The following is a 59581-nucleotide window of genomic DNA, read 5'->3' on the forward strand; positions in this document are numbered from 1 at the left end:
TTCTATTTTACTTTCTTTTGTATCAATAAAAATCTTTTTTTAATATAAAATCTTTCTATTATTACATTGCCTAAAAATGCCACATTGAGGTATATATTTGTTTTTTTGAAGTCTCTAGGAATGATGGCAATGACACACCCAACCCTCTGAGTCACATATTTGTGTATAGAACATCTGATCCCCTTGGTATATTATACCACAAAGTTTGATTGACTCACTAGGTGCACACCTATTTGAGTTCAATCCCTCTGGCAAGCAGCTTCTGGTGTCTTTGGTGGTGGATCTACTATCAACTGTTATTATATCATACATATTTGAAGTTAAAGACTCACTATATTATATCCACATGTGGTTGAGGATTATCATCACACATGATTGAAGCTTGTCACTGACTTTTTTCTTTTTTGGGCATCACACGTCCAAGTTCCTCTGTTTATAGACATAACATATCATAATAGAGGACTGCTTGGAATATTTTTGAGCACATCAGTTATTATTCACGTTTTTTGTACTCATATTATTGTTATGGTTTATATGATCACATAAGCGCTGTGCATTTCACCAAATTTGTCATTTTTGCAACTTTATCCACTGCTGTGCTGGCTGTTTTAGTTTTTTATTGTTTTTTATTTCTTTTATAGACAGCACGGTATATATTTGTTTATAACTCCCAGTATGGATCCAGCCGGACAAGGCAACATGTCCTTCACCAAGGTGGGCCAAAAAGGGCTGTTGGCGACCCTGGCTGTTGCCAGTATCTTCCTCCGGTACGCATTCCAGGAGTGGGATACTGTCAGACGGATACCTCAGTTGGCTAGGGTTGGGCCACAGGGTATGCCTTTCTCTGGGCTGTGTTTCATCAGATTTGTCCTTGTTCCTTTTAGGTGGCTCCATTTCCGACCTCCATTTATGGAGGGATGAGCAGAAATAGGCCTTGAGTACCATAGAGGGTCAGATGTCGGCCTGGGGGGTCTTCTTCAGTGTCTCCTGGTCTCGCACTCCCTTGTGCATGCCTTTTTGTTCAAGGAGTTAGACGTCTGTTTCCACCGGTGCCTTTTTTTCTACTGCCGTGAGTTCTGGACTTGGTGTTTTTGGTTCTCCAAAGGGCCCTCTATCTCTTTTTCAAAATATTGGGGAGGTTCCACTGCTTATACTGTCTCGGAAGGTGGCTTCTTGGTGGCTATCACCTCTACTAGCAGGGTGTCGTAAACGGTGGCGTTCTCTTGTCATTCACCTTACCCAGGTTAAGGTGGTGCTTCGCCCTTTTTTACATAGTTCCGTCCTTGGATTTCCATTTGAATAAGGACATTGGGTTAGCTTCTTGTGTCCCTGGTTAGCACATCCCAAGGAATTGACTTTATCTTGCCTGGATGTGTTTTGGGGGATTCAGATGTACTTGCCAGCCACTGAGTCTGTTGGTGGTCAGGCTTACTGTATTCTCGGACAGGCCATGAAGGGGGCTGTCTGTTTTTTTCTGCGGTCTGGTTTCTGGATGATCGGACAGATGATGTCTCTGGGCTACCCTGTCAGGGATCGGTTTCCTCCTTTCCCTTTTATGGTGCATTCTTCTCGGGCGCATAGTGCTTCTTGGGCCTTCTGTCATCAGGCGGCCTTTGCGCAAGTTGGCAAGGCGGCCACTGGTCATCGGTGTACATTCTCACAAGTTCTACGAAGTGGATAGTTGGCATTTGCGGATGCCTCTTTTGGCCGCAAATTTTTTTGCAGGCCACTGTTTAGAGGGTCTATTCCCTCTTGAAGGGGTATCGTTCAGGTTGGGTTCCAGCTTGTCCTGGGTGAAGCTCCTGTTACCTGGTTGGCTCTTGTATTAGCCTTGGGATTTTTCGTTGTCCCACCCCTCATGTTGGCACTGCTTTGGGACGTCTCTATCATTATGAATAAAGGAGGCTGTGTCTGTCGATGAACGAATGAGAAAATAGGATTTTTTTACTTACCGTAAAATCCGTTTCTATGAGTTCATTGACAGTCCTGCCTAGTCCTACTCCTGCGGAGGTGAAATAAACCCTATCGTTATGAATAAAGAAGGCTGTGTCTGTCAATGAACTCAGAGAAATGGATTTTACGGTAAGTGAAAAATCCTATTTTTCTCCCTCCCCAAATCCCCCCCTAACATCTATAAAACATCACAGTCAGAGTGCAGCTACAGAAGATCAACTAAACTTACATGACACCCGTCCATGCAGGCTGCTTCACAAGGAGCTTTTGCCTGTGTACATTCCCTACCCCCTCTCTCTCTGCCCCCCCTCTCTCACCTCCCTCCTCTCCCCCCACTTCTCTCTTTTCCTGCCCCCTCTCTCCCCTCCCTCCCTCCTCGCCCCTCACTCCTCACCCCTCCCTCCTCGCCCGTCACTCCTCGCCCCTCCCTCCTTTCCCCTCCCTCCTTTCCCCTCCCTCCTTGCCCCTCCCTCCTCGCTCTCACTCCTCTGCTCTCATATAGAGATGTGTAGAGCAGAGAGGGATCAGAGTGGCCACTGACAGACAGAGGAGCGCTATCACTTGGAATTACAGAAGCAGCGCTTCTCTGTATCTACAACTGAGAGTAGTGACTAGTGAGCAGCTAACAAGTGGCAGAACTCCGGCAGGCAGCAGCATGGGCTCAATTGGCAGCTGCTTTGGGCCCCCCAACAGTGATTGGGCCCTGGGCAGCTGCCCTATTTGCCCTGTGCAAAAGACAGCCCTGGTTAGGGGCATTTGCTACTGGTCTGATTGAGCCTTTATTAGACCATCCAAACAGTGCCAGCTGGTCCTGGGTGTTGTATTTCCATGAGCAAGTGTTGTGCTGGAGAAGAAATAGTAGATCTGCAAGTAGGTTTGTGCAGGAGGCAGAGGAATGTATATACTGTGTGTAAATAGCTGTCCCTGAAGACTTTACTACACTGATCAAGGGGGCATCTCATATCCCCATCCAAGTTTAAATCCCCTAATAAAACAAAAAAAACAAAGCTGCTCGGACTGTTTCCTGACTCTGTGTGCTGTGGAAGATGCGGTGTGCCTGGCTGTGCAGGGTGGGGGATCCCATTCACCAGCAGCTCCTGTGGGGGTAGCGCTACATTGCTAGGAGTTATGATAAGGTATATACTGATGTTCCTTTTGACTCTGACCATTTAAGAAAGGGCTTCTGCAAGGCCCAGAAATAAACATGTTAGACAAACATTGCTGTTGATGTTTTGCTTCCTTATATAAATTCTCCATACATTAAGATTCTTATGAGCACCAACTGGACCCACCGGTTGAGTCATGTATATAGACACAAACTGACTCATAACATGACATCTTGTGGATTGGATTAAGATGACTGACTTAACCATGTGGGCATAAATCCTGAGGAATGTTCCTGACACTCATTAGATCTAGATAAGTGGAAAAACATAAACATTAAAGGACAAGTCCATCTAAAGTGCCTAACTACTAGCTGGACCATGACCTGCATAAATAGGAACCTTCACAGGTGTATTCCCTAAACGTTTGCTTGATAGTGCTAGTCCCATGCTGGCTAATGCTGTGCTAATATTTTTGTAGAATTGCTGGTTTTGTGTTGTTGGATGTCATGGGAAAGACTCTGTCCATTAGACTTATGTAGATTAATTTGGTAAGATGTGCTAATTGTTATTTTGCTGCATGTCTTTGCCCCTGAGATATTCCTTAGAGTTCATGCTGGGTCTAAACAATATGATGTAACATTTTGGAAAAAACATGCAGATTACCAGGGCCCAGCTAGATGACAAGATAGCAAAGACCTCCATGGCCACTACATATTGACCACGAGCACTAAGAGTAGCTGGGATGTAGGACACCCAGACACTCAAGAAGGCCAGCATACTGAAAGTGATGAACTTGGCCTCGTTGAAGCTATCTGGAAGTGTGCGAGCGAGAAAGGCTACAATAAAACTGACTGATGACAGCAAGCCAAGATAACCCAACATGGACCAAAAGGCACTTGGTGAACCCTCACTGCACTCAGCTATAATGATTTCTGGTTGGGTTTGTGTATTGTATGCAAAATATGGAGGATTCCGAGTCAACCACAAAACACATAACAATAATTGCGTAACAGAGCACATAAAAATCATAACGTAGGACACCTTTGGACTTGTCCATCTCCTGAGTCTGCTATTAGGCTTGGTGGCCATGAAGGCAAAGACAACCATGATGGTTTTTGCCAAGACTGTAGAAATGCAGACTGCGAAAACCATACCAAATATTACCTGCCTCATCAGACATGTAAGAGTTTGGGGGTATCCAATAAAATTTAAGGAGCAGAGAAAGCAGAGTGATATAGACATAAGAAGAATGCAACTTAAAGAGTAGTTGTTGGCTTTAACGATGGGTGTATGTCTGTGGCGAAAGAACAGACATAAGATAAAAACTGTCATCAAGGATGAAGAGACTCCAGCAGCAGTCAAGGAGCCACCTAATGTTCCTTCATAGGAAAGATACTCAATTGTCTTTGGGAGGCATTTGGTCCTTTCAGCATTAGGCCACAGATTCCACGGACATTTGTAACAGTCGTCCGAGTCTGAATGAGAAACACAAACAAGACCAATAATCGTTTTTATGTTACCAATGGTTCAGAAAAGCTTGCTAAAGTCCATATAAACCAATTGTTTTACATTTTGAATAGAGTAGGGGAAGGTTGGAAAAAGTACCAAAGCAAAAAAAAAAACACTTCCGTACCGGGCCTATTCTGGCACTCCTCTCCTACACCTAAAAATAATTTGCTACAATTTTTCAAATGCGTTTTTTTGGGATAAAAAAAGTTTCATGAATTAAAAAATAACATTAGAGTTTTCCCAATTTTTTTTGTATAATGTGAAATATGATGTTACGCCGAGTAAATAGATACCCAACATGTCATGCTTTAAAATTGCGCACACTCATGGAATGGCGCCAAACTTTGGTACCTAAAAATCTCCATAGGCGATGCTTTACATTTTTTTACAGGTTACCAGTTTAGAGTTACAGAGGAGGTCTAGTGCTAGAATTGTTGCTCGCGCTCGAATGCACATGGCGATACCTCACATGTGTGGTTTGAACGGCGTTTACATATGTGGGCGGGACTTACGTGTGCGTTCGCTTCTGAGCGCGAGCTACCGGGGACGGGCATTTTAAGGTTTTTTTTGTTTTTTTACATTTTTACACTTTCTTTTACATTTTTCTTTTCTTTTACATCTCTCCTCCAGGCTGGAAAGCATGAGATCGAAAAAAAAAATCCACAATCTCATACTTACCAGCTGCGATCGTGGGTTTGTTTACAACTGTGGCCCGAACGTGACGTCGCGCCCGGTCTTCCGACGGTCATAGAGATGACTGGTGACGATCTGGTCACGGAAATCTCTATGCTCGTCATCCGGCGGCGGCCGATTCTTTTTCCGGGTCCCGGATGGCACGGGAGAGCCCGGAGAAGCACCAGATGGTGGCGGGGGGTGGGGGGACGTCCCCTCCCGTCGCCTCCCGTCGCCTGTAATGCCCCGTACACACGGTCGGACTTTGTTCGGACATTCCGACAACAAAATCCTAGGATTTTTTCCGACGGATGTTGGCTCAAACTTGTCTTGCATACACACGGTCACACAAAATCGTTCTAAACGCGGTGACGTAAAACACGTACGTCGGGACTATAAACGGGGCAGTGGCCAATAGCTTTCATCTCTTTATTTATTCTGAGCATGCGTGGCACTTTGTCCGTCGGATTTGTGTACACACGATCGGAATTTCCGACAACGGATTTTGTTGTCGGAAAATTTTATATCCTGCTCTCAAACTTTGTGTGTCGGAAAATCCGATGGAAAATGTGTGATGGAGCCTACACACGGTCGGAATTTCCGACAACAAGGTCCTATCACACATTTTCTGTCGGAAAATCCGACCGTGTGTACGGGGCATAAGAATGATCAAGAAGTGGAACTGCTGCTATGATCGTTCTTATGGTGCACAGAATCACCGGCTGAAAACGAGGATATCTGAATGATGCCTGTTGCCTCCCCCCTTCATTCAGATATTCCCACTGAAAGTCAAAGACGTCATATGGGCTGGAAGCGCTTAAAGGATAAGTTCACCTTTGTGAACATGTTACATGTTCCAACCGATTTTAGAGTGGAACATGTAACATGTTCCCAGTGCTGCAGCCGTCGCCTGCTGCCCCCCCCCCCCCCCCCCCCCCGTGACAGCAGTACGGGGAGAAGTTACCTGTACTAGCTGCCACTGTTTGAAAAACAGCATGGCCGTGTGCAGGGCTCCGCCACACCCCTCTGTGTGTCTGAATGAACTACATACTCCAACATCCTTAGTGGCTGTCAGCTTGTAGTTATTGAACTACCACAGTGCTGTGGAGAGCCGTAGTAGTTTGAGTGTTCCTGTAAGGGAGTATCGGCTTGCCTGTGTAGGATGTACGGGTAACCTGATACACAGACAGGTCTGCAGGAGCCCTTTATGGCATCAGCGATCTGCTGATCGCTGGTGCAATGCTTTCTAAGCCCCTACTACAAAAAATAATAAATGCCCATTTTTTCACCTGCAAAAAAAATTTTTCACCTGCTTTTTTTTTTTTAACTTATCTTTTAAATGAAACATTAAAAATGCGAACTTCCATTAACTGCTTGCTGACCAGCACACGCCGATGTACTTTGGCAAAATGGCACTGGTGGGCAAAAGGGCGTACAGGTACGTTTCCTTTAAGAAGCGGTCTTGCGGGCCGTGACACGGGTCCCACAGACGATCCCCTATTTTGTAGACGCTATAAATTTTGCGCAAACCAATCAATATACGCTTATTGCGATTTTTTTTACCAAAAATATGTAGAAGAATACATATCGGCCTAAACTGAGGAAAAAAATCATTTTTTTTTATACATTTTTGGGGGATATTTATTATAGCAAAAAGTAAAAAATATTGCTTTTTTTTTCAAAATTGTTGTTTTTTTTGTTTAAAGCGCAAAAAATAAAAACAGCAGAGGTGATCAAATACCACCAAAAGAAAGCTCTATTTGTGGGAAAAAAGGACGTCAATTTCCTTTGGGTGCAATGCCGCACGACCGCGCAAATGTCAGTTAAAGAGACGCAGTGCCGAATCGCAAAAAATGGCCTGGTCATTCAGCAGTCAAATCCTCTGGGGCTGAAGTGGTTATACAGTATGTGTGTGTGTGTGTGTGTGGGGGGGGGACTTGTACTGACTGTGAAGTGGGTATGATGTATAAAGCCTTCTACAGCAACACTGAAAAGAAAAAGAAATGCCTTTAAGATTGGCGGCTCCAATTTGCTCAGTTCTGTTTAAACAGAGCAGCAGGGAATTCCCCTCATTTATACTAGCCCCTTAACCTGGATAGGAGTCTGATATAGATGTTAGTGGACCCCATAAATGAACAAAAACAGCATCGGATTCCACCTAAAAAAAATACACTATATTACCAAAAGTATTGGGACACCTGCCTTTTCACACACATGAACTTCAGTAACATCCCAGTCTTAGTCCGTAGGGTTTAATATAGAGTTGGCCCACCCTTTGCAGCTATAACAGCTTCAACTCTTCTAGGAAGGCTGTCCACAAGATTTAGGAGTGTGTCTATGGGAATGTTTCACCATTCTTCCAGAAGAGCATTTGTGAGGTCAGGCACTGTTGTTGGCGAGAGGGCCTGGCTCACAGTCTGCGCTCTAATTCATCCCAAAGGTGTTCTATCAGGTTGAGGTCAGGACTCTGTTCAGGCCAGTACCCCAAACTAATATAAATATTGGAGGGAAAAATCTATACCAGACCTGAAGCACCTGGAATGAATTATAAATCCCTGACCCTTTGTTTACTTTTGGCTGTAAGCCAGGATTCTCCAGCTGACAGTTGAATGGACCAAGAAGGAATGAATAATGGTTGTTAAGATGTCAATGGCTGTTGGTTTCCTAACAACCATGTTGTGGGGAAGCTGTCACATTTAGCAGCAGTAGTAGAGATTCAACTTGACCGAACACCAGTTCCAAGTCCAAACAAACTAAATTTGGTCCAAACCTACATTGGGAACCCAACAGCAGCTCATCCCTATCTAAGAAGAGATTACCCTTACTTTGGTGAGATATCCTCTCACTTCCTATTGTGTCTATGGGAGAGGAAGTTAAAAAAATACAAAAAAACTGGGTTTTAATCATTCCATATGCTATCCAAAACTAAACAAAATGGATATAAATTTACTCTGAATGGCAAAAAGACCCTCTTATGGCATTGTGAAGGCAACCAAAAAAGAAAGATGCATAACCATTTATATATAAAACTCTAAAAAGACATAGCCTTGTTAAAAACACACGTGGCCATATTTAGATCCATTGTGCACATCAATATGCAGTTGATACTTTGGCAATGTTACATATTTCATTGGAGGATTGTAAAAATTACACATCTCATATGATTGTGCTAAGGAGCAGACCTGCACAGCTTGGTTTGGGTGAACAGCAGTGAAAAATGGGCCTTGTGTAATTTTTACAAGTCCCTTTTTCATGGTATGGGAATCTGTAGGACCCTTGCATGAATTCACCTCTGCTCACCAGCAAGTGGAGGTTGATATGGGCAGTCGTCATGAGAAGTGGTAATATTTTTTTTGATAAATTGAAAGGCATCTAATAATTTCTGAGCAGGAGATTAATTAATAAATCTAGAAAAGCGTTAAATGTATGATGCCCAAGCAAACTATCTGCTGAACATCAAATCCTCCAAAGCGATACAGTATCTCACAAAAGTGAGTACACCCCTCACATTTTTATAAATATTTTATTATATCTTTTCATGTGACAACACTGAAGAAATTACACTTTGCTACAATGTAAAGTAGTGAGTGTACAGCTTGTATAACAGTGTAAATTTGCTGTCCCCTCAAAAAACCTCAACACACAGCCATTAATGTCTAAACCACTGGCAACAAAACTGAGTACACCCCTAAATGAAAATGTCCAAGTTGGGGCCAAAGTGTCAATATTTTGTGTGGCCTTTATTATTTTCCAGCACTGCCTTACCCCTCTTTGGCATGGAGTTCACCAGAGCTTCACAGGTTGCCACTGGAGTCCTCTTCCCCTCTTCCATGACGACATCACAAAGCTGGTGGATGTTAGAGACCTTGCTCTCCTCCACCTTCCTTTTGAGGATGCCCCACAGATGCTCAATAGGGTTTAGGTCTGTAGACATGCTTGGCCAGTCCATCACCTTTACCCTCAGCTTCTTTAGCAAGGCAGTGGTCATCTTGGAGGTGTTTGGGGTCGTTATCATGTTGGAATACTGATCTACGGCCCAGTCTCCGAAGGGAGGGGCTCATGCTCTGCTTCAGTATGTCACAGTACATGTTGAAATTCATGGTTCCCTCAATGAACTGTAGCTCCCCAGTGCCAGCAGCACTCATGCAGCCCCAGACCATGACATTCCACCACCATGCTTGACTGTAGCCAAGACACACTTGTCTTTGTACTCCTCACCTGGTTGCCGCCACACATGCTTGAAACCATCTGAACCAAATACGTTTTTCTTGGTCTCATCAGACCACAATGTAATCCATGTCCTTAGTCTGCTTGTCTTTAGCAAACTGTTTACAGGATTTCTTATGCATCATCTTTAGTAGACCAATTTAATGCAGTGTGCGGCGTATGGTCTGGGCACTGACAAGCTGACCCCCCCGCCCCTCTAACCTCTGCAGAAATGCTGGCAGCATTTATATGTCTATTTCCAAAAGATAACCTCTGGATATGATGCTGAGCATGTGCACTCAACTTCTTTGGTCGACCCTGAAGGGGCCAGTTCTGAGTGGAACCTGTCCTTTTAAACCGCTGTATGGTCTTTGGCACCATGCTGCTGCTCAGTTTCAAGGTCTTGGCAATCTTCTTATAGCCTAGGACATCTTTATGTAGAGCAACAATTCTTTTTTTTTTTAGATCCTCAGAGAGTTCTTTGCCATGAGGTGCCATGTTGAACTTCCAGTGACCAGTATGAGTGAGTGAGAGCGATAACACCAAATTTAACACACCTGCTCCTTATTCACACCTGAGACATTGTAACACTAACGAGTCACATGATACCGGGGAGGAAAAATGGCTAATTGGGCGCAATATGGACATTTTCACTTAGGGGTGCACTCACTTTTGTTGCCAGTGAACAGAGTGAGTGAACAGAAAATTTACACTGTTATACAAGCTGTACACTCACTACTTTACATTGTAGCAAAGTGTAATTTCTTCAGTGTTGTCATATGAAAAATCTAATAAAATATTTACAAAAATGTGAGGGGTGTACATTGCCAAAGTATCAACTGCATATTGATGTGTACAATAAATCTTGGCCTAAATATGGCTACATGTGTTTTTAACAAGGCTATGTCTTTTTAGCGTTTTGTAATAAAAAGTGGTTTTATATATAAATGGTTATGCTTTTTTTTTTGGTTGCCTTTAAAATCCCGAAAGAGGGTCTTTTTCCAATTTCAAGTACAGAAATAGGGATGGTGGCAACCACTTCCCAAAACAGAATAAACATACATTAGAAATAGATTTACTCCGAATACTCACCTGTTCGGTTAGAAAATTCTCCATAGGGACACAGGACACACTCAAAGCAACATACAGGTGTCCCTCGTCTGACAACCCTTCGGAAACCTGGAGAACAACTCTCACTGCATATTGACTTTGGGATCTTCAAAAAGAATACAGAGATAAACAGTGAGATTTCCTAGGAAGATTATAATCATTGAAAATCCATCTGCGTTTTCATGTTACCCATCATACAGTACCTGTTTTTTTCCTGTAGACCATGTGATTTTGCTTATATTAATAGTAAAGATGTCTCCATCAGTGACTGATGTGTCGTAGCTTCCCACCTTGACCTTCTTTATGATCCCATCCGATCCCAGCTGCCAGTTCACAATATCATACACTGCCGGAAGGTCCCCATTTTTATCGAAGAAGACCTCTCTTCCATTTTTAAGCTTAACATGCACATTCTGGATATATTGCTTAAGCTGTAGTGATATCAGACAGATAATATTAATCATCGATGATCTTTAGACTTTGAAATAGCAAGTACAAACAGTATGATAGAGAAAGAGAAGTGGGACTTTTAAGGTGCCACAAAAAATTACAAATAGATATATGAAAATATCAAATGTATTAATACAAAAATATATAAAACCAACAGGATGTCATCATACAACAACCATGTATTGAATGAACAGCAGTGACTTCTTGCTCTACATGTTTCGACATACGATGGTATCCTCGGGAGACTTCAGGTAAGTACTGCATGTATGGTCACTATAGAGTAAAAACGATATATTAGAAAATACAAATTTGATGTACAACATCACCTCATGAATACAAATGTATACATCAGTCAGAAATTTCTTAGATGTGCATTTATTGTGGACCTGAACCCCAAATCGTCCCCACCTGAACTATGATGCGCGTCCCATATAAACACCATGCGGCTCTGACGTATGAAGGACATTGATGTTACGGAAAAATCTGGTGTACCACAGAGAGGGACATAAAAATTCCAAAAAAGGGCCTGTCTAGAAAAAGGATAAAGGATATGTTTTTATATCTCAATTCCAATGAAAACAAAGCATCAATTGAAATACACAGAAAGGTGGTCTAACCTACTAGTCTATCCAAAGTTTAGGGTTTGTTATTCAGTTGCAAGAAAGAAACCAGTCACATAAATAATCCCCATTGGTTGACAGAGTTGAAAATGAAATTTTCAAGGAGAGACTTTCAAGCAGTCAAACATCCTAGTTATCAATCGACAAGAGGAAAGCAATTAAGACATACTCAAGCCACATGAACAATATCCCATGTAGAGTTTCCAATACGCTCCAATAAATCTCTTACCTCTGCATAGTTGATACACCATATATCACCTAACTCCAGAATCTGGCCTCTGCCATGTCTGTAGATAAGGAGATCCTTTTATATCCCCTCCACCTCCTCAGCGTCCAATGTCGCTGATGGAGGCGCGGATACCCGAAAATATCCACCACAAGCCACGTCAGAAATGATGTCACGCGCAGGCACGATGATCAAGCGGCGCCAGATATGGAAAGACTGCCGTGACTGGATGCGGCCATTGACTTTGTTAGTCAACGCTCGCTCCCTCCACTCATGTCTCCACATGACTAGGGTAAATGAATGGGAACCAAATCAAGGGGCAGGCAGTGCAAGTGGACAGTGGCGCCAACCCCACAAGCAATATCAGGAGGGACCTCCATTACTGCAAATAGAGGTGACGCCCCAGGCGTCCATATGGTCAGTCACCTATCTCCATTCAATGTACCGCAATATAGACACTTAAAGCAGAGTTCCACCCACTTTTCAACTAGATCTTAAAGGAAAGACTACCCCTCCACCACTCATTTTTGGCTATTTTAATTTTTTTTCTTTCTCCTTCCTACCTTTTATTGATGTACCTTGTGTACTTTCGCCCCAGCATCGCTGCGACCCAGGGTGTCATTTCCTGCTACTCGCCCACTGCCTTCTGGGAACTGTGTTTGTCAAAGAAGCCAACGGAGCCATTCAGGGAGCACAGTGTGACTTGCGCATGCGCAGTAGGAAACCAGCGATGAAGCCTGAAGGCTCTACTGCCGGTTTCCCTTAGTTAGAATGGCGGCGGCTGCACCCGATCCGATGGACGGATGGGGAGCCGACATCGTGGGCTTCCTGGACAGGTAAGTGTCCTTATTAAAAGTCTGCAGCTACAGTGTTTGTAGCTGCTGACTTTGAACATTTTTTTTTGCAGCTGGAACACTGCTTTAAAGTAAAAAAAAAAAAAAAAAACCTACTGGTAACAAATGGAATAGCATCCTCGATATGAAACCAAATATATTCACACTAACATAAGAGCCAGTATATACCAAATTACCTTTAAACAGATAAGGGAAAAAAAGGAGGAAGCGCAACACTAGCCAAGGTTCTGGTCAAGGGAAATTTCCACAGCCAAGTTACAAAAAAATACAAATTAAATATAAAAAGAAAAAAATACACAACTATTTACCAGTTATTTATTAGGATCAGATATTGATCCCAGTGTCAATGTATTTTTGTTTATAAGAGTATTTTAAAAGAAAAACTCCCATGGTTCTAAAGGAAGGGTTTGTAGCTAATGGACTCATTCAGTCTAGGATGTTTTGTAGCTGACAGGGTGTGGATCCATTTTGTTTCATGCTATAGGAGTAGTTTTTCAACATCACCCCCTCTTTTATGTACCGGTATGTGTTCAAGGGCAAAGAATTTCATCTTTGATAATCTAAAACTGTGATATAGCACAGTTTTATTCCATTTCTTACCACTGGGTGTTTTTTTTTTTTTTTTTTTACTTTTATGTGTCTATATTGAGGTACATTGAATGGAGATAGGTGACTGACCATATGGACACCCGGGGCAATTTGCAATTATGGAGGTCCCTCCTGATATTGCTTTTGGGGTTTGCGCCACTGTCCACTTGTGCCCCTTGATTTGGTTTCCATTCATTTACCCTAGTCATGTGGGGACACGTTTACTAACCAAGTCAATGGCCGCATCCAGTTAGGGCAGTCTTTCCATATCTGGCGCCGCTTGATCATCGCACCTGCGCTTGATGTCATCGGCACCATTGGAAGCTGAGGAGGTGGAGGGGATATAAAAGGATCTCTTTATCTGCAGACTTGGCAGAGGCCAGATTCTGGGGTTAGGTGATATATGGTGTATCAACTATGCAGAGGTAAGAGATTTATTGGAGTGTACTAGAAACTCTACATGGGATATTGTTCATGTGGCTTGAGTATGTCTTAATTGCTTTCATCTTGTTGATTGATAACTAGGATGTGGGACTGCTTGAAAGTCTCTCCTTGAAAATTTCATTTTCAACTCTGTCAAGCAATGGGGATTATTTATGTGACTGGTTTCTTTCTTGCCACTGAATAACAAACCCAAAACTTTGGATAGACTGGTAGGTTAGACCACCTTTCTGTGTATTTCAATTGATTCTTTGTTTTCATTGGAATTGGCAGGCTTTTTTTTGGAGTTTTCTGTCCCTCTCTGTGGTACACCAGATCTTTCCGTAACATCAATGTCCTTCATACGTCTGAGCCGCATGGTGTTTATATGGGACGCACATCATAGTTCAGGTGGGGACAATTTGGGGTTCAGGTCCACGTTCAATGCACATCTGTGAAATTTCTGACTTATGTATACATTTGTATTCATGAGGTAATGTTGTACATCAAATATGTATTTTCTAATATATCATTTTTACTGTATAGTGACCATACATGCAGTACTTACCTGAAGTCTCCTGAGGAAGCCATTGTATGTCGAAACATGTAGAGCAAGAAGTCACTGCTGTTCATTCAATATATGGTTATTTTATGATGACATCCTATATTTTTATATTAATAAAATTGATATTTTTATATATCTATTTGCAATTTTTTGTGGCACCTTAAAAGTCCCATTTCTCTTTCTCTATCATGTATATGTATATATAGGTATGTGGTGCCTTTGATTATCCAACCTCCAGCAAATTATAATACACGTACAAACAGTAACCAAAACCATTAGGTATTTATGGTAGAAAATGTACAAGCTAAAACAATGTTGAATAAAAAACAAAACAACAACAAATTAACTTCCAAGAATAAATGTAGTGGTTGGAATGGCTGTGGTTTGATGATAGGATTTGGATAGGGTTTGATGATGAGTTTAAAGGATAACTGCATCATTGTTTTAAAAAACATGAGCATAGCACACATTAAATCAACAATATAGGCGGCATATAACTTTTCCACTTAAACAAAGATTCCCAAGTTCTGTCCAACTTAATGCTGTTGCTAAAAATGACTAAGATTTTGTCTGACTTTCCATTGGCCTGTGCTGGGCTCAAGCCCATGGGCCCCAGCCAATAGGGGGCCCCGCCCATTTTGAGAGCCGCCGAGAGCAACCGAAAGCCACTGAGAGCGACCGAAAGCCACCGAGAGTAACCGAAAGCCGCCGAGATACACGGGACATCAGGCTCTGTATCTCGGCGGCGCCATTTTTAAACTGAAAGGCTGCAATGACAAGGCAGCAATGACACTGGAGAAAGGCTACACTGACAAGGCTGCAATGACACTGACAAGGCTGCAGATGGACACTGATAAGGCTGCATTGATGGGCATTTAAATGTAAGTTTTTTCCCTTAAACTTCCCTCCTAAAAGTTTTTTTCCTTAAAATTCCCTCCTAAACTTGGGGTGGGTGTTATACGCCGGCACGTGTTATACGCCGATAAATGCGGTAATTATCAGTTTATCCATTTTTATTGCTTTTATTAATTGTGGACCCAGGATGAATACCAGTACAGTATCCCCCATTTATACGCTTATATATTATCTACTTTTGTGAGTAGCCATTTGGCTGTTTTGTCTTGTCCAATTAAACAGAAGTTCTTTCATTCTGCACTGAGTCTGGCGCAACTTGTCCTTTTCTATTTCTGTTTTATAGAGCTGTGCATATGTATAGAAGGTAGGGCCCGAAAGTGACTCAAGCCCAGGAGCCCCCACCACCCTAAGTCCTGCCCTGGACATCATCATCGCAAAGTGACTACAGAGGCTCCTTTTGGGGAATTAGTACATACCGTAGGAAGTACTGTTCTGTGCTTTAAAAGCCCCAGCATTCAATGCACCTTAGAAAACTTACTTTAGATATATTTTTTGTAATTTACTTTGGGTCAAATATATTATTACTATGTGGGGTCCTTCCATTTGCTGACAACAGCCGCCCTGTCTCAGTGACTGAGAAAATCGTTCATGTTGGTTCTTGTAAGCTCTTTGCCATTCTGTTCATCACTGGGCTGTCTTCTTGTTCTTATTGCTCTTCTATATGCAGCTCTTCTCTCTGACTCGGCCTGAACACCAAATGCTAGCCTCTAGCCCAGCCTTTCTCAACATTTTTAAAACTGAGACACCATTAAAATATTTTAAGGTCTCAGAATTCACCTTAGCACCCATGTTAAGATTCTTCCAGGCTCATTAAGAAAGTGCCCTTTACATTGGTAATTAATGGGAAAAACATGTCCCCCTCCCCTCAGAGCGCTGGTTAGAATGCCACACTTACAGACAGATAAAAAAGATGATTGGCAACTGGTTGCTGGCTCTGCCAAGTGGCAATAGACTTTGAACGATGAAGGCACTATTGGATAGGTGGTCAATCAGCCGAAGCAACTTCTGTAGGAAGCCTAGGGTAGAGAGTAGCTGCTCTAGCCTACTTTGGGACTGTGTTATTGCCTAATAGTTTGGTTTCCTGTCAAGTCTCATCAGTGGTGCAAACCCAAGAACAACAATGTAGCATGGTCACTGATCAAAATCTAAATCTCTTTGAGAGGGGTCCCTGGTGAATAACAGCCAACCCTTAAACCATGCACGTCAGAGAGCCCTCCTCTACCACTGGTGACCAAATGGTCCATTCAAAACTGTGGCAATCTTCTTATTTGCAGTACACCATGCAAACAAAACATTAAATCACTTAGAAGCAGGTGATAAATTCCCTGTGTGGCACAACAATAAGGCTAACATTGAAAACAAAGCTTGTCTTTTGAATTAAACTAACTAGTCTTACCTGCCATGGCTTGAAGTCCCAAATGTCTGCACAATTCCTGTTATAGAAAGGGCCTTTACTTTTCTGACAAGTGCTCATGTCGTGGAGGGCTTTGGCTATAACCTGAACTGAAGTGTAGATGCTAAAAGAACCTCTTAAATTAGACATGTCAGTGTAAACATTGTCTACGGTGCTGAGATTCTCAAATCCTGTACATAACTTAGTGGAATTGTTCCATGACTGAGTAAGACTCATTTGGTCAAAAAATCTGCATCCAAAAATGTTTTCCCATAATATTTGATTCAGGCTTTTTTCTGGACTTTTGAGAGGAAGAGGATGGATATCAGTCACAAATTCTTTAAAGCCGGGAATAACAGAGCTGTAGAAAGCAAAGCCAATAGAACCCACCAATATCGAAGAATATTTCTCCACCCCTAAAATAGGTGAGGTAGACCAAGCCTCGCTGGCCACAAAAATCTTCCCATTTACATTTTCCTTTAACATTTCTTCCACCAGGAGCACAAAGAAGAGATCACTAGCAAACACGAGCACTGCATTGGCAGTCGACTCTTTTATAACCCTAGTGACATGAGGTATATTTCTGTCTTCACTGTTGTCAACAATGAACTCTGTAAAGGCCACACAAGCCCCAGCTTTGAGGACCTCCTTCTTGACCACTTGAACACCTTGCTGACCGTAGTCATTTCCGAAAGCAACCAACCCCACCCATTTCCATGCAAAATGTAGGATGAGCTGTGCTAGACCCTTTGACTGGAAAGTGTCACTAGGGACAGTCCTGAAGAAAGATGGGAACCGAGTGCGATCACTCAACAGGGAGCTTGTAGAAAAATGACTGATCTGTAAAACATGTCAGAGAGAAAATATGTCATGTCAAAATATTTTACATTTTACATTACACACAATCTCTATCTCTGCAGCCTCAGCTACACAGAATGAATGAACAAGAAAAACTCTGTACAGACTGCCCTGTTCATTCACAAACCGAAGTATACAGTGCCTTGAAAAAGTATTCATACCCTTTGAAATTTACTACATGTTGTCATGTTACTGGAATTTAGTGTGATAGGCCAACACAAAGTGGCACATAATTGTGAAGTGGAAGGAAAATTATAAATGGATTTCAATTTTGTTTACAAATAAATATCTGAAAAGTGTGGTGTGCATTTGTATTTAGCTCCTTATACTCTGATACCCCTAACTAAAATCTAGTGGAACCAATTGCCTTCAGAAGTTAGCTAATTAGTAAATAGAGTCCACCTGTGTGTAATTTAATTTCATTATAAATACAGCTGTTCTGTGAATCCCTCAGAGGTTTGTTAGAGAACCTAAGTGAACAAACAGATCATGAAGGCCAAGGAACACACCAGACAGGTCAGGGATAAAGTTGTGAAGTTTAAAGAAGTTTAAAGCAGGGTTAGGCTATTAAAAAATATCTCAAGCTTTAAACATCTCACTGAGCACTTTTTAATCCATCATCCAAAAATAGAAAGAGTATGGCACAACTGCAAACCTACCAAGGTTCATGGCCCTCCACCTAAACTGACAGGCCAGGCAAGGAGAGAATTAATCAGAGAAACAGCCAATAGGCCCATGGTAACTCTGGAGGAGCTGCAGAGATCCACAGTTCAGGTGGGAGAATCTGTCCACAGGATAACTATTAGTCGTGCACTCCACAAATCTGGCCTTTATGGAAGAGTGGCAGGAAGAAAGCCATTGTTGAAGGAAAGCCATAAGAAGTCCCATTTGCATTTTGCGAGAATCCATGTGGGGGACACAGCAAACATGTGGAAGAAGGTGCTTTGGTCAGATGAGACCAAAATTGAACTTTTTGGCCTAAAAGCAAAGCGCTATGTGTGGCGCAAAACGAACACTGCATATTATCCTGAGCACACCATACCCACTGTGAAACATGGTGGTGGCAGCATAGTGTTGTGGGGGTGCTTTTCTTCAGCAGGGACATGGAAGCTGGTCAGAGTTGATGGGTAGATGGATGGAGCCAAATGCAGGGCAATCTTAGAAAAAAAACCTGTTAGAGTCTGCAAAGGATTTGAGACTGGGGCGGAGGTTCACCTTCCAGCAGGACAATGACCCTAAACATACAGCTTATTCATGCATTAGAATGGCCCAGTGAGGGTCCAGACCTAAATCCAATTGAGAATCTGTGGCAAGACTTGAAAATTGCTGTTCACAGACGCGCTCCATCCAATCTGACAGAGCTTGAGCTATTTTGCAAAGAAGAATGGGCAAAAATGTCACCCTCTAAATGTGCAAAGTTGGTAGAGACATCCCCAAAAAGTCTTGCAGCTGTAATTGCAGCAAAGTATTGACTCAGGGGGGCTGAATACAAATGCACGCCACACTTTTCAGATATTTATTTGTAAAACATTTTGAAAACCATTTATAGTTTTCCTTCCACTGCACAATTATGTGCCACTTTGTGTTGGTCTATCACATAAAATCCCAATAAAATACATCTACGTTTTTGGTTGTAACATGACAAAATGTGGAAAATTTCAAGGGGTATGAATACTTTTTCAAGGCACTGTAGGTACCGATTACTCCCTGTATTCATTCAAAATAGGAAGTGGCGGCACTAACTTGGAACAAACCCCTTTCCTCATGCAGCAGTATGTATGCTGGTGGGTGGGAGAGGAGTGGTTAGCTGGAATTCAGAAGGAATGGGGATCAGTTCGACCAAATGCCGCCCCCACTTCCATCTGGGTTTTAGGGGTCAGCAAAGAAGTGAAATAATCTACCCATCACCATCATTTGTCAGCCTTTAATAAAAACATATATAAACAAGGCCTGGGGAATGCCCAGGAAAAAATTCCAAGCCTACTTACCACCAGCTCGCAGACAACCAAATTAACCTGTCTAACAGTATGCGTTAAAAACAGGGGTTTAGTCCGCACGCATTTGCAAACGCATGCGTAAGCCACAGAGCCTCGTCACAGCACCCTGATATCTGGTCCTAACACTAAAATATGAGTGTCCCCACAGTGGAGGCACATGCATTCTGATGGATAAATGAGGGCAGGTGGACTGAAGGGCAGCCCATCCCTTCTTAAAGGTACAGGAGCACACCAGACACTCAGCAAATAGCACAATATCTGCAAAGGTGCTGGTGCGTTGCTGGACCAATACGCACACCAAAGTGATCTAAAAAAAAATAAAATAGGGCTTTTTTTTTTATTAAAATGGCATACCAACAACATCTTTTATGCTCTTAAAAAATGTAGATTTAGAATAAAAGATTGTGGGTGTGCAAATTAATCAGAATGTTATTTTTAAGTTTAAGCAACACACCTTGTTAAATTGGCTTGGACACCTAGGTAACAATGATCTCTGGCCCAACTCCGGACAAACCTTTTAGGTATTAGGAAGGAGAGGATAGAACATCTGCCAGACATTTACAGTTACCTGTGGCACCCCCCAGGGAGGTTGCCACTTACTTTTGTTTCATACTTGGGTACCATCCGGAGAAAATAAGGGGACTAACCCTGTTATTTTTGCTTTTTAAGATCATTAAAAAATGGAGGCCTACCTTCTTCAAAACTTGAGAAATAGGCCTGGACATGGTTACGACCAATAGATCTATATTTTATTGCATCCACCCAAACATTAACAGCAGCATAATCCACAGTTTCTTCCACCCTACTTTACAAACTATAGCTCAGAATATTTTCCTACCTGTGGGAACCTATAAACTCCCAGTATGTGAGCCATTAAAATAGAAGATGAGGACATTGTATGACCAAGGACAGCCGCCAGATGTGGCCTTTCACGGCAACTATAATTAGGTATCGGTTGAGCCTGACCCGTTAACATCCACAAAGTTCCTTCTAGCTCTTTCCGTAAAGCAGCACAAGAATCAAGAGCAACAAATCCAAGAGTGACATTAGAGAGAAGATCTGGGCTTCCATTGATTTCCTCTAACGCAAACCTCATAGCCTGGAAATGCTGAAACATTTCGAGGAGGAACCTGGATGGTCACGCAACAAAAAAAAGAAAAAAATATGTGATAGAAAAAGATAAATGTTGATTCCTATTTTTTTTAAAGCTGGACATCCAAAAATAAATCTACAGGGGGTGGAAAAAGAGGAGAGGATGGGAGTGGAAGACTGAAGAGCTGTCAACAGAGGATAGAAGTGGGATGAAAGGGATTAGAAGAGAGGGTGGGATAGCGGAAGAGTGAAGAAGAGAGAGGAGGACAGGAGAGGAAAATAATAAGTGCAGAAGGTAGAAGACAGAATTGGATGGGGAGAGATGAGCAAAGAGGATAGGTTAAGAGAAGAGTGGACAGAGGAGATAAAGACCGGAGGGAAAGGAGGGGGATGAAATAGATGGTATAGTAGAAGGAGAGAAAGAGAAAAGAAGAGAGGAAATTAATGTAAGGGAAGGATAGGAAAATAAGTGATAAAGGAGAAGACAGGGATAAAATAAGAGGAGGGAAAGGAAAACAATACCACTATTTATAGGCTTCATTTAGACACGTTCCCATAAAGGCTAGGCACTTTTAACGAGCTGAATGTACCTGGGTTCTCTTCCAGGAGGGTTTGGCGAACGTTAGATAAGTTCAGATACAGAATCCGAACCCCATCAAAATCAAAGGGAGCCAAACAGTAAATCAGTAATAGCTTTTTATTCTTGACTATTAGGCTAGGGATTGTCAAACAACTTGCATGGAGGGGACTGGGCACTGACCATTGGAACATGCACTATTGCAGAAAAAAAAAAAAACAATTCAGATGGCTGCAGCAATTTCAAGAGTGCTTGAAGTGAAACAATAAAAAACCTAATTTAAAGCGTAACTCTACTTTTGCAAAGAAAAAAGCATTCCCCTCTGGGTGATCTATGTACATTGCAAGGATTATAACAACCTTTGTTGCTGAATCCTATCTTTTGTTATTCTGAAGTAATCTCTGTATGTTCCTCTGTGCCTCTGCGATGAGTGGGTCTAATGGGAGTGGTTTCATAATTATCTATTCGGGGTGCACCTACAGAGCACTAATGAGGAAATCTGCTGGGCCTACATCTCTTTACTACAGGGAGTATCTCACCAAAAATGCAATTTTGGTTGCAGGCGATGCCTGAAATCTGACTTGTATCTTAGACAGACCGCTGGGAAAATTGGTGAGCCAATCACACAAGCAGGAAATTATGTTTTTTGGGGGGGGGGGTGGGGGGGGACAGTGCACACTCTGTGTACAGAACAACTCCAGGTAGCCATATTGCACTGCATTTACAGAAAATTTACAGTGGCTGCAGATTGAAAAAGAAAGGTAATTTTTAATAACATTCAATTACAATGTGACTTGTGTCGCAATTGTATACGCTATATTATTTTTTCTTTATTTGCTATTTTTTTCCCCACGAAAGTGGAGTTACCCTTTAAATAGCCTGCCTGGGGGATGTCCTTAAACCTGCTAGTGAAGTGGTTATCTGCACAGTGTACACAACTTACTACAGCAACGCTGACATTTGCAAAGAAAAAAAAATGCTGTTGAAATGCCATTAAATGACAGCTCCCTGTCAACTTGTTTTTCTTTGTTTAAAAATAAGGCATGGAACACCCCCTAAAATACTTACCGGACCCTTAAAGTATTTCAGCATGTGGAGGTACCGTGCTGATGAGGACAAGGGCCTCTCCTGCACAACCCTGGCCTGGTGGTTGTGGGGGTTTACGAGTGGGGGCTTATGGGAATGGGAAAAAAGTTATTTCAGGCTATAGCATATAATGCCACTCAAATTAAAAACAGTATCCCAATATTATGTGTATTGTCTCAATTACATGTACTTTTACAAAGTGTCAACTGTTATGTTATGTTGATGAAAAAACTAAATAAAAGATTTACAAAAAAAAGAAGAAAAAAAAGGAGTTCTAGACTTCCACTACTTCCCTGCTACACTAAAGAATTTCTTTTCTGTCTGTATTTGTTGATGGAGACTTTCCCAGAGGTGAACACAGAAGCCAACAGCAGATGTGAGTAGAACCACAGGTCCAGCAGAACCACTGCAGCAAACAGGAAACTGCAGTCTAATCCATGGCCCATTTCTTCTACTTTTACAGACTGTATTACGTGTATTATAAGTCTCTTGCTCGACGTCACAGAAATACAGGATATCTCCCATGATGATGTTCTCTACATTTTGTATTCACTATACAATAAGGTCTTACATGGAGCAGATGTCTGGTGGAGGAGCCTCAATAAACATGAATTTCTTGAACAGTTTATCAATATGGAAAGGTAACAGAGCCCCAATCAGGATATCCCCATGGCCCATGGCTCCAGAGAGGTTGGAAGCCCTCAGTTTACACCCAATGCCACTGGAGTAAGAGACCGGAATGAGGTACGAGAGGAAGAGATGCCACAAGCAACAATAAATATGCGACTTCAGCCTGCATGGAGGAGAATAAATCAGTGCATTCTATTAAAGGGAGCATAAATCTTTTTTTTTTTTTTTTTTTTTTTTTAGTAACTTATTATCTTTATTTGTTATGGTCAAAACAAAAACACAAGACATTTTTGTTTTTTTTGTTAGCTATTTAATATTGCACCTACATAACTTGTATTCTCATTTCCAACCAGTGGGTGACACATTAGGATCCTTTTTCACATGCATGTTATACTCCTGAAGAAGTGGGCAATAGCCATGAAGTACATGGAGCATCTCTCTGTTCACCTCTAGTCCCCTCCTTTATTTTGGCATGTGAGACACGGTTTGTGGGTTATCCCATGAACCATCTTTATTTAACCTTCCTCTCTCACCTTTATTTTAAAGGGTGATCATGTAGGTAGTATAGTTTGGTTGGTATTTTTAACAAGATATATTTTTCTCCATTTGATCAAGAAATATAACAATTATATTTGCTTATATCCTTTAGAATCATCTTATATAGTTAGAAGTGATGGGAGGGCTTGTATGTGCTGCACCTTGGATCTGCTTTTACGTGGTTAGGGTTGTGTTTTACAGCGAGTGTACAGTCCCACACCAGGATAGGTGTGGCTTTTTTTGCACTTGTATTGTTTCTAAGTTTTTAATGATGGTATTTTTGTACTCTTCAAATTGTTCAGTTAACTATTAAATAACTAAATGCTTTTTATATGTAGCACCATTCTAGAATAGGTTGCTTGAGAGCCTCAGGTAACTCTATTATTTGTCTCCTCTGTAAACATTGGAGCAGTGTGTGATTATTTTTGGCTGTTCTAGGTCTCACTGACTGCAGCCTCAACTATTTCTCATTGCCTTCCACTGGATTCTAAAATGTAGTGGGTTGGAGGAAGCAGACCCTTGGCCTCAATATTTATGTTGTCTCAGCCAATGTCCAGTAGGTGGCTAAGGAGGGAATAAATAGTTTGATGCCTGGAGGAGCAGGGTTCTTGTCCAGGAGGAGAAGATTCCAGCCTAAAGGGCTGCAGCCCTTCTGGGCAGTGTAGCCGAAGGAGTTAATAGAGGTCCCAGCTCAGTGAGAGCTGGGGGGGCATATTTGTTGGAAGGAGTTGGAGCCAAATCAAGAGGATTCACTGAGGATCTGGCCTGGAGACTCACAGGAGAAGTGTCTGGCCGATATTAGACAGAGGCATCTAAGTATATGGGGACTTTGTGAGTATAGGCCTGGATATAGGATTCTAGTGATTGTTCACTGCTTCAACCCCTTGGGCGTCTGCTCCAGTGCTGTTGGATTGGGACCTTTTACTTGCTTTGAGCCCCAGGGTTGCTCTCCTATTGTTTGCTGGGGGGGGGGGGGATTATCTTGAAGAGTATAGACATGGCAGAAAGTGTTCTTTGGTTTCTTTGTGCACTAAATCCAGAGTATCCCAAAACTCACCCTGCACCCCAACCAAGCTCAACGAGCATTTAGGCCTCTTTCACATGGACGATCTGTATGTCCGTTTTTCATCCTTCCGTGTTCGGATGAAAAACGGACATACATTCATCCCTATGGAGCGTCGGATGTCAGCGGTGACATGTCCGCTGACATCCGACCCCGCTCCGATCCGAAAAGTGTAACGGAGGAAAAACCTACTTTTCCATCCATTTTCGGATCGGATGACGACGGACACTACGGTCCGTCGTCATCCGATCCCCCCATAGGGGAGAGCGGCGCTCTGACAGGTCCGCCGCTGCACAGCGTGCAGCGATGCACCTGTCATCTTCCTGCTCAGCGGGGATCGGCGGAGCGATCCCCGCTGAGCCAGCGGATGTTCACGGGGCGGATCATCACTGATCCACCCCGTGAGAAAGAGGCCTAAAGCATAAAAAGACATCCCTTGCCTAGTCATTGAGTTGTTAGACTGTCCGAGTTGTTGTGTGCCTGTACACCCAAATGGAAAGAGAACCTGGGGCAGATTAGAGGGGCCTGTGCTGCACGTATATTTTTTATAAGATGTTGTTGCTTTGCATTTAAATATTTTGTGAGGGAATAAGATATGATAAATTCAACTCTGTCTCCATCAGGTGCGCAACGCTGTCCTGGAGACTATGGTCACCTGTAAATCTGCCCAAAGATGGGCACAGACAAAAATAAGTAAACGGCAGAGATTCCTACTCTTTCCTACGCGATCCAGTACTTGAAGAAAATGGTGAAGGGAGATTAATGGCATCTTCATGCATTACGTCCCCTTTTTCATGTGTTAACATGCTTTGTGTTAAGGCAGTCAATGACTGGTAATACTGTGTGTTTTTGTGCGATGCAACACATATGTGTTGGAGCTGTGTGTTGGGGTGGCTTTAAAAAGGAATGGCACCACAATGTAATAACTGCGCTTCGACACGTTTCGGCACATGGCGAATCAGCTGCCGATGATTCTGACAGCCAGCACTGGCAGCATAGCAGGAGATTGGCCCATCCGCACTATATAGAATTAGAATTTTTTTTTATTCAGCAGACTAAACAATAAAAATGTAACAGTATATGGCCAGCTGACATACAGTACCAAAAGCTAAAAATTTTAGCATAGAAAATATGTATGATTCTGAAAAGAGCAATGTAGATGAAATATGAGTGACATAACAGATAAAAGTGAATACGTTTGATAATATTCAGTGGTAAATGACGTAAAACATCTGAAATGGAAATTCTGGCTTTCATGAGATACCATTAAGTAGTTAATGTACCCAAGATGCCATAAATTCTGTCCCTAAGGTTAAAGTAAATGTAAACTGAATCATTACAATCACATGTAAGCTTTTTTTTTATATTATTGTAATTTCAAAAAGTTTTCCCAATATTTCTTAATCTGCAGCTTTCATCATAGTAACAACATGACATCAACAAAACCTATCATAATATCAGGAACTTTACTTTCTACTTTTTCTACTTTTTACTTTTGTACAAATGAATTTTAGCACACAACTCTACATATGTATAAAAAGGGAAATAGTCAGCATAAGACTACAAAGTGTTTCAGTCTATTGAAATGAATATCAATTTGGATCAAGAGTTGTACACAGTATTGCTTCAGTCAACAGTAAGTGGCATCAAACATGCTTGGGACAAACATAGATCTATACTATATACTCACAGAAAAAAAGTTAACTAAAAAACAAAAAAACAGCAAAAATTTCAAAACACACGTATAAATTTAAAAATTATAAAAATAAAAGGTGGGCAGACTTGATGGACCAATTCTTTGTCTTTTCTCTGTCACTTTTCTATGTTTCTATCTGTTACTTTACTGTGGTATCAACCCCATCATAGTACTAAGGACTTTCATTGTAAAAATGGGGAATTGTATAATTCCTATATATACAGTATCTCACAAAAGTGAATACACCCCTCACATTTTTATAAATATTTTATTATATCTTTTCATGTGACAACACTGAAGAAATGACACTTTGCTACAATGTAAAGTAGTGAGTGTACAGCTTGTATAACAGTGTAAATTTGCTGTCCCCTCAAAATAACTCAACACACAGTCATTAATGTCATAACTACTGGCAACAAAAGTGAGTACACCCCTAAGTGAAAATGTCCAAATTTGATGTTATCTCTCTCACTATCTCACGCTATATAAATCCTGTATAATAATAATAATAATAATACTGGTCACTGGAAGTTCAACATGGCACCTCATGGCAAAGAACTCTCTGAGGATCTGAAAAAAAGAATTGTTGCTCTGCATAAAGATGGCCTAGTCTATAAGAAGATTGCCAAGACCCTGAAACTGAGCTGCAGCACGGTGGCCAAGGCCATACAGGGGTCTAACAGGACAGGTTTCACTCAGAACAGGCCTCGTCGTGGTCTACCGAAGAAGTTGAGTGCTCAGCGTCATATCCAGAGGTTGTCTTTGGGAAATAGATGTATGAGTGTTGTCAGCGTTGCTGCAGAGGTTGAAGGGGTGGGGGGTCAGCCTGTCAGTGCTCAGACCATACGCCGCACACTGCATCAAATTGGTCTGCATGCCTGTCGTCCTAGAAGGAAGCCTCTTCTAAAGATGATGCACAAGAAAGCCTGCAAAAAGTTTGCTGAAGACAAGCCGACTAAGGACATGGATTACTGGAACCATGTCCTGTGGTCTGATGAGACCAAGATAAACTTATTTGGTTTAGATGGTGTCAAGCATGTGTGGCAACAGCCAGGTGAGGAGTACAAAGACAAGTGTGTCTTGTCTACAGTCAAGCATGATGGTGGGAGTGTCATGGTCTGGGGCTGCATGAGTGCTGCCAGCACTGGGGAGCTACAGTTCATTGAGAAAACCATGAATGCCAACATGTGACATACCTGTGACATACTGAACAGAGCATGATCCCCTCCCGTTGGAGACTGGGCCGCAGGGCAGTATTCCAACATGATAACGACCCCAAAAACACCTCCAAGATGACCACTGCCAAAGAAGCTGAGGGTAAAGGAGATGGACTGGCCAAGCATGTCTCCAGACCTAAACCCTATTGAGCATCTGTGGGGCATCCTCAAACAGAAGGTGGAGGAGCGCAAGGTCTGTGATGTCATCATGGAGGAGTGGAAGAGGACTCCAGTGGCAACCTGTGAAGCTCTGGTGAACTCCATGCCCAAGAGGGCTAAGGCAGTGCTGGAAAATAATGGTGGCCACACAAAATATTGACACTTTGGGCCCAATTTGGACATTTTCACTTAGGGGTGTACTCACTTTTGTTGTCAGCGGTTTAGACATTGATGGCTGTGTGTTGAGTTATTTTGAGGGGACAGTAAATTTACACTGTTATACAAGCTGTACACTACTTTATATTGCAGCAAAGTGTCATATCTTCAGTGTTGTCAGATGAAAAGGTATAAATAAAATATTTGCAAAAATGTGAGGGCTGTACTCGCTTTTGTGAGATATTGTATATACTGTATATAAAAAGGAAAATAGTCAGTATAAGACCACAAAATGTTTCAATCAGAGTGTTGAAATGATAATCAATTTAGACCAAGGGTTGTACACAGTAGTGCTTGATGTTATATGACATTATTTTATTTTTGCATTGTATCTATGTTTTTTAATGAAATTTGAAAGTTTTATCAAGAATATATATATATATATATATATATATATATATATATATATATATATATATATATATATATATATATATAAATAAATTACTTTGGACCATTTTATACACATATAGCATTGGATTTATATAGGAAAATATACCTGAAACAAGTTAAATATGATATAAAAAAAATTGTGACATAAAGCTTTTATGTAAGCTTTTACACAAATTGAACTTACTATTTTGCCCCCAGCCCCCAAACAGGTGTAGAACACCCCCAAGCCCTCTTCAAATTGCTATACTTAACTATATCTTGGTTACCGGACTATGGCATTGCTTATTTTCCTTTGTTGGCTTATTAATCGGATTCCCATTTCATGCATGTGCTGCAGTTAGGCCCCATAGACTAGCTATAGACCACATGGATCCAAACTGTGTGGACATCAGACCAAAAAGCTGGTAGAGGAATATAAACAACACTGTGGTCCTCAGAGCACTATCTATCTGAAGACAATGCACCTGCCTAACATTACAAAAAAATAACAATAAACAGTAATGTTGGCAACATATCCAATTTTTACCAGCTAGGCCTGTAAAATACCAGCCAAATGGTAACTCTACCAATGGGACACATGCAAGGTTTGTGACAGTGAATGTGAACCTATTCACGTTCAATGCAAAGCAATGTCCCTGAACTAGTCCATATCAGTCCAGACCAGGAGAAGAGTCAGACTTCCATTGCTGTTGAGTCCCTTTAACATTTTTCCACATTCTCTCCATTTTCCTGTAGCCAAATGATAGGTTACCTCATTTTTCCTTATGGCATGCCGTGATCTGTATGTCTCTGTACATTAATCAGCCTTTTTATAAAAGAAGGATAATTGTAGTTGTTGGATGCAATTCCCTAATTAGTATGTCATTATATTTTTCCTGCAGGAAAACAGCAATTTATGATAACAGTTTTATGTATCTGAATATTTTCCCAGAGGAGGTGTCCCCAGAAGGATTTACTCAACTCAATCCAGTCCTTTAAAGTTCCATAAGCGTTAAAGGACAGTTATCGCAAAACATATTTTATCCTTATATTTTTTGCTTGAGAAAAACATTTAATGAGTTCCTTTTTTTTATTTCACATGCACTACTGGACTTACCAGGCTTAGTAGGCTTGTGCCTATAGGTGAAAGCAGCTTTTCATTGTTTAGTTATTATTATTATATTTATAATTACACAGGATTAGATAGAGCCAACCGTTTGCACAGTGCTTTACAAAATAAAGGGAGACAATATATCTACAATACAATTCAATACAAGAGAATTAGGAGGTCCCTGCTCACAAGAGTTTACAATGTAATAGGCGGGGCAAGAGGTATAAAGGGTAATAGCTGTGAGCAGGATGAGCAGATGGTGAAAGTAAAAGTCCAGTTATTAGGTGGAGGAGGGATAGACTTCGATGAAAGGAAGCATTTTCAGGGATCGACTAAAGGGGGCAGAGTAAAAGATAGCAAGACAGATTGGAGTAAGGTGTTCCAGAGGATGGGGGAGGCTCTGGGAAAATCCTGGTGGTGAGGATGGCAGGAGGTGACAAGGAAGCTACGGAGCAGGAGGTCTTGGGAGGAATGGAGAGGTAGGTTTTGTTGAGTCTTTGAGACAAAGTTGGTGATGTAGCTCAGGGCAGAGTTGTAAATGGCTTTGTATGTTGTTAGTATTCTGAATATTACTTGTTGGGTGAGAAGAAGCCAGTGGAGGGATTGAAAGAGGGGGGTGGTGGACACCGAGCAGTTGTTGTGGTGGATAAGCCTGGCAGCAACATTCATGATGGACTGAAGAGAGGATAGCCTGTGTAGAGGTAGGCTACCAAGGACAAAGTTGCAAAAGTTAAGGCGAGAGATAACGAGGGAGTGAATGAGTATTTTGGCAGTTTCATTGGTTAAGTAGCGGCATATTTTGGAAATGTTACGTTGATAAAGTCTGCACAATTTAGATGGTGATTGGGTTTGTGGCTGAAAGGAGAGATCAAAGTCTTCCCAATGGTAGAAATGCAGTAATTTCATATTAGGCTATTTACACCTTGTTACAATATTCTAAGCCAGGTTAGAGTAGTAAAATGATCTGCAGCCTTTCTCAACCCTTTTACCATAGAGGAACCGTTGAAATAAATTTTGAGGCTCAGGGAACCCCTACTAATAATTACTATATCTACAGCACACAGTACAGTCATTGGAAAGAATGTTCTTTACATTGGTGGTCAGTGGGTTGAGTTCCCCTTACATTGGTGATCAGTGGCAAGAATGTTTCTTTATACTGGGGGTCAATAGGGAGAATTTTCCTTATGTAGTGCTACTGCCATAGGAGCCACAGGAATCACTTGTCCAGGGCTTCCCAACTTGAGCCCCACAGCCAGGCACACAACAGACTCATTCGCTCTTTCTCCAAAGATCAGTTTAGGGGATGTTGTTTTTGTTGTTTTTATTTACGGAACTCTGATTTAGAAAGGCTGGTCTATAGGATCACGTTATGTATATATTCATTTATGTATATTGAACAAATATGTATATTATTTATGTATATCTCCACATTTACTTGTAGACAAAGTTGTCCAGCAAATGTGACATGTTGGGCCAAACTATAACAACATTATGGGTGCTTACAATTGTCACCTTTTATGTCAACGTTTTCAATTGTCTTTTCAAAAATGTGTTGCTGCAACTGCTTCAGCTCCCCTGGCAACATAATGATTTGTTCCAACCCCTGCCACTGCTGGATAGCTTGGTCCACACATAAATGCAGAAAAAAATATAAATAATGGTAGGCAGTGGCGTTGCTAGGGGGTGGCTTTTGGGGCTATAGCCCCGAATCTGGGGCCCATAGCCCAGAGTCTCTGCAGGGGTCTCCAAGGGGGGGGAGAAACTCTCTGGGGACCCTGATGTAAGTGGGGGGCTCTCTGGGGACCCTGATGCAAGGGAAGGCTCTCTGGGACCTTGATTTTAATTGGAAGGCTCTCTGGGGACCCTAATGTAAGAGGGGCCCTCTGGGGACCCTGAAGTAAGGGGGAGCTCTCTCTCACTGCAAGCTAATCTAAACAATTTAAAATAAGAGGAAACTCAATCTGTCCCCAATAAGGAGGAACACACTGAGTTTAACATACAAGGCAAAAACCTAGCTTATGAAACTTTAAGATTGGCCATACACAAGTAATTGTTGAACAAAAGAAAATTACTTGATTCCCCCAACCACACACTCAATGTGGATGAGGGATCCCTCCAGCTAAGCTACTGTATTCTGACAGCGGGGAGACTTCACCACTGTCAGAATACATGCATCAGCACCGCCGGCTATAGCCAGTGTGTAGACAGGTGCAGTTTATCCTCCTCGCTGTAGATGGCACTCTTCAGCTGACCGCTGTGCAGAGGGGAAGGGAGGTTGAGAGGTTCTTTGTTCCTCTGAAGCCTCTGTACTGTAGGTGTCATCAGGGAAGGGGACATCTGATTGGACCCACTTTAGTGAGGGCAATGCTAATGAATAGAACTATACCCATGTGGCTGGCAAGCATTTGCGAAGTGGATAGTTTAGGGACAGGATACCCGCTGGTTTGGGAGAGTGTACTTAGTGCTAGGGAGAAGAAATACAATGGATAGTGGCGCAGGTTATAGTATATAGCATTAGAGATAAGAGTCCATACAAATGTCCTTTGAGCTGTTAAGCTCTGTGTGAGGAAACAGTCTATGCAGACAGGGCAGCCTTGCGTGGGGAGCCGAAGCAGACTCCAAACATGTAGAGAGAAAACAAACAGGAAGCAGACCTTGTTAAGACTGTATAGTTAAGACCCGAATCCTCTTCTTTGCACATAAATCCTCTCTATGTAGCAAATACCAAGAAATTACCTTCAAAATTCTGACACGATGGTATAGGACTCCCTCGGTGTTGGCATCCATTTTCCCGGGACACAGTCCTCTGTGCTGGAGATGTGGCACACAAAATGGCACGTTAATCCACATCTTCTGGGAATGTCCGGTCTTGACTCCTTTCTGGAGGCAGGTACTGGAAATCATCCACAAACTCACTGATGTGGCTCTCCAGAACAATCCAGCGGCAGTACTCCTGAACCTGACTCCAATGTCTAGTAAGCGGTACCGCAAATCTTTGCTGAAACACCTCCTGAATGCGGCTAGGGCGTGTATTCCCAGCATGTGGAAGCAGCAGTCCGCTCCAACAGTGACACAATGGTTTAACAGGGTCTGTGATATTCAGCAGATGGAGAGCCTCACAGCTGCTCTCAGGAATAAGGAGGAGGAACATGGCACCCGTTGGACACATTGGAATATGTTCCGCTTCTCAGATGACTATAACTCGTACATATAGAAGTTTGTTCCCGGAGGCTTCGGGACTGTGGGCCGCCGGCCTCGCCAGAACCCTATGCCTACCCCTCCCCCCTTCTTACTTTTCCACTTCTGTTTCCCCCCTTTTCTATTCCTTTTTCCCTTTCTTGACACTAATAGTGTTCCTCGCCTCCTTTCCCCAGCGGTGGGGGGGGAGGGGGGTAGGGGAAAAACAACACAAACAAAAACAAAAAAACCCCGGATTGCAGTATCCCACATTGGTGCCACCCCTATGCCCGTAGGGTTGAACACCATAAATTGTATATAACGCAATGCATAGACTTAATTCACCAAAAGATGGCAGAGCACTACTCAGACAACAGGGATAGACTGGAGTGACCCCTTGAGAGTCACATAGTTAGCTACAATGTCATGTCGCCATACCTGCTGTTAAACTAATACATATTTGATTTTCTTTTCTTTGCTATGTGTGAAAAATATTTACAGAAACAGATAACTGTCATACTGTATTGTTGAACTCTATGTATAATCTGCACTCCCAAAATAAAGATTTAAAAAAAAAAAGACTGTATAGTTTTAATAGACAAAGTGCAGTAAAAACACTCACATTTAGGTTTCATTACTCATTACAATCTCCGTCACAGCTTCCAGCAGAGGGGGTCACGTCCTGTGCATCCTTATCAAGCTTGAGAAAGAAGCGCGCACTACAGACATCTCCCTAGTGTGCATGGTCGGAAACGCATTGCGATTTTGTCTGTGACGCCATTAGGCCACATGCTGTGTTCTAGTGCTTCCCTGTAATCCACCAGCTGCCTCTTCAAGCCTCGCTTTGGACTTCCCTGTAATCCACCAGATGCTCTCCAAGCCTCGCTTTGGACTTCCCTGTAATCTACCAGTTGCTCTCCAAACCTCGCTTTGGACTCTGCACACATGCTGAACGATTCCTGCTGGTCAGGACGCCAGCCAAGAGAAAGATTCACAGGACGTGACCCCCTCTGCTGGAAGCTTTGATGGAGATTGGTGTAACAGGACTAACCTGTGCCTGAATAATGAAACCTACCGTATATACTCAAGTATAAGTCGATCTGAGTATAAGTCAAGGCCCCTAATTTACCACAAAAAACTGGGAAAAACTTATTGACCCGAGTATAAGACGAGGGTGAAAAATGCAGAGGGTCAACAATGCCCATCTGCAGCTGCATGCCTCCCTGTGTCCTGTGCAGCCTACCTGTATCCTGTGCATGTGTCCTGTACATGTGCATGTGTCCTGTGCATGTGTCCTGTACATGTGTATGTGTCCTTTACATGTGTCCTGTACATGTGTATGTGTCCTGTACATGTGTCCTGTACATGTGTATGTGTCCCTGTGTCCTGTACATGTGTATGTGTCCCTGTGTCCTGTACATGTGTCCTGTACATGTGCATGTGTCCTGTGTACCTGTGCAGCCTACCTGTGTCCTGTGCAGCCTCCCTGTGGCGATCTCCATCCTCCGATCAGCGTGTGATAATACACTTCGGCGGCCATTCCACTGTTTAAAAGCCTCGCCTCCTCCTCGTCTGTGATAGGCAGAACACTCAGCGGTCAGCCTATCACGGACATTCTCTCATTCTCATACCACGGACGAGGATGAGAGAATGTCCGTGATAGGCTGTACACTGACAGCTGTTCAGCCTATCACAGACGAGCAGGAGGCGCGGCTTTTGAAAGCTGGAATAGCCTCCGAACGAATTATCACACGCCGGCCCCAGTCTGCCTGCATGACATGCTGATCATGCAGACAGACGGCGGTGACTCGAGTATAAGCCGAGGGGGGCACTTTCAGCGCAAAAAAAAGGGCTGAAAAATTCGACTTATACTCGAGTATATACGGTAAATGTTAGTGTTTTTAATTCACTTTGTCTATTAAAACTATACAGTCTTAACTAAGAGGCGCCTGCTTCCTGTTTGTTTTCTCTCTTAGTGCTAGGGAGAGGTTCTGGTCAAGGAGGGATAGTGTGGGGATACCATGCCTGTCTCCGCCACTTGGGAACTCTAGAGTTGGTACAAGGACCTTTCCATCTATTTACTAAAGGTGCCTGCAGCGTTGTTCTGCCTACCAGCCACCCCTTTCATCAGATGCTGTTCCAGTAATTAAGCCTACCAAAGTGTCCTCCCAAGTGCAGAGACTTTGTCAAAGTACTGTCAACATGGTTCAAAGCTGTTGTACCTGGGTTGCCTGTAATATTGTGGTTCCATTGCCATATTGTTTGGAATTGTAAGTGAGCACCTTGCCTCTGTCTTCCACATGTTATCTATTACTGATACTTTTCCAAAATAATAATTGTGCCACCTGCCTTGGTCTACCATTCCTTTATTATGGGTACCAATCAACTGGTGCCACCCACAGACCGTGGTGATCAAAAGAAAATTTCCCAACAGGCTGAAAATTAATAGATTGAGTTATGTACAACCAGCCTGCCCATACATGGATTTAAATTTGGCCAGTCCCTGCTGAACCAGCCAAATTTTGATCCATGTATGGCCAGCTCAACTCTTTTGTTAGGACAGTGTTCAAATCTAGTTTCCAAATGATTATGAGATATGCCAGTACAGATATGACTAACTATAAAAACAACAAGAGAAAGTGTATAGCCTCACAATACAAAATAAGCAAGGTATATCTCAATGAAATGTACCATCATCCAAATTAGTTGAGGAGAATAATTTAGGAGTATTTTCTCCCTGTCTTCATTGGTATTCATCTCCTTTGCACCTCATGTCCTCTCCACACCCCTTTTACGTTACTTTCGTTATGTTCCCTTCTTTTCTCCCCCCCCCTTTCCCTTCCCCCTCCTTCCCCTTTCCCACCTCTCCCTTACCCCCTTCTTTTCTACTTCCCTCTCTTTTTTCCCATCCCTCACCCCGACACGATTTCCTTACACGCTGGCATGTTCCTTCTATTTTTGTTGCTCGCTTATCACTTCACCATTCATGACTGACATTTGCATTGATCATATGATCTTTCATCCCCATATTACTTTATTTAAACTTTGGCCAGTGGTTCATATCCCCTTACCAATCGCCGAGGGAGGCTCAGCCGGGCTACCTCGTTGCTGTATACCCCCCGAGGCTCGGGTAAGCAGTTCTATCACTCTATTTCACCTTCCCCATTTTGTAATCGTATAAAAATCTTTTACATGATATTTATTTTTGCATTCTGATCTATATTTACAGATGTATTGTCCTGATGAAGCGGTAAACCCACGAAACATGTTGAAATATGTCATCTGAACCCTTTTAAATTATATGTTTGGTTGTCTCCTTGCTATTTTTGTATGAATACATTTTGTGAAATTTTATCAGTGATTTGCATTATTAGTTATACCTCCTGTATATGTACCGCAATAGTCCACTTGCTGTTTCTCTCTTGGTGAGTCCGGGATGGGGCCCATACTATTTATGTATTTTTTTTTTCTTAACCACTTCAGCCCCAGAAGAATTTACCCCCTTCCTGGCCAGGGCACTTTTTGCGATTCAGCACTGCGTTGCTTTAACTGACAGTTGCGCGGTCGTGCGACGTGGCTCCCAAACAAAATTGACGTCCTTTTTTTCCCACAAATAGAGCTTTCTTTTGGTGGAATTTGATCACCTCGGTGGTTTTCATTTTTTGCGCTATAAACAAAAAAATAGCGACAATTTTGAAAAAAACGCATTATTTTTTACTTTTTGCTATAATAAATATCCCCAAAAAATAATTTAAATTTTTTTTTTCTCCTCAGTTTAGGCCGATATGTATTCTTCTACATATTTTTGGTAAAAAAAAATCGCAATAAGCGTTTATTGATTGGTTTGCGCAAAAGTTATAGCGTTTACAAAATAGGGGATAGTTTTATGGCATTTTTATTCATATTTTTTTTTTACTAGTAATGGCGGCGATCTGCGATTTTTATTGTGACTGCGACATTATGGCGGACACATCGGACATTTTTGACACATATTTGGGACCATTGTCATTTATACAGCAATCAGTGCTATAAAATGCACTGATTCCTGTGCAAATGACACTGGCAGTGAAGGGGTTAACCACTAGGGGGCGGGGAGGGGTTAGGTCAGTACTAGAGGGTGTTTTCTAACTGTAGGGGGGATGGGCTAGCTGTGACACGTCACTGATCTCTGCTCCCGATGACAGGGAGCAGAGATCAGTGACACTGTCACTAGGCAGAACGGGGAGATGCTTGTTTACATCAGCATCTCCCCGTTCGTCCTCTCCATGAGGTGACCGTGGGTATCCCTGCGGCGATCGAGTCCGCGGGACCCACGACCCGACTCACAGAGCTCCCGGCCGGCGCACGCGCACACGCAATGGCATGGCGGGAAATTCAATGGGACTTACAGATACGCCCATTTGCCCAGCCGTGCCATTCTACCGACGTACATCGGCGTGCGCCGGTCGGGAAGTGGTTAAGCTATGCCATGTGAAGGGCAACATGTGGTATTGTCACAATTTGGCTGCAAACGCAGAAAAAAGTTTGCAACAAGTGAAAAAAATACAGAATACATTGATTTTATTGTATAGTGAAAGCAGCAATGAAAACCAGGAACATTACCAGGGGGGGAAATATTTTAGAAAAAGTGTTTACAGAGAATATGTACTTTGTCCATTCACGGCTTGTACATAGTGTACATACCTTCCAATTGCTCCCCCACATCTTGAAGAAGACTTTGCACTTTGTTATAACTTTGTTAGGTTACTCTGGCATTTTGGCCAGACAAGTCAATAAGCACCCAGAACAACATACTCAAAAAGTTACTGGGAACTTTTAGATTTGTAAGTGTTGTCAGATGAAGGAAAACTTCAAATAAGCTCAACAGCCCAGACGAGGTGGCTCCCACACATCAAGGCTTCCCTCAATAGACACCCAACAGTAACTCAAATTATAGAAATACAGAGAAACACCATATAAAAACAGCCGCCACATTTCAGGGACAACACCTCTCTTCCTTCATCAGGGCTCAACACAAGATTAAATATGAACTCAGAGAAAAAAGTGACTTTAGAGATCTATATTGGAAATAGTAATAAACTATATTGGAAATAGTATCAAACTCTCTTCATGGAGGAACAAAATGAAAACAGTTGCTGAGCAGCATATGAGGTCAATAAGCAGATAGTAAAGTCAAAAATAGTGATGGGTGAATGATTCGGCCCAAGAATGAGTTCGGGCTGAACATTTGCCTGTTCGGCCGTTCGCCAAACACCTAAATTTGCAGGGTGTTCTCTGGCTAGCTGCTGCCATAACAAAGATATCCCTCTTCAAAGTAAGGACATATATCAGCGTGCGGCGGTCTGGAAGTGGTTAACAACTGATAATTGCCGGCTTATTTTTTTTCTTTACATTTCAGCTGTCAGTGCGGAAATCCCTCTGACATCTGAAAGAATCAAGCCTAAAAGTATTGGTTTCAGGTATCGGAGCATTTTCATGACTACCGATACTCGAGCAAAAACTTAGTATCGGCATGGATACCGGTATCGGTGCAACCCTAGTAAATACACTTCAAAACAAGCCACATCTGACCTCTTTGGCTCCAGCCATGGCAGAACAAAATAATTCTCATTGTTCACAGCAGAAGTAGTGAAGTAATTCAAGTCGGGTCTCAGTATTCAGCACTCTTCTCTCCTTTCTTGTGCACCTGCTCTACAATTACATTGGAAATTGGAAGGATGGGTAGGATAAATGTTTAAAAAAAGTCTATTATGCCTAAATTGCTGTACCTCTTTGAATCACTCCCGGTGTCACTACCTATGTCTTAACTTAAGCTGCTCAAAAACTAGTTTCTGGACTTTATCTGGAACGGTAATTGCCAGCTCAGTGGTCTTTTCTCCTAGGAACCGAGGAGGTTTGGGAACCCCAGATGTTCTTAAGTACTATTACGCATCCCACCTCAGGTCGGTCACCTCCTGGTCTTGCCTGGCGGCCCCGAACAGATGGCCGGAGATCGAAATGGCATCTCTTTACCCTGCACATCCTTTTTCTCTGCTCTGGTCTCTCTCTCCTCATCAGGAGTCTAGACTACATGAATTATGCTTGACCCCAATGCTGTTTACCTTGAAAATATGGCATATATGCTCCGCCAAGTTCTTTCACTTTTCGTCTCTTCGTTTTCTAGGTCTTCAACTTCATCCATCATTAATTTTTGGAGTTTGCTATGCTGAGAGCTTATTTGGGAAGCTTTCTGTAGTTCATCCTCTAATTCAGAGATCCACTCTTCTGCCAGTGTTAACCTTTGTGAATACACCTGTATGTCTTTATGGAATTGTTCTAATCCATGGGTTATTGCTCTGTCTACTACTTCTGTTATTTTAGGAGTAAGTAACTTCACCACTTCTTGAGCAATCTTTGAGTAGTCGACATTCTCACCTGTACTTTGAGCAGGAGAAGTAGGAGGAGAGGGTGAGCATGTACTGTGTGCTCACAAGCAAGGTCCATAAAGACAAGGATGAGCAAATTTGGGGTGGAGGAACTTGACTAGCCTGCAGAGTCCTATCCTCAGCCCGATAGAACACCTTTGGGATGAATTAGAGCGGAGACTGCGAGCCAGGCCTTCTCATCCACATCAGTACCTGACCTCACAAATGCGCGTCTGGAAGAATGGTGAAATATTCCCATAGACACACTCCTAAACCTTGTGGACAGCCTTCCCAGAAGAGTAGAAGCTGTTATAGCTGCAAAGGGTGAACCTTTACGAACTGAGACTGGGATGCCATCAAAGTTCATATGCATGTAAAGGCAGGTGTCCCAATAATTTTGGTAATATAGTGTATATGTGTGTGTGTCTGTGGTCCATGTCTTTATGAGCTTCTGTACAAGATAAGAGCTTCACAATCTGAAAATGAGCTTCAGTGATGGAGTTTACAGTACACAGGTTTGGGGATCTCCCTATAGAATGATAACTGTAAGTATCAGTGAATGTTGAGCTGTAATTTTCACTGATTTATCCTTCATTTTTATTATTGAAACTCAAGACAAAAAGCAAAAATCCATTCAAAGACTTTATTGTACGGCAGTAAGGCCACATTGATGTGTTAAAAGACTACAGCAACTTTATCCTTATTTCCCCCCATCCTTGATGACACTATTAGTGCAATGTAGTGGAAACAGACAGGAGTGGGCAGCATATATCTCTGAAGATATAAAAATTCTCAATCCTCTTGTGAGTCTAAAATAATTTAGGGTACCTGGGCCCGTTCACATGTGCAGAAGTGCTTTGCTGCTTCTAATCAGGAACTACAACGGTTAAATGTCATTTTTTACTAATTGCTTTGTTGCATTAGACTATGCTATTGAGTGCCAATGTATATTTGCAGTGTGAGATCATTGGAGGGACTGCTGCCTCAGATTCACAAATAAAATTTTTGGGGGGGCATGATGCCAAGCATACAGAACATGCATTTAGAATTTACATACAATTTAACGCCAAATGGAGCCCTAGACAAGGTAGCAGCTATGTACCCCCCCCCCATGCCTGTAAATGACTTTGAAAAGGACTGCAATGGGCAAAGTAAAGGAGCCTCACTTGCATTGCCCTTACTGGCCTAAATACCAACTGCCTACAAGTGAATACCCCTGGTGAAGCAACAGTCAGGTACAGAGCTTTGACCAATTTCACTGTCACCTTGGTTTACTGCAACAGCATGAAGGTTGTAGCTGGGCCTCTGGACCTCCACCAGCCCTAGGCTCCTGCTTAGATTGCCTTGTGGCTGACCAGTTACAGCCCCTAGCAGTTAGGATTCAGTCCAATGGATCAGCTTGAAATCCAGGGAACCAGCATTTTCATAAAGAGAGCTCAGCAAATGCAGTCTGTATATTCTGATAGTAACGGTTTCCTTTAAAACATTGACACATAATCAAAAGGTTATTTATTGAATTGGTTATATACTATACAGTATGTTTGCATCCCTCATATAGCTAGTAGTAGCTAGTTGCATTCAAATGGACTTCCTTGTCATGGCTGCCAATAGTCAGCCCTCCCATGCTGGGCCCTGGACTGTCAACTAGGCTGTAAGGGACCCCATGATTACTAATGGTGCCCTTGTCCTCAGAGATAATGATTGACCAGCATTTATATCTGCATGGGCATTGTAATTCTCACCTTGACCTATATGGGAATATTTATAAAGCAGTAATGGTGCTTTCACCAAACAGGTAATTTAGAGAATGTTTGGTGAATGTCAGATTTGCTGCTTTATAAATATACCCCTTGGTGGCTTACATGCAATCAATTACAATATTTAGTGGGACTGTGACATCATAGGGACACTTTAAGGAAGGGCTTCCGCATGGCCCAGAAATGTTGACTAGATTATTGAGATGCTTCTTTCGAAATCAACATGTTAGACAAACATTGCTGAAGTGTTGGTGATGTTTTGCTTCCTTATATAGATTCTGAACAGCTCCAACCATTGAGGTTCTTATGAGTACCAACTGGATCCACTGGTTGAGTCATGTATCCAAACACAAACTGCACTGACACATAACATGATATATTGTGGATTGGATTAAGATGACTTGAGGAATGTTCCTGACACTCATTAGATCTGGATAATTGGCAGAACATAAATGTTAATGGACAAGTCCATATAAAGTGCATAACTACTAGATGAACCATGACCTACATAAATAGGAACCTCCACAGGTGTATTCCCTAAAGGTGTGTTTGATAGTGCTAGTCCTATGCTGGCTAATGTTGTGCTAATATTTTTTTGTGGTTTTGTGTTACTGGATGGCATGAAAAAGACTCTATGCCCATTAGACTTATGTCCATTCATTTAGTAAGATGTGACTCTTGTAATTAATATTTTACTGCATGTCTTTGCCCCTGAGATATTCCTTAGAGTTCATGCTGGGCCTAAACAATATGATATAGCATTTTGGAAAAAACATACAGATCACCAGGGCCCAGCTAGATGACAAGATAGCAAAGACCTCCATGGCCACTACATATTGACCACGAGCACTAAGAGTAGCTGGGATGTAGGACACCCAGACACTCAAGAAGGCCAGCATGCTGAAAGTGATGAACTTGGCCTCGTTGAAGCTATCTGGAAGTGTGCGAGCGAGAAAGGCTACAATAAAACTGACTGATGATAGCAAGCCAAGATAACCCAATATAGACCAAAAGGCACTTGGTGAACCCTCGCTGCACTCAGCTATAATGATTTCTGGTTGGGTTTGTATATTGTATGCAAAATATGGAGGATCCCGGGTCAACCACAAAACACATAACAATAATTGCATAACAGAGCACATAAAAATGATCACATAGGATACCTTTGGACTTGTCCATCTCCTGAGTCTGCTATTAGGCTTGGTGGCCATGAAGGCAAAGACAACCATGATGGTTTTTGCCAAGACTGTAGAAATGCAGACTGTGAAAACCATACCAAATATTGCCTGCCTCATCAGACATGTAAGAGTTTGGGGGTATCCAATAAAATTTAAGGAGCAGAGAAAGCACAGGGATATAGACATAAGAAGAATGCAACTTAAAGAGTAGTTGTTGGCTTTAACAATGGGTGTATGTCTGTGGCGAAAGAACAGGCACAAGATAAAAATTGTGATCAAGGATGAAGAGACTCCTGCAGCACTCAAGGAGCCACCTAATTGTCTTTCATAGGAAAGATACTCAATTTTCTTTGGAAGGCATTTGGTCCTTTTAGCATTAGGCCAGAGATTCCACGGACATTTGTAACAGTCATCTGAATCTGAATAAGAAACACAAACAAAAAGACCAAAAATCATTTTTATTTGATCAATAGTTCAGAAAAGATTGCTAAAGATAACCTCCGCAAAAGCAACTGTGCTATCTCAAACAGAGAAACTCCAATTAAACTAATTACCAGGTGGTATTTGACCCCCCAAAAAATACACAACTTCTACCCCACAGCCTCCCCTAATTGTTTTAGGGGCTGTTTAGAACAAGGGACGCTAGTACAAATATTCTGGAGCTGTAAGTTTCTAAAACCAATATGGCAAGTTTCTAAAGCTTCAGGCCAATCAATTGAACTTACACCCACATTATGTCTTCTCTTTGCTCCCATACCAAATATCCCAACCTCTTGCAATAGACTAATTCATTCATTGCTTAGTTCCATACAGTGGATGATCGCTTACAATTGGAGATCAACTAATCTCATCTGGTCACAAGTACTATCTATAATGAAAATGATGAAACTCACTGAAAGAATCCACCATACACTCCATGATAATATGCATATTTTCAATAAAAAATGGTCTTATTGGGATCCTCCTTAATCTTCTATTTTTTTCATAACACTTGTACACTACTGTAACATAGTAATTGCTACCCCTTTGCTTATACTGCCTATACAATGTTGTCATCCTCCAAAGTTCCCATTTATTCCGACAACTCCTCTTTTTATGATATATTGTACTAAATCATTTTACTACATGTAATTACCTGCTTTGTACCAATTTTCTTTTTTTATATATCTTCCAATAAAAACTTTTGTAAACAAAAAAAAAAAAAAGAAAGAAAAGATTGCTAAAGTCTATATAAAGCCAAACCTATTTTTTTTTACATTTTGAATAGAGTAGGGAAGGGTTGGAAAAAGCACCTAAGCAAAAAAGTTAATTTTCAAATTCAATTTGACAGGAACCAGCTAATGAAACATTAAAAATGAAAAATTCCAATAAACAGCATGCCTGGGGGAGGCCCTTATACTGACTGTGAAGTGGGTATGATGTATGAAGCCTTTTACAGCAAAACTGACATTTACGGGGGGAAAAAAATGCTATTAAGATTGGCAGCTCCAATTTGCTCACTTCTGTTTAAAACAAAGCAGCAAGGGATTCCCCTAATCTATACCAGCCTCTTACCCTGCATAAGAATCTGATATAGATGTTAATGGATCCCATAAATTAACCAAAACAGCATGGGATTCCACTGAAAAATACATACCAGACCCTTATACATGATGAGGTTCTTGTGTAGATGTCAACAGGAAGCTCTTACAAAAAAACAAGAAAAAAATTTGAGGCTCCCCTCACCAAAATCCATACCAGACCTTTATCTGAGCCTGGCTGGCAAGGAAAGGACGAGATGAGTGTGTGCCCCCTCCTGAACCATACCAGGCCATATACCCTCAACATGGGGGGGTCGTAATGTTGATGAGGCCAAGGGCTTCTTCACCACATCTGGGGCCTAGTGGTTGTGGGTGCCTGTGGGAGGGGGACTTATCGAAATGTGGGATCTCCCTTTAACTATAATAGGTTCTCAGATACCTCCCCTCCACATGTGAATAAAAAAAACAGTGACTAGAGCTTCCGGTTTCGGCGCCGCATGGAGTAGCTGTCTCCCTTATCAGCTCCCACAGCACGACCCATAAATCGGCCTAAAAAACCAACCTGACCCTCCACTGCTGCCAGCAGCCCCCACAGGTGCCCCCCCCCGCACACCCATGGATCGATTTGTGGAAAAAAAGGCCCGCAAACGCAGACGGCCCAGCCGCAAATTGAAGCCCCGGTCTCGGCCTTGCCGGATCACACGGCGGGCCCGCCAGACATGGAGGTAAGCGGCTGCACTGCCTCTCCCTCCTTACACCATACCTCCCTCTCCTCATGCCAAGGAGACAACAGCACAGAGTGCATTGCTCAGGTAGTGGCAGCACTTTTGACCCCCATGATAGCTGCCTCAGTGGAGAAGGCAGTGAATGCAGGGATAAAACAGATTAAGGCACAACTGGAGGAACACGCAACCAGGCTAAACGAGGTGGAACACCGTCTCTCCAATGTGGAAGAAGAGTTGGAAGATTTGGAAAATAGAACCAGAAGGAGCAATCTGCGATTTGTGGGCATCCCAGAATCCCCACAAGCATCAGCCCTCTCTGAATTCTGCGCCAGACGCATCCCAGAAGCTTTAGGCCTTCCAGGTCCCTGCACAGTAGAACGTGCCCACCGCATGGGAGCTTTCGCCACCGACCGTAAGACTCCCCATCCGATCATCGCAAAATACTTAAACTACTCGGACAAAGCCATCATCCTGCAAAAGTTCAGGCAGTCCAGATCCCTTCAGATAGATGGAATCAAAGTTCTGATTTTTGCAGACTACTCCATCAAAGTCTCCAAAAAAAGGAAAGCTTTCCAACACATCTGCATGGAACTCCACCAGCGATAGGTGAAATTTACTTTAGCTTTCCCTGCAATTCTCCGACTTAAGGCCCCCAACGGTGACCAGCTCTCCTTCCAAGATCCTTCTAAAGCAGAAGCATTCCTGTGTACACTACACGCTGATTCTCACTCCAATCCCTCATCCAGTGTTGCCCCAAATAATCGCCCTCTGGACCAAAGAAGTCCACGGAAAGACTCTCCAAAGCATTTCAAATACTCTGAACCTGACCATCGCTCTACCCCTCTTTGATCCGGTAAACGCAAAATCCGCTTTGATGAACAACGGGTGCATGTAAGCTCCCTTATAGGTTATCCCAGGTTGGTCTCCACCTACACTAACCTTCTCCTCTGTTATAGCCTCCAACTAACTGGCAGGCCTTGATACTATGTATTGTTTTTTGTTGTCTATAATCTTACTCTATCTCTTTTGCTCTGAAATACCCCCTATGACCTTACTGCATACAGCCACCTTCCTCCTTCATAAACAACCCAAGCTTGCTGCAAATGATATCATCAAGTTATGGGCATGCCTCCGCTGCAACACTCGGGTCAGTACTGGGAGCTGGCCTATACAGTGAATCCATGCAGAAAAAAGTGAAGTTCTCTCAATATTTAGTAATATGTTTATTTCATGTTTTCAGCCCTCCAAATCCCTCCCCACTTCACTCACCTCTACCATATACCACCCGTCAAACACCAGACACTCAGGCACCACCTATCTACCATATGAATACCACTTTGCTCCACAAGTAACAGCTCCTCTCTTCAGGTCAAAACCCAATATAATCATAATACCAGCCCAAATCCCCAAAACAACTTTCCCCCTATGAAAATCACCTCTTGGAACGTGAAAGGGCTTAGGTCCCCTATCAAGAGACTTAAAGTCCTTTGCCATCTTAAGAGACTTAAAACCGACATTGCCCTATACCAGGAGACCCATCTATCATCCCTGAAAAAAAACTCTGGGTTAGCACTGTCCTGCGCTGCAATGCAGTTGGACGCAAAGTCGGGGTTCTCATCTTGATTCACAAAAACCTCCCCTGTGAAGTCAAGTCTGTAGACACCGACAGTCAGGGTCGCTTCCTCTCTGCACATATTCACTTAGGAAACAGAGATGTTGTGATATCCAACAAATATGCCCCCAATAACAATTCTTTGGTGAGATCTCCACTTGGCTACTATGCAACCCGCACATCCCCCATATAGTTGGGGGGGACTTCAACACCACTCTACACCTAACAGATGACAGATCCACACCCAAATGTCCTCGCAAACTACCCAAAACTTCTGACTTAACGCACTTCTCATCCACTATGGACTATCTCCACTTTCACAACATCTGGGGACTCTTACTCCCAGCGGACAGGGAATTCAACTTTTACTCTAATCCACACAACATCTTCACCAGAATTGATTACCTTTTCTGTACAGTGACAGTCTTGTCCCAATGATCTCCGGAGCAGATATCCATGACATAGCCATATCAGAACACGCCCCAATTTCGGCAACTCTAGACAACCCCAACTTACATCCCAACCCCAGAATATGACACTTTCCATCTTAACTTCAAAACAACTCTGACTTCCAACAATACATGGAGAAAGCATGAAAAGAATTTTCAACAGCTTTCCTTAGAGGCCGGATCATTTCCTTTGCCGCTTCGTACAAAAAAAACACCCTAGCAAATTATAAGATGGCTAGTACCAGACTCCGACTGGCACAACGCTCTCTATATACCCTGGACTCCCCTGAAAACAGAACTGAATGGAAGGCAGCAAAAAATGCTTTTGACACCTGGGCTGACACACTCAAACTGACAAAAAGGGCCCATATGGACGCCTCTCTCCACAAATTTTACAACAAAGCAGGCAAATTGCTGGCGAGGCTTTGCAAAGGCCCTTTCCACCCTACACATATCACCTCTTTATGAGACACCTCAGGCACCATTAAATCCTTGCAACAGGAAATCAATAAAGTCATGCTACAATACTATTCAGCACTATATACCACTGACCCCATAGACAAAAATGTTGCACAATCTTTCCTCAATAAAATATCTCTACCTACAGTCACTTTTTCCCAACTTGAGGCCCTAAATGCACCCATTTCCCCATCCAAAATAGCTACAACCATTCGCAATATAGCTCCCTCCAAAGCTCCGAGCCCCGATGGGTTTACAGGGGAATTCTATAAAACCCTACAAAAAATTGCAGAACCCACCCTCCTCAATGTTTACAGAGGTATATGGTCAGGTGGCCCCTACTTACCAACGGGGAATCAGGCCATCATGAAGTTACTTTCGAAGAAGGGAAAAGACCGACCCCCTAGAACCATGCTTCTATCGACCCATATACTTTTAAACCTGGACGTTAAAATTCTCTCTAAAATTGTAGCCACCAGACTAGCCACCATCATTCCCTCTCTGATACATGCCCCCTATTCACCTTTCACAGTAGCCAAAACCTACTTATGCATCAAAATAGGGAAGTTACCTTCTTCTATTTACCACCTCAATTACCCCCCCCCCCCGTCAAGAAATATCTCAAGAATTGGGAAACTGGGTGGATCTGCCTCTCTCGCTCCTGGTAAGGTGCCACTTAGCAAAAATGGTCAGTTTTGCACACTTACTGTACCCACCTCAAACAATTCCATTACTTCTGCAATGCGAGGATATTAAAATCTTAAACAAAGCTATCTCTAAATTTATCTGGCAGAATAAACAACCACGTATTGCTTTTGCAAAATTATATCTTCCCAGGCCAAAAGGGGGTATTAGTCTTCCTAATGTCAGAGCATGCAACCTAGCATGTCTACTCCAGATAGGCCTAGACTGTATATAACAAACCTCCCGACTCAAACTACCCCATTGAATCTCTAATGGCCCATCCTTACTCCTTGGTGGCCCTTCTTCACTGCAAGTGGAAATCTATTCCCTCATTCATACAACATAACCTCCTCTTACGGGACACAGCCATAGCCTGGAGAGAAGTAAGAAAAAGTCTGAAACTCTCCCCTTTCATGTCCAGGCACCTTCCCATCCAGGGTAACCTAAACTTCCCACCGGGGATGGAGCACAAACCTTTTTCCATCTGGGAACAAAAAGGCCTCACCAAATTTTCTACACTATTTGACGTAGAAACGAGGAGACCCCACAACTTCTCAGTCATCGCAGAAACATTCTCCCTCCCCCAGTCTCATGCTTTTCATTTTGGGCAATGTGTCAGCTTCATCCGCAACTCATGCAGAGAGGAGCATAAAAGATTCAAAGTGACTATTACAGATCATCTGCTCCAAAAAGACTTATATACTATCTCTGACATCTACAAACCTCTCCTGCAAAAGACCACTCCTACGATAGCATCCTTATCAGCAGCAAACTGGGGCAGAGACTTTCCTGACACAGACATAGTAGATAAACTTCTACTAGATTACAACAAAATCCTACAAATGATCCCCAATGAATCCGGGAGAGAAACCCAACTAAAAATTCTTTACTGTGCCTATATACCTTTCCTCTTGGAAAAGAACAACCAGGGCACCGCCACCTGCCCCTTTTGCCACAAGCCAAGACCTTCCCTTACTCACCATTTCTGGGCATGCACCTACATCTCCACCTTCTGGGATCAAGTAATTTCTTACATACTAGGTATAACCCTGATGAAATTACCTAAAGGCCCCCTGCTCCTCATCTTCGGGTACTGGGACAATCAACTACCACACAAAGACTGGATCCTGATCTGTCTCCTAGTCACCAGAAGATCTATTTTAAAAAATTGGACTTTCCCCTGCTGTCCAAAGATCTCGCAAATCAAACGGGAACTTTTACACTTATTACACAAAGACAAACTCAACACCGACCTCAAACACGAAGCCTCCAGTGCACGTCTCTATTCCAGATGACAGGCCTTCATGAAATCGACACTATCTCAAGAGGAACTCGAAATCTTTGAAAATTCATTGTCATACTATGGGGCTCTCCCTACACCCCCTGGGAAAGAGGTTACCTCTGAAAACTAACTCACAACCAGTGGGACTCGAGGTCCTAAACATAATTCAGCATGACCACCCTCCTTCCTCACTGATTCCCCAATCATCAACATCCTAACCGAGAGCACCCAGCTCATCACTTCAGGCACAGTCCTAGTGTCTTTCTACAGTATAATTGGTGTACCCTCCCCTCCACACCCTTCCTTACTCTCCCCCTCTTTTGTTCCACCTTGTAGTTTAGGGATCCTTCACAGATGATCCATCCAGTTATCTCTGCGTGGAAGTTTTCTTATATGATGATGTTTCTTACTACTCTTGTTTTACAATCCACCCATATACACAACGCCTAGGCTACATGGTTTATGCCAAATGTTTTATGAAAATATATTACCATAAATCCTGTATTGCAATTTCCTTCAATAAAATTTATTGAAAAAAAACAGTAAACACACTGAGAAGTCCTTAAATTTAAGAAAAAATAAATTCCACAATGTTAATCCATCGTCAATGTTATCCAGTGATGCAGGTCAACATAAACTTTGATGAACAACGCCTGATGCTGTCAGGGCTGGCCGCTCAGCTGTTGGCTAATTGCTAGCTCCTATCTCTCCACAGTTACTCACCTGTTGCTGATATCCTGCTCGACAGTCCTGCCTACCTAAGCCGTCCAGTCCAAAGAGCTCTGCCTTTGCCTTAGTCAACATTAGTCAACATCACAGAGACGCTCTCCTGCATTCCTGTTAAAAGACTTGCTTGGCTGACATCCCTTCTGGCTCCAGATCCTGCTTGCTGTTTTACTACGCTCATCTCCGGCTCCCTGACGTTTTGCTTGTCTGACTATCCGTTCTGGTTCCTGAACTCTGGCTATGTTTTTACTATGTTTGTTCTATTTACTTTTATTATTAAACAAGTGTGATTTAACTGTACTTCTGTCAGGATCTGCTCCCCTAGCTTACTCACGCTGAATCTCCCAGGGCTCTGTAGTTTAAAAGTAAACATGGGGGGGTCATCCAAGTAATGTCATTGATCAAATATGGACATGACCATGTTTAGTCAGTAACATCATGGGGATTCAGTTATTTATTTATTTATTTTACATGTTTTTTTTTCTCAAGGGTCTGGTATAAATATTGAAGGGAACCAAGACTTTATTTATTTAATTATTTACTTCTTTTTTGTGGGGTCCCCCTTAGATTTATAGGAGACCTGGATGACCTGGTGTGAATAATAAAGGAGGAAGGTCAGGATGATTTTTTTAATATAATCTCTGACCCTTTGTTAACTTTTGACTGCCAGGATTTCCCAGCTGACAGTTGATTGGACCTGGTAGCAATGAATAATGGTTGTTAGAACACCAATGGCTGCTGGGTTCCTAACAACCATGTGTGGGGAAGCTGTCACATTTTGCAGCAGTGGTAATACCACTGCTAAATATTTCACTTCCACGGGAGGTTCAACTTGACAGAACACCAATTTAGTTCTGCTGTTCCATAAGTCCAAGCAAGCTAAATTTGGTCCAAACCTATGTTGGGACACAACAGCAGCTCATCCCTATCTAAGAAGAAATTACCCTTACTTTGGTGAGATATCCTCTCACTTCCTATCGTGTCTATGGGAGAGGAAGTTAAAAAAAAATAAACGAACAGGGTTTTAATCATTACATATGCTATCCAAAACAAAAATATGGATATAGATTTACTTTAAATACTCACCTGTTCGATTAGAAAATTCTCCATAGGGACACAGGACACACTCAAAGCAACATACAGGTTTCCCTCGTCTAACAACTCTTCGGAAACCTGGAGAACAACTCTCACTGCATATTGACTTTGGCATCTTTAGAAAGAATACAGAGATAAAAAGTGAAATTTCCTAAGGACTATTATAATAATTAAAAATCCATCAGCTTTTCCGTGTTACCCTCCATACAATACCTGTTCTTTTTCTGTAGGCCATGTGATTGCGCTTATATTAATAGTAAAGGTGTCTCCATCAGTGACTGATGTGTCGTAGCTTCCCACCTTGACCTTCTTTATGATCCCATCCGATCCCAGCTGCCAGTTCACAATATCATACACTGCCGGAAGGTCCCCGTTTTTATCGAAGAAGACCTCTCTTCCATTTTTAAGCTTAACATGCACATTCTGGATATAATGCTTAAGCTGTAGTGATATCAGACAAATAATATTCATCACTGATGATCTCGAGACATTCATTATTTTATGGTTGTTGTCCTGCCTCCCCTACCCAACTTTGAAATACTAAGTACAAACAGTAACCAAAACCATTAACTATTTATTAGAAAATGTACAAGCTCAAGCAATGTCGAATAAAAACAAAACAAAACCAAAAAAAACTTCCAAGAATAAAATGGAGTGGTTAGAATGGTTGTGGTTAGATGATGTGATTTGGATAGGGTTTGATGATGAGTTTTAAGGATAACTGCACTATTGTTTTAAAAAACATTATTATAATGAGCCTAGCACACATTAAATAAACAATATAGGTGGCATATTACTTTTTCCTGTGCCCCAAGCCCACCCTTTTTTGAAGCCTATTAGAGTGAGACTCTGGCTCTAATCACGTGCTTAAAAAAAAACACCCCTCCACTGGAATCCATGCGTTCGTCGCCCTGCATGTAGATCAGGGGGCCGGACACATAAATAGGGGGGCGACACCCATGCGCCCCTAATGGACGGGCCGCCACTGCAATGCACCTAAGAAAACTTACGGTACTTTAGATATATTTTATGTGATTTGCTTTGGGAAAAACATGCCCCCCCTCACAGTGCTGGTTAGAATTCCACCCTTACAGACAGATAAAAAAGATAATTGGCAACAGGTTTTTGGCTCTGTCAAGCAGCAGTAGACTTTGAACTATGGAGGCACTATCGGATAGGCGGTCAATCAGACACAGCCTACTTTGGGACTGTGCTCTCGCCTAATAGTGTGGTTTCCTGTCAAGTCTCATCAGTGGTGCAAACCCAAGAACAACAATGTAGCATGGTCACTAATCAAAACCTCTTTGAAAGAAGTCCCTGGTGAACAACAGCCAACCCCTAAACCATGTACCTCTGGTGACCAAATGGTCCATTCAAAACTATAACAATCATCTTATTTGCAGTAAGCTGTGCAAACAAAACATTAAATCGCTGAGAAGCAGGTGATAAATTCCCTCTGCGGCACAGCAATAAGGCTAACATTGAAACCAAAGTTTGTCCTTTGAATTAAACTAACTAGTCCTACCTGCCATGGCTTGAAGTCCCAAATGTCTGCACAATTCCTGTTATAGAAAGGGCCTTTACTTTTCTGACAAGTGCTCATGTCATGGAGGGCTTTGGCAATAACCTGAACTGAAGTGTAGATGCTAAAAGAACCTCTTAAATTGGACATGTCAGTGTAAACATTGTCTACGGTGCTGAGATTCTCAAATCCTGTACATAACTTTGTGGAATTGTTCCACGACTGAGTAAGACTCATTTGGTCCAAAAATCTGCATCCAAAAGTTTTTTCCCAGAATATTTGGTTCAGGCTTTTTTCTGGACTTTTAAGAGGAAGAGGATGGATATCGGTCACAAATTCTTTAAAGCCAGGAATAACAGAGCTGTAGAAGGCAAAGCCAATAGAACCCACCAATAGTGAAGAATATTTCCCCACCCCTAAAATGGTTGAGGTAGACCAAGCCTCACTGGCCACAAAAATCTTCCCATTTACATTTTTCTTCAACATTTCTTCCACAAGGAGTACAAAGAAGAGATCACTAGCAAACACGAGCACAACATTGGCAGTCGACTCATTTATAACCCTAGTGACATGAGGTATATTTCTGTCTTCACTGTTGGCAACAATGAACTCTGTGAAGGCCACACAAGCTCCAGCTTTGAGGAGCTCCTTCTTGACCACTTGAACACCTTGCTGACCATAGTCATTACCGAAAGCAACCAACCCCACCCACGTCCATGCAAAATGTAGGATGAGCTGTGCTAGACCCTTTGACTGGAAAGTGTCACTAGGAACAGTCCTGAAGAAAGATGGAAACTGAGTGCGATCACTCAACAGGGAGCTTGTAGAAAAATGACTGATCTGTAAAACATGTCAGAGAGAAAATATATCATGTCAAAATATTTTACATTATACACAGTTCTCAATCTCTGTCTCTGACAGGTACAGATTACTCACTGTATTCATTCAAAAAAGGAAGGGGTGGCATTTACTGGAACCGACCCTCTTTCTTCCTGCAGCAGCTGAATGCTGGTGGGAGGGAGAAGACGAGAAACTGGCATTCAGCAGCTGCATGTGGAAAGGGGATCGGTTCCAGTAAATCCTACCCCTGCTCCTGTCCAGGTTTTGGGTGTCAGCAAAGAAAGGAAACAATCTACCCATCACCTGCCCACGATCAACACGTAGATCAAGATCGATGGGTTGCTGACCCCGATGTAAAACCTAATGCATCAGGGAGGCCACACAGGCCCCCCTGGAGGAAGGGCAGGGTCACCATTAAGACCCCTCAAGCTCTGCACATGGTGATCACTATTGCAGCTCTGATAATATGCAGGCTTGAGGCTCCATTGACAAAAATTAACACCTGTATCCTTCAGATAAATACTGCCACCTTCAGGCTCCAGTGTTCACCTGCAGTATCATTTATATACTAGTTCTTCTGTCAGGTATACTTAAAAATAATAATAAATTAATTACTAAAATATGTCTAAAAATGTAGATTTAGAATAAAAGATTTTGGGTGTACAAATTAATCAGAAAGTTATTTTTAAGTAAGCAACACACCTTGTTAAGTTTGCTTGGATATCTAGGTATCAAACCCTGGCCCAACTCCAGACAAATTATTTAGGTATTAAGTAGGAAGGTGTTAGCACCTCTGTCAGATCTTTACAGCTACCTGTGGCCCCCCTGAGGAGGTTTTCACTTACTTTTGTTTCATACTTGGGTGCCACCAGGATGAAATAAGAGGACTAACCCTGTTATTTTTTATTTTTAGGATCATTAAAAAAATGGAGGCCTACGTTCAAAACTTGAGAACTAGACCTGGACAGGGTTATGACCATGAGATCTAAAGTTTATTGCATCCACCCAAACATTAACAGCAACATCATCCATAGTTTCCTCCATCCTACTTCACAAACTACAGTATGGCTCTGAATATTTTTCCTACCTGTGGGAACCTATAAACTCCCAGTACATGAGCCATAAGAATAGAAGATGAAGACATTGTATGGCCAAGGACAGCCGCCAGGTGTGGCCTTTCACGGCAACTATAATTAGGTATCGGTTGAGCCTGACCCGTTAACATCCACAAAGTTCCTTCCAGCTCTTTCCGTAAAGCAGCACAAGAATCGAGAGCAACAAATCCAAGAGTGACATTAGAGAGAAGATCTGGGCTTCCATTGATTTCCTCTAACGCAAACCTCATAGCCTGGAAATGCTGAAATATTTCGAGGAAGAACCTGGATGTTGGCGCAACAAAAATAAATATGTGATAGAAAAAGAGAGATGATGGTTCCTATTTTTTTAAAGCTGGAGATCCAAATATAAATATACGAGGGGTGGGGGCGGAATAAGAGGGGAGGATGAAAGGGCAAGACTGAAGAGGAGCCAACAAAAACGGATAGAAGTGGGATGGGAGGGATTAGAAGTAAGGACAGGATAGCAGAAGGCTGAAGAAGAGAGGGGGACAGTAGAGGAAAATGAGAAATGGAGAAGATAGGAGAGGACAGAATTGGAAAGGGAGAGATGAGCGAAGAGGATAGGATAAGAGGAGAGTGGACAGGGGAGATGAAGACAGGAGGGGGAAGGAAGGGAATGAAATAGATGGGATAGTAGAAGGAGAGAAAGAACAGAGGAGAGAAAATTAAGGTGAGGGAAGGATAGGAAAATAAGTGATAAAGGAGAAGACAGGGATAAAAATAAGAGGAGGGAAAGGAAAACAATACCATTATTTATAGGCTTCATTTAGAAAAGTTACCATAAAGGTTAGGCACTAGAGATTACCTGAATGTACCTGGGTTCTCTTCCAACAGGGTTTGGCAAACATTATATAAGTACAGATACTGAATCCAAACCCCATCAAAATCAGTGGGAGCGAAACAGTTAATTAGTAATAGCTTTTTTTCTTGGCTATTAGGCTAGGGATTGTCAAACAACTGGCATGAAGGGGGAGGGGGCTGGGTACTGACCATCAGGACATGCACTATTGCGAAAAAATTTTTTTTTAATTCAGGCGGATGCAGCAATTCTAATAATGCTTAAAGTGAAACATTAAAAAACAAATTTAAATAGCCTCCCTGGGGGATGTCCTTAAATCTGCTTGTGAAGTGGTACATCTGCACAGTGTATACAACTTACTACAGCAACAATGACATTTGCAAAGAAAATAAATGCTGTTGGAATACCGGTAAATGACAGCTCCCTGTCAACTTGTTTTTTTTTTTGTTAAAAAGGGCATGGAACACCCCCTAAAATACATACCGGGGCCTTAATGGATTTTAGCATATGGGGGTACCACGCTGATGAGGACAAGTGCCTCTCCTGCACAACCCTGGCCTGGTGGTTGTGGGGGTCTATGAGTGGGGGCTTATGGGAATGGGAAAAAGTTATTTCAGGCTATAACATATAATACCACTTAGTTCAACAACAGTATCCCAATATTATGTGTTTTGTCTCACTTACCAGTACTTTAATGAAATGTCAACTGCTATGTTATGTTGATGAAAAAATAAATAAAGATTTACAAAAAAAAAAAAAAAACATTCTAGCCTTCTCCTACTCCCTTATTGTTTTAAGGATCTTTTTACTTCTGTCTGTATTTGTTGCTGGATATATATATATGTATATATAGATAGATAGATAGATAGATAGATAGATAGATAGATAGATAGATAGATAGATAGATAGATAGATAGATAGATAGATAGATAGATATCTATATATATATATATATATATATATATATATATATATATATATATTATAGGAAATCTCTCCAACTTAACGAAAAAAAAATTTAAAACTTTACACATCAATCCAAACTAAGAAAGAACATTTGGCTAGACATACGCTTCACACAGTCAATTACACTACTGAACCAATTGCACTGCCTGGTGCCACACAGAGAGGTCCAAGGGAGCCCCATCAAGATTTTTCTATGGGGTCCCATGAATTGTAGTTATATCCCTGGTTGGTACAGTTAAAAAACTCACAGTTTAAAAAATGTCCTTGTCCCCTAATTATCTGCACCCTCCACCTTAAAATGTATTGCAGATTTGAAAATGTAAGATGCAGACAAGTCATTGATCTAACTGAAATATTAATTGTCATCTTTTGGAGACCGCCATTATTCTCCATAACTGGGATTGGCACATGCTAGACATTTTGTAGCCCAGCTGTAACCTCACTTGTAATGACCATGAAGCCTTCGGAGAAGCCTAATTGTTTGTATCTGAGATGTGATCATACATAGTACATCTTAACATGGAGTTTAATTTAATTGGGTTAGAGGATTTTTAACTAAATTACTATATCTACCAGTTATTTTGGTTTAACCATGAAACACATCTGCTATTTCTTCTACTTTTACAGACTGTATTACTTGTATCATAATTATCTTGCTGGCTGTCACAGAAATACATGATTTGTACAATGATGATGTTCTGTACTGTTTGTATTCCTTGTATAATAAGGTCTTACACGGAGCAGATGTCTACTTGAGGGGCCTCTGTAAACATAAATTTCTTGTACAGTTTGTCAATATGGAAAGGCAACAAAGCCCCAATCAGGATATCCCCATGGCCCGTGTCTCCAGAGAGGTTTGAGGCACGCAGTTCACATCCCATGCCACTGCAGTAAGAGACCGGAATGAGGTATGATAGGAAGAGATGCCACAAGCAGCAATAAATATGCAACTTCAGCCTGCATGGAGGAGAATACCGTAAGTCAATGCATTTTATTAGAGAGATCACAAGTAATTTTTCATTTGGAGAGTATTATATTTATTTGTTATGGTTAAACAAAAAAACAAGATATATATATATACTGTATATATAAAATGTATTTATTTATTTTTTAGTCAGTAATTTAGTATTAAAAGGAAAATAGACAGGATAAGACCACAAAAATGTTTCAATCAGGGAGTTGAAATGAACATCAATTTAGATCAAGGGTTGTACACACTATTGTTTGATGTTTTAAGGCTTTTTTTTTTTTTTGCACTGTATCTATGTTTTTATGAAACCTGAAAATGTTATCAAGAATACATAGAAATAAATGGCTGAATAATATATACACAGATAGAGTTGGACTTATATAGAAAAATACACCTGAAACGAGTCAGTTTGAAAAAAAAAAATGTTGTGACATAAAGCTTTTACGTAAGCTTTTACACAAAGGAAACTTACTACTTTGTCCCCCAGGCAGTTGTAGACCACCTCCCCCCCCTCAAGTTGCTATACTTAACTAGATATTGCTTAACAGATTATGGCATTGTTTATTTTCCTTTGCTGGTTTGGTAATCTAACTCCATGCATGTGCTGCAGTTAGGCCCCTTCGACTAGTTAGAGACTAGCTATGGGCTAGAACTGTGTGGACATCGGAGCCCAAGAAGCTGGTAGAGGAATATAAACAACATTGTGGGCCTCAGAGCAATATCTAGGTAAGTATAACAATATGTGGGCAGGGAGCTGCAAAAAAATAGAGGTTTTGGGGACTTACGCTTTAAGTGTTTGGTATTTTTGATGTGTTGACCACATGTATTAACAAGCCTTGGTCAATATTGGACTGTTAACCCTATTTGATACAAATATTAAATAAAAAAAATGCATTAAAAACTTGCATCAGCACACATCAAAATGTATGTCAGTGCATAAGGGAAACTTACAATGACAAAAGACAACGCACCTGCCTAACACTACAGGCCTGTAAAATAGCAGCCAAAAGGTGACCCAACCAATGAGACACATGCAAGGTTTGTGACAGTGATGAACCTATTCAGGTTCAATGCAAACCAATGTCTCCGAACAGGTCCCTATCAATCCTGACCAGTCCAAGAGTCAGACTTCAATTGCTGTAGGCCAGAGTCCCTTCAACATTTTTCTACATTTCCTCCATTTTCCTGTAGCCAAATGATAGGTTACCTCATTTTTTTTTATGGCATGCCGTGATCTGTATGTCTCTGTACATTAATCAGTCTTTATATAAAAGAAGGATAATTGTAGCTGTTGGTTGTAATTCCCTAATTAGCATGTCATCACATTGTTCCTGCAGGAAAACTACAATTTATGATAACAGTTTTATGGATCTGAATATTTTCCTAGAGAAGGTGTCCCCAGAAGGATATACTCAACTAAAAACAGTTCTTCACAACTCCATAAGCATTAAAGGGCGGCTATCACAAAACATATTTTATTCTTATATTGTTTGCTTGATAACAGCTGTTAATCTATGAAATGAGAATGTAATGAGTTCATGTTTTTTATTTCACATGTAGTACTGGACTTACCAGGCTTTGTAATCTTGTGCCTATAGGTGAAATCAGCTTTTCCTTGCATAGTTATTATTATTATATTTATAATTATACAGGATTTATATAGCGCCAACAGTTTGCACAGCAGTTTACAAAATAAAGGGATACAATACAATTAAATACAAGAGAATTAGGAGTTCCCTGCTCGTGAGAGCTTACAATCTAATAGGAGGGGCAAGTGATATAAAGGGTAATAGCTGTGAGAAGGATGATCAGATAATGAAAGTAAAAGTCCAGTTATTACGTGAAGGTGTGATAGGCTTCCCTGAAGGGATATGTTTAGAGGGATCACCTAAAGGAGAACAGGGTAGGAGATAGAGTGTTCCAGAGGATGGGGGACACCCTGGAAAAATCTTTGAGGTGAGGATAGCAGGAGGTGACAATGGAGCTAGAGAGCATTAGGTCTCGGGAGGAATGGAGAGGTAGGTTTAGCTGATTCTTTGAGACAAGGTTGGTGATGTATCCATTTGTGATGGAGGGGATAGCCTGTGTAGAGGTAGGCCACCGAGTACAGAGTTGAAATAGTTGAGGCAAGAGATAACGAGGGAGTTGGTCATCTCATTGTGCCACACACATGCTGAACCTATTGCAAGCAGTGGCGTCTACAGCTTTCATATTTAGGGGGGACACATGGGGGGACAGGGACAAAAGTAGGGGGGCAACTATAAAATGCAATTATATATATATATATATATATCCTGGGGCCCTTTACTACGATCCCACAACGGGCCCTTTTACATGTTCTGCAGTGAGCTCCCTTCCTACTGTATTGGGGCCCCCCAGGGTGGCAGAAAACAAGAGATATATGTCACCAGCATACCAAGAAAATATAAGGGTCCAAAGCAGTGGGAGAACTATCAGGGTTGCAAAGGTTGTCTTGCCACCGGGCCCTGGTCTTCTGCCACTGTGGGGTTCCTCAGCCTCCTCTTGCTGTCCTGCCCCTGCTATTGACAGCGCTGGTCTGGCATCTCTTGGAATTTACAGGCTGGATCTCCTGTCCTAAGGACGGGAGAAATCAGTCTGTTTTTTCAGTAACTGAGAGTCCTGGTGGAGTCCTTCCTGCAACTCGCTCTTCTCCCTGCCAATGAGGATGCAGGGGAAGGAGCAGATCGGGTGGCCGTGGTTGTGTGAGCGCTCGCATTATGCAGTGTCAGCGAGCAGAGGAAGGACGGAGGAATCACCCGCAGGAGCTGACTGGGGATGCTCTCTCTCTCAATAGAGACTGTGTTACTCCAGCGGTGGCCCGAGTAAGATGTGGTGCATCCGCTACGAATGCAAACAAAAAGACATTGCCTTTTTGTAAAAAAAAAAAAATATATATATATATATATATATTTTTTTTACATTGGGGGGCAAATGGTGGGGCACAGCATAATGTTGGGGGGGGGGGGTCAGGGCCCCCTCTGCCCCCCCCTAGGGACGCCATTGATTGCAAGCCCCTTCCCTTTGCTGGACCTGTCCCACTCCCTACTTGACTCCCCTACACTCACTCATCTTCTGAGAG

General features: G+C 42.0%; 2 protein-coding genes across 2 annotated transcripts; both read right to left on the reverse strand.

The window, feature by feature from the left end:
• Nucleotides 1–3617: 3617 nt before the first annotated feature.
• Nucleotides 3618–40875, reverse strand: LOC141134123 (extracellular calcium-sensing receptor-like). Its single transcript, XM_073623708.1, has 8 exons — nt 40830–40875; nt 38477–38789; nt 22769–22918; nt 20281–20572; nt 16650–17427; nt 12496–12554; nt 10539–10662; nt 3618–4534 (listed from the first exon to the last, which is right to left on the reverse strand). The coding sequence occupies exons 1-8, from the start codon at nt 40873–40875 to the stop codon at nt 3618–3620; spliced, it is 2679 nt and encodes an 892-aa protein (XP_073479809.1).
• Nucleotides 40876–41228: 353 nt separating this feature from the next.
• LOC141134124 (extracellular calcium-sensing receptor-like) lies at nt 41229–53973 on the reverse strand. Its single transcript, XM_073623709.1, has 5 exons — nt 53716–53973; nt 51792–52628; nt 50480–50707; nt 50258–50381; nt 41229–42133 (listed from the first exon to the last, which is right to left on the reverse strand). Exons 1-5 carry the CDS (start codon nt 53971–53973, stop codon nt 41229–41231), a joined length of 2352 nt encoding a protein of 783 aa, XP_073479810.1.
• Nucleotides 53974–59581: the final 5608 nt, after the last annotated feature.

The sequence above is a fragment of the Aquarana catesbeiana genome, linkage group LG03 (genome assembly GCF_042186555.1).
Source record: "Aquarana catesbeiana isolate 2022-GZ linkage group LG03, ASM4218655v1, whole genome shotgun sequence".
NCBI lineage: Eukaryota > Metazoa > Chordata > Amphibia > Anura > Ranidae > Aquarana > Aquarana catesbeiana.

Bases quoted from the DNA above. Each gene is read 5' to 3' on its own strand.
- LOC141134123 (XM_073623708.1), bottom strand. From the start codon at position 40,875: ATGACTCAACCAGTGGATCCAGTTGGTACTCATAAGAACCTCAATG. The intron at 20,573-22,768 runs GTAAGACCTTAT...GTGACCATCCAG, and splicing joins CCACCAGACATCTGCTCCAT to GTTCCTCCTCGAAATGTTTC. The intron at 17,428-20,280 runs GTAGGAAAATAT...CATGTTTTACAG, and splicing joins GAGTTTATAGGTTCCCACAG to ATCAGTCATTTTTCTACAAG.
- LOC141134124 (XM_073623709.1), bottom strand. From the start codon at position 53,973: ATGAGGTTTGCGTTAGAGGAAATCAATGGAAGCCCAGATCTTCTCTCT. The intron at 52,629-53,715 runs GTAGGAAAAATA...CATGTTTTACAG, and splicing joins GAGTTTATAGGTTCCCACAG to ATCAGTCATTTTTCTACAAG. The intron at 50,382-50,479 runs GTATTGTATGGA...TTCTTTCTAAAG, and splicing joins GGCCTACAGAAAAAGAACAG to ATGCCAAAGTCAATATGCAG.